The 60,948-nt window shown below is 39.7% G+C and overlaps 2 protein-coding genes and 1 non-coding gene across 4 annotated transcripts; 1 reads left to right on the top strand and 2 right to left on the bottom strand.

The window, feature by feature from the left end:
• Window positions 1-4,697: 4,697 nt before the first annotated feature.
• On the bottom strand, window positions 4,698-25,883 carry LOC110916179 (cold and drought-regulated protein CORA). Of its 2 annotated transcripts, XM_035985769.1 has the most exons (3): window positions 25,716-25,883; window positions 25,524-25,625; window positions 4,698-4,954 (listed from the first exon to the last, which is right to left on the bottom strand). In XM_035985769.1, exons 1-3 carry the CDS (start codon window positions 25,813-25,815, stop codon window positions 4,848-4,850), a joined length of 309 nt encoding a protein of 102 aa, XP_035841662.1. In that variant the 5' UTR covers window positions 25,816-25,883; the 3' UTR covers window positions 4,698-4,847. The 2 variants fall into 2 exon arrangements, with proteins under 2 accessions (XP_035841662.1, XP_022016624.1); XM_022160932.2 differs by lacking the exons at window positions 25,524-25,625; window positions 25,716-25,883 and adding an exon at window positions 5,215-5,360 and having other exon boundaries at window positions 4,698-5,128.
• Window positions 14,852-14,958, top strand: LOC118488671. The gene has a single exon (XR_004885215.1). It is a non-coding gene; the product is annotated as a small nucleolar RNA R71 (small nucleolar RNA).
• A 2,653-nt stretch (window positions 25,884-28,536) lies between the features above and the next one.
• Window positions 28,537-29,260, bottom strand: LOC110915891 (abscisic acid and environmental stress-inducible protein). The gene is made up of 2 exons (XM_022160636.2): window positions 29,103-29,260; window positions 28,537-28,945 (listed from the first exon to the last, which is right to left on the bottom strand). The coding sequence occupies exons 1-2, from the start codon at window positions 29,203-29,205 to the stop codon at window positions 28,695-28,697; spliced, it is 354 nt and encodes a 117-aa protein (XP_022016328.1). The 5' UTR covers window positions 29,206-29,260; the 3' UTR covers window positions 28,537-28,694.
• Window positions 29,261-60,948: the final 31,688 nt, after the last annotated feature.

Below are 60,948 nucleotides of genomic sequence, written 5' to 3'. Positions count from 1 at the left end.
TAAAAAATTCAAAAAAAAAGGTAAAAAATTAAATTAATGAGTCGGCGGACGCTTGGGAATTTGTCAGGCTTCGGAGGCGTCTTTCGTCAGACGGACACGTGGCAAGATATTTTTTCAAATTATTTGATTTTTATACTTTGTTATAATTTTCAGTATATAAATACCCTTGGAAATCAGGTGTTTTCTTTCCAAGCAGCGTTATACAATGCATATGTTAATTTCTTTTGATAGTCTTCAAATAGAAACAAAGGCGTTTACATGTTTTGAAAATGACGTTTTACTGAGCTTTATAAATACTGGTGTTGATGAAAACCGGTAGCAGAGCCGTTCCTACATTTTTGGAGGCCCTAAGCAAACTACAAAGTGGAGGCCCAATTTCGTTATTGACTAACATTAGAGGTGCAAAAATCGGGTTTCTCTAATACCCAATTTCGGGAACCAAACTGTGTTTCGGTATGATCGGGTATTAGAAAATCGGGTTTTTTAGATACCTAGACATTAATATTTTCTATAATTTACACAATATAAATCCATTTTATTTTTTAATTTGATTTGATTTGATAAAAATACTTGAAATAATTACAGTATCACAACTTTATTTAATTAATATATCTCAGTCTTTCGTTTAATGTCACTAGAAGGATGCGCCAAAAGGGAAAAAAATTATATTGCTTATGAGTCTTTCGTTTAATGTCACCAGAAGGATGCGCCAAAAGGAAAAAAATATTTTGCTTATGAGTTTCGAGCTAGGGTCTATACAAGACTAGGGCAGGACTAATACCACTACACTAGCAAAGTTAATAGATCTATAGAATCAAAACTTATATATTATATATCATTTTTATATTAAATGGAGGCCCTAAAAGTTTGGAGGCCCTAGGCCCAAGCCTAGGTTTTGATAAGCATTGGGCTGGCCCTGACCGGTAGCAGGGAAGAACTCATCTTCAAAGGACACATGAAAACCGGTGTTGATGAAAAAGGGTTAGTGAACTTCTCAGAAATGGGAAGAACTCATCTTTAAAGAACACATAGAATCACACCGTGTTATCAGTATGGTCTTCCACCTCTTGAAGAAGTCACTTACAGAGGGGGTTATTTGATGTGTAATAAAATTTAGTGGTATGATGTGTAATTTTTAGTGATATGATGTGTAATTTTACTTGTATAATAAAATTTAGTGGTATGATGTGTAATTTTTATTATATTTGGTGTTTTTTAATTTAGAGTTGTTATGTTTTATGAATTACCATTAAAAGCAACTTACATTCTCCAAACCTAAGAACCAATTGAAATTCATATAAATAAATAATAAAAATAATTTAGATAGTGCATGTTTTATTTTACCTAATGTATGTTTTTTCAGTGTGGGGTTGGACCCGATAGTGCATGTTTACTGAATGCATGTTTTAACTTACATGACTTTAATTTTTTTGGAATGGATAATTTTCTTAGCATTAAAGATAATAGAAAATTAAAAGAAAATTAAAGATTAACTTTAAAAGTGGAAAAAAAAAAAGTAAATAATTATCGAGTCAGGCCGACGATCGGAATGGTCCGGCCGACGCAATGGACGGACTTGTCGGCGGATGCTTGGGAAAGTGTCAGACGGACTCCTCGAGGTTGACGAGATGGCAGTACTTTTTTGCGTCGGGGAGACGTTTCAGAGGCGTCTTGCGTCAGACGGACGCTTGGCAACATATCTTTTTCAAATAATTTGATTTTTATAACTTTTATAATCTTCAGTATATAAATACCCCTTGAAATTCCAAGTAGCGTTATACAATGATTTCTTTTGGGGTTTTTTTTGCTTTTGATATTCTAAAAATTGAGACAAAGGTGTTTACATGTTGTGAAAATGACGTTAAAAGTTGAACTTCAAGCTAAAGCGTTAAAAGTTGAACATGTCAAAACCAAACCGTTTAACAATAAATTGAACTTCAAAAAATTTAAAAATGGCTACCTTAAAAGTTAAACACGTTCAGACTTTCTAAAGCGTCCGGCAAAAATTTTTAAAACGTCGGCCTAAGCTAAAGCGTCCGCCTGTCCGTTTTAAAGCGTCGGCCTAAGCTAAACGACGGCCTAAGCTAAAGCGTCCGCCTGTCCGTTTTAAAGCGTCAGCAGGATGCTGGGGAAAGCGTCAGCCGGACCATTGCTCATCTTCAGCCGGACCATTCCAGTGCGTCAGCCAAATAAAACCTCAGCTGCTTTAGAAACGATATGAAACCAGGGACGCAAGCCGTGGAATCATTGCGTCCACCGACGCAAGAACATTAATCAACAGACGCTTGAACATGCCAGACACGTGTCAGCTTGTATGAAATGGACGCTTCAACATGAAAGACGGATGCTTCCGAGGCTGTGAGGACCTTCCAAAGACGCAGGAACGTGACAATTTTGCAAATGCACTTGATCAACAGACATTTTGGTAATTTTCCCTTTAAAAAATGAAGGTTGTGTTCGTAGGCGGATCTAAAGGGGGGTGGGCCCTGTTGACCCCCCGGCCGGCCAAATTTCCAGTTAAACCGAGTACTTTTCGGAAACTTTATATATCATTGGACCCTCTCTTTTTGACTATGTAGAGGACAAAATGTCAATAGAAAAAGAAAGTAGAATGTTCGAAGTATTCTGGCTAGTGTGCGGCGGTCCGGCACTGTCTAGCGGCAGCGCTCAATATCTCCGGTGGAATTGCTTATTGGTGTAAGTTACAGGGTAAGAGAAGAAGGGATCAGATTTTGAAGCTAAAAGGCCGAAATAATCCATATGTAATTAATGTGGACATTTTGTCTAATACTTGAGGTGTGGGGTGTAGGTTATACATTAGCCAGTAGCGGCAAATAAACCTGTTCATCTTTGCAGTCTGTAAAAACACTACCCATACATCAACATATGTAAAAACACTACCCATACATCAACATCAGCTTTTGTTTTTTGTTTTTCAAATAGTAAATTGCCATTTTAGTCCCTAAGGTTTGACCAAAATTGCAACTTTAGTCCAAATAGTTTTTTCTTGCCATTTTAGTCCAAATAGTTTTGTTTTCTACCATTTTAGTCCCTGACTTTTGCCATTTTTTGTCATTTTCATCGGCCACCACCTCCCACCACCCTCCCCATCACAACCTTCTATTATCGTCACCACCTGCCTGCACCGTCACCACCCACCCACCTACCCCACCATTTCCACCACCACCGGTCACTTTTCCGCCACCCACGACATCAACCAACACCATCGCCATCATCGTAAAACCAACAACCACCGCTATCATCTTCACTATAAACCGGCACAATACCATCCCCATACCATACCATCGCACCTGCATAAATAGAAAGAAAAATGTGGTTTCACCAAAATTCACCTAAGTTAACTAAATTTTTTGAAGGAGTTGGTGGGTTGAATGAAAATGACAAAAAAATAACAAAAGTCAGAGACTAAAATGATAAAAAAACAAAACTATTTGAACTAAAAGACCAAGAAAAAAACTATTTAAACTAAATTAATCAAACCTCGAGCACTAAAATTACTCTTTTTCAAATGTGAACTACTTCACCTACAGGGTACAGCCATCTACTCAAAGATAAAGTAAGTTTAATTTTTTATTCTATTATTTTATTTGTTGGCATTTATTTTATCAAAATATACAATTTATTGTTTGATTTAGAATTTTATTAATGCTTCTGAGTTATTATGCTTTTACTATTGTATGTTTGTTTCTAGCAATTCATATGGCATCATTAAATGATGTAAGTCTTAGATAATAATCTACAACACCCTAGAACGCCATTGTTGATGATCATTTACTCCGACAACATCTAGGGTTCCTCTAACAATGTGATATATCTCACATCGGGTAAATCCTTAACCCCCCCCCCCCCTCTCTTACTGAGACTACAAAATGTTCTTGTGAATTATGGCCAATACCAGGTATATAATAGCAGTGATTTCAAATCCAGAGGTTAATAGTACTCTGCGAACTGTACATAATGTAGAGTTTGGTTTTTTGGGGGTGATAGTGGAAAACTTGACAGATAAGTCAACCTTACTACCACTCCACAGAACCGTACATGAGATTTTCATCTCATACGGCTCCTCGTGCAATTATTTCGGAGTTCTTGGGTCCTTTTCCGCGTTCGAGAATCCCCTCCTTTCTTCCAGTCCGTCCCAAAGAGTAGCTAGGACCAATTTAGTCACGTTTTCATGTTCCAATTGAACACTTTCCGCTTTTGATTATTCTCTTTACCAAACGTATACGGATCCAATTTTTATTTATAAATTAGGATTTAGGATTTATTGTTAGTTCTTTATCATAATTTTTTTTCTTTTATATAATGTGTAGAAACTTTCGTTTAAAAAAAAATACTTTGTTAAAAAACCAAAATCAAATATGGAGACTTCATCAAATCTGTTAACCAAAACCAAATATGAAGACTTCATCAAATCTGTTAAATAATTACGAAATTAATAAAAGAAGTCGCGAAGAAGTTGAATTATCTAAAGATGAAATTGTTGGTGTCCCAACTTTGCGTAAACCAAAAAATACGTTGTGTAAGTTGACAAATTATGAGTGAAAAACAATTCTATTATGACCCCCGAACAAACTTTTCTAGTTCCGCCATCGATTCGTAACGAGTGCTTCACAATACTATCTTTGTTCGTATTTATAAATATACAAAAGTGTAAACACGTGAGAATACACACATACTATACACAAGCAAAGTTTCTTTTATTGAGTGGAGACATAGTAATAGTCTAGTAGACTTATATATAGCATACAAACACAAATGTTTTATAATTATGTATGTTTTAAAAGTTTGTAACTAATATGATGCATGGCTCGATCAAGATGATTAGATCAGTTATGAGTTTGTGCCTGATGAGCTTGTTTGTATGCAGTTGCCTCTGCAAGAGTGTCACAACACCTGCATCCTCCACTGTAGTAACCTCCATTGCCACAACAACCATACTTGCAATATCCTCCATGTCGACCGCCATTGTAATACCCTCCATGTCCGTAATCATACCCTCCATGTCCATCATTGTCATGCCCTCCATATCCGTTGTCATACCCTCCATGTCCGTAATCATTGTCATACCCATGGTCATCATGATCATGCTTAGCATCTTTTACCTCACCTTCATCATTTTAGTTATGAAGTTAAATGTTATTGATTATAATGCATGTAAATAAAATAGATGAATATGTAGAAGCAACTACTCACTTTCATGTTTAGAAGTCAATTCCTTAGCAGCAGCAACTTCAGATGTAACGAGAACAATTGCAAAAGCAACAACAATAAAAAGGAATCTCTTTGAAACCATTTTTTACTTGATTAAATGAAAGGAGATTTGTTGATGAAGGATGGAGGTTTACATCTATCTATTTATACACGAGTTTGTGGAGGTGGGGCCAAGGTTTCATTACTTGCGAAATTATGATCAATAAAGTCCGCCGCTATATAAACACCATTAGCATACTATTCAAACAATGATATGTCATAAGGGCCATATGGTGGCGCAATAAAAGGTCAAATGGGCCATTTTTTAGAGTCACATGAGCTGGATTATATGGAGAAAATGGTTATATAGATCATAAGAGGGCCAAATTATATGGCTCGTATAATGTGTTTAACCAACAAAATAACGAATAATATGACCACTAACAAAGTCATACGTCACGTATGAGATTTTTTCCCTATATTACAGTATGTATAAATTGACTTGGTTGAGACCATACTACCCGTATGATCTCACATGTAGAGTATTTAAGTTGTTTATATAGCATAGCACGGCGGTAATAAATCTAGTCTTATCTTGTTGTTCTATGGACAATAGGCCTATTAGTTTATAATTTATTTAAGAGATCAACAATAAAGACAACTTAATTAATAGTAACCACGATAACAGGCGTATCTATAACTATGCATGGCACATTATTTTTGACAATGGCACGTCGATCAGATTTTCTTTCACCTACATATTTATAGATCATATATACTAATTGTTCAATTATGGACATCTTCAAAGATGATAAGCCCATCTCACATGTATACACATTATATATAACCTTAAAATCACCTGCTTTGGTTGTACCCTCCACTTTATGATTTATCACTTTTAGCACGGATGACTCGTTGGGCTTTCCACTCTAGGCACATGCCGAGGGCTACCAAAAATTAAGGGTCTTCAATTTTTAGGAAGTTTTATATATTGTATATGTGTTAGGCCCAAATAAAAGTAAAACTAAAACAATTCTTTTATTAAAGGACCCTAGATAAAAATAGTTTAGAAAAAAAGGCCTACATTCAAGACCAATTTTCCAGTTAAACTAAACACATAACTACAGGCCTGTAAGCTGCAGCAACCGTCGACCATTCACCATTCGACCCTATCCCAAATTCCCAATTCAACGAATCACTTAACCAGCGCCTAAAATCCCTAAAAATACAACCGCAATCATCATCGTCCCATCGCAAACTGCTTTGTCAATAATCACTCATGGTGCCGAGATTAGAGGAGAAATTATGGACGAAATTAGGGCTAATTACTTAATGTAGGTTAACTTTAATAGCTTTTTTCTATTAATCTCTATCTATTTTATATGATATTCATGAAAGTTATTATTCTGAAATCCGAAAAAGTATTGTATTACTTATTACAATCACTATTTTCCCTAAATCCTTAATCCTAATTGCTACTTGATGCCTTTGTTTTTTATACTGATTAACGTGCTTGGCCTTGCGATTGAGATTTGAGACTGTGCTTAGAACATGGAACGAAGAATCGATTCCTAGAAAAAGAGTGAAGAAGAGGCAAAATCGATTCAGAATCGCTTAGAACTTGGCTATTGCACAAGTAATTTCAGAATTCAGATTTCATTTGCTATTTGTTATTTGTTAGGGAATTTTATACAGATTAGTTATCAAAAAGAATTTACTTAGGGAATTTCAGATTTGCTGTTAGTTCTATTACACATTTGCTTAGGGAATTAGCTATTATTCATAATTTATCATTGTTTTCTCTAAAATTTATTGATATTTTACCAGTGTCAAATCGAATCCAAATTTATGAATCCGGTTATGCGAAAAAAAAAACCGTAAACAAAAAGCTTTAATTGAATCACAAAAAGGATCACTTCTAAAATTCCTCATTGAAAACTAATTCCACAAAAAATAAACCTACAACAAGTGAACCTACAAATGATGAATTTACAACCGATAATATACCTATAAACAATCATATACCTAAAAATGTTCAGAAAGATATAATTAGTTAAAAAAATAACTCGTATAAGTGTATCAATATATCACCTTACTAGAGTTTTGTTTTCTAATTAAATTTTTATTAATGTTCAGAAAAAAAAAAAGTAACCTCTAAAACTAAAAAAGAACCCTCATCCAGCCATACACCTCCATGGCTCCATCATCGTCCCTTCCCCATGCCCTGTAGAAATATTCACTAAATCAATATTAATAATCTATATGATAACTTCGGTAGGGACTTGCAGCGGAATATTCATATGGTTTTAACACCATGGTTACAGCGGATTAATGATGTTTGATTATCGAGAGTGAATGGACAATTAGACGGTTGTAATAAATTGTCTTGGTACCGAGATATGTTCCCGGTAATTGATATAAATACATAACATGAGTAAACAGTTATGAAAGCGGTTGATCTTGGCGGGAATAACCGCCACTTGAAACGTCATCAACCACCGTCACACACCTGTTTGCTCATTTCGTTTCATACTTACATAAATATCATAATGTATCTAAACTAAATAATAACAATATTACATAAATTATGCTTAAGATTATCTAATACTCTCCGCTAAACATAATTTCGTTTACGGGAGTATTTCAGCACACTTTCATTTGCATCATCCATTGCTGCTTTTGCTTTGTTGAAATCAAACCTGCGTCTGGTCTGCCTCCTTTTGCTTTCACTCCATTCATTGTTGGTGAACAATGCATAGTGTTCCGATGAATCTCTCACAACTCCTTGGTTGTCTTCAGCCCTTGCTCCTTGACCTGCACCATGTTCAGCAGCGTCACTCTCACTATTGCTGCTTCTCGGATCCGCATTCTTTCCTAGCATTGTTTCTTCTTCAGTCACACCCTTGTCTTGTACATTGGATTGAGTGGATTTAAATTTGTAATAGTATACGAGAACATCTAAATACATGGTATACACCAAACGCATTAATTCTCCATCACCATACTCAAATCCCATTTCTTTGGCTATCATTGGCCAGGTATTATACTCTGTAACGTGTCTGTGTCCTCCTTCCCTTTCAACTATCAGATACATATCTAGCATATATATCCTTCGGTTGTTGGATGCATAGGCTGGCATTGGTCTCGTTGTTATCCGTAACATTTCGGTTATAAACCACTCAACCATCTCATCAAACTTTGTTTGCAGAATAAACTTATATTTTTTAACATAATCATCATCGTCCAGCATGTTAAGTAACGCCTTACAATCTAGGAAATCTTTGAATTTCATAGTTTGAACTACCATGATATTCCAATCAAATTCATTGGATGATATTTCTAGTTTCTCGAAATAATCATTCAGGAAATTTGATTTGAAATTTATGAACTCAGATTCCCTTGTCATCAGTGCTTGTTTTTCTGCTTTACACATCTCCTCTTCCTTTGTTAGTCCTGATTTTGTATTTCTGATATTGACTAACGGAACACTAAAGGTTGGAAATATTTTACATTTGTCTCCAGTGAATTTTACCGTGTACCCTTGTGTTATCAATTGATCGAAACTTAAGACATTTCTATCCATGTCTTGAGTGTAAAACACACTTTGTATTCAGAACTTTTCTATTCCAGAAATAACATCTACTACTCCGATCCCTCTAATGAAATAAAACGGATTTTCACCAGTTTTGGTTTCAACATCAATCATACACTTGATACGCTTAAACATGTCTAGATTACCAGAAAAATGATGTTTAAGAGATTTGCTTACATACCAGATGTCCGACCAAAAGCCTCCATCGGTTCCTATCACTAGATATTCTGATTTCTGACCGTTATTCTGATCGAAATCATCATCATTTTGTTGTTGTGTTCCCTTATTTGTGGCAAGACGTAGTAACTGTGAATCTTCATCATCTTCTTTCTTCTTGCAGTTTGAGATTTGATGGCCAGGGGTGTTACAGTAGTAACATCGCTTTGCAAACTCTTTCCTTTCCCTCATTTCGTTTGTGCAGTGTTGACACGGTAGTATAGATGAATTCACCCATAGATCAGAGTTTCCTCTGGCTTTGATACCACTTTGATAACTTCGGTAGGGACTTGCAGCGGAATATTCATATGGTTTTAACACCATGGTTACAGCAGATTAATGATGTTTGATTATCGAGAGTGAATGGACAATTAGACGGTTGTAATAAATTGTCTTGGTACCGAGATATGTTCTCGGTAATTGATATAAATACATAACATGAGTAAACAGTTATGAAAGCGGTTGATCTTGGCGGGAATAACCGCCACTTGAAACGTCATCAACCACCGTCACACACCTGTTTGCTCATTTCGTTTCATACTTACATAAATATCATAATGTATCTAAACTAAATAATAACAATATTACATAAATTATGTTTAAGATTATCTAATACTATACACATCTGAATAATATTTGATCTAAATAATAACCAAAAATATAAGATTAACAACTGAGAAACTCCGGCGAACATTATGTATAAGATTACCTGAATGCGTGAAGACAACTGATGTGCGTGAAGTGTGTTATATTTTTGATGAGTATTTAAGCCCCTTTTTACACTTTTAGCCAAGTTTTAAATTTATAAAACACGATATTCACTAACACTAAACACACATATGGGCAAGTGCACCCATCGTGGACGTAGTATAGTGTTGGTAAGATACCGAGGTCGTCCAAGGACACAAGAGCTTTTAATACCGGTTTATCCTCAACGTCTAATCAAATCAAAAAGTGAGAAAAATGTTTTAAACTAAGAAAAATAAAAACTAACTAAATGCTGAAAATAAAAATAAAATAAAAACAGATAGACAAGATGAATCACTTGGGTCCGACACGTGTATTAGTATAACCTTTGATTATTTTCGCACTTTTGCACTTGTTTAAGAGATTATCTTAGTTATTGTAGTAGGCCCCTCTTTTGAAGGCGACGTTACCCTCAACCCAGTAGTTTGAGTCAGCAAGGATACAATCCTAAAGGGTCGGATTATTGAAAGATAATGAATTAAGTTATTAATGCAAATTGTGGTAGGCCCCGCTTTTGGCGGTGACGTTACCCTCGGCTAAGTAGTCTGAGTCAGCAGGGATACAGTCCTAAATAGCCGGGTTATAGTATTAATAGTAGTTAACTTATGAGGGGGTCAAAGAGTTTGGATCCCCGCCATCCAATACCTATGGGCATTGAAGGAGATCCTACTAAATTTGACCCAGGTCCCAAGCAGGACCTCTAAACGCTGAACAAGGGCAAGACCTTTACCAAACCGTTCCCTTAACCCCCGACCAGGTAGCCAACATACCTCCATATAGACCGTGGAGATATGAATGGTGAAAATCTTTTATTTTATATAGACAGTAAAATAATGCCAAGACACCACGGACAAACGATAAGGAAAGATCACCTTCAACATAAGTAACTAGTTACTAAAGTCATTAATACAAAACCAAATAAAAAGTGCAAAAGATTAAAAATAAAAAGTATTATACTAAACACTTGTCTTCACCAAGTGATGTAAGAGACTTAGGCAAAATGGCCTTGATTGTCAAGAACTCTTACGATCAATCTTGGATCCCGAGACGACTCACACACTCTACGATGGACAATGGATGATGGTGGTGGATGATGGTGTTATGGTGGTGGTGGGTGGTGGATGAAGTGTGAGAGAGGTGGTGTGCCAAGGGATGAGAGAGAATGAAGCCAAGCTCCTCTATTTATAGGCTGAACAGAAGGCTGGACACGGCCCCGTGTCCGCTGGACACGGCCCCGTGCCCGTCTGACATTCTCTCACTTCATTAATTGTAATTGCGAATTACAATTAATGCGCCTGCTGTACTTTCACCACGACCCCGTGCCCGCTGGACATGGCCCCGTGGTGGGCAATGGAAGCTTCTACTGGTTTGTCTTTTCTGCTGCTTCCTGGGCACGCCCCCGTGTTCGCTGGACACGGGGCGTGTTCAGACTCTGTTTCTTCTCCTTTGCCTTGGAAGGTGCCGTTGAGGGTCCGGGCAGTCCACTTTTGTTCCTTTTCTTGTATTTTATGGTAGAATTAGTTGTCTTTTTGCTTCTTTTGTGATTTTGAGCTCATTTCATCCTGAAAATACAAAAGGAAGACAAAAACACTCTTTTTCCAACATTAGTACTTAAAAAGGGTTAGTTTTATGCCTTAATTGATGTGATTTATATGTTGCATTTTACACACATCAAATACCCCCACACTTGAACTTTTGCTTGTCCTCAAGCAAAACTCTTTAAATGTGGCTTACACTCCCAAATGGAATAGGTAGAAGAGAAGTTTTTTAGCTTGTCCTAGAGTGTTGGGAATCCAAGGTTTTTATAGGTTTTATTTTTATTTATTTACAATCCTATTCGTTATGATTTATTTTGAACGTTTCATAAGATGAATTACTTATTTGGGCATAGCATGCCTTATTAAAATTCCATTTATATACAAGTTCACATACCTCACGGGAGATCACTCAACACTCGGCCGAAGGTGTATATTTTAGTGAATCACTCGAGAGCGGCACGGAACTTACGCCTTCCATAGGCTTGCCAAGCAATCAATCCTCCTCCTTTTTAACTTTTTACCTTTGTAAATATCAAGAGGACTTTTGGGGTGAAGGGTTAGGCTTGGGTTAAAGGTGGGTGGTTGGTTAGTGGTTAGTAAAAAGGGCGAAAATCGTAACAAGCGTCGGTTTTCGTGAAGTACCTTGTTTTTAGTGACTTTTTATTTTGAAGTATTTCTCCAAACAAGCTTTTATAGCTTTTGTTTGTTTTTGACTTCATCATCATTTTTTTTTTCGTCACATAAAAAGGTGAGTTTACGAAAAAGCGAGCTTGTTACTAAAATAAAGGGTGAAAAAAAATAAAAAGGTTTTTGGTGGGTAAAAAGGGTTTTGGGGTAATGAAATGAAAGGTTTAGGCTCAAAGGGGCTATCTAGGGGGATTTTGGGTAGGTAAAAAAAATGAAAAATAATGGTTTTGAAAGAAAAATGGTTAGTCCTAATGCCTCCATCATTTACTTACTTGGGTTTAAGTTGGTAAGGACCGAGAATGTATCGTCGTGGCAAGTTCTAGATTTGTAAGAACCGAGCGGCTATTCACACAAGAAACGAAAAATGAGCATTTAATCTAAATATGTGTATTTTTATGCTCAATAAAGGCTCAAAACTCACTTTTGTGGGAATGGGTTTTTAATGTGACCAAGTATATATAATCGAATTTTTAACTAGACTTGTTATACCGTTTCATAATTTTCTTATGTTGGTTCTTTTTTTATCACGACGCTATCGGTTGTAAACTTGTAAAAATATAACCTTTTTAGAACTTGTTATTCCCAACTTAAACTAAGACAAGTAAATAAAAAATGAAAAAGTTTTTGAAAAAAAATTTGGGGTGTTTAGCGGTTCCAATAGAGTTTTGTGTAAGGCTTGTGTTTAGGATTTTGCAAAATTTCAAGGTTTTAGCATCCCCCCCACACTTAAATTACACATTGTCCTCAATGTGTCCAAAAATAAAGTTTTTGGTTGATTAGAATGTGTAAAAGTGGGTTAAAAAGCAAAGATTTATGTTACTGGCATCCTGGACACGGCCCCGTGTTGACCGGGCACGGCCCCGTGGTTAAGTGCCAGTAACAAAAATTACAGAATTGAAACAGAAGCCTGGACACGGGGGCGTGTCCGCTGAACACGGCCCGTGTCCAGTTACCTGAACTGGGTGATTTTCTGCAGGGGCTCAGCACGGGGCCGTGTTGGTTGGGCACGGCCCGCGTTGAGCCTTCTGTGATGGAGATTTTTGTCGGGTTGCTCTGTTCTTCGTGCATGGTTCCATTTTTCTCGTTCCCTTTTTCATCCATTACCACCATGAGTGTGTTTTATTCTGCAAAAACTAAAAGATTAAACTAAACTAAGGATAGATCCGCGGAATGCCTCCGTGGTGCGCCACGTTTTTAAGGGTCCTTGGCTAGACCCGATTCCAGGTTATATATCTTCTGAGTGGAGTGCCTTGCTTCCTAAGTTACACCGTCGGAGAGCGGCATCCAAGCTTGAATCAATAACCTTCATGTAATTGACTGGGTCGTCGTCCTCTATTCTCTTCCCAACTCCGAACTTCACCTCATCATCCCCATACCTCAAAGTCAGTGTCCCGTCATTCATGTCTACCACTGCTTGTGCTGTGGCAAGGAAGGGTCTCCCTAATATAAGGGGGACCTCGGTGTCTTCCTCCATGTCGAGTATGACAAAGTCAACTGGATAAACGAATCTGCTTACCCTTACCAAGACATTCTCGATGACACCTTGTGGGAACTTGACTGATCGATCAGCGAGTTGTATGCTTATTTTTGTAGGGCTCGTGGTTCCCAAGCCAAGCCTTTTGAACATCGATGAGGGCATGAGGTTAATGCTAGCCCCTAAGTCGGCCAAGGCATTGCGAACGGGTGATTCCCCTATTGAGCATGGAATCGTGAAACTTCCGGGATCGATTTTCTTCTGGGGTAGTTTATTGAGTACGAGGGCAGAGCATTCTTCGCCTAAATTAACTAATTGCAAATTTTCAATTTTCTTTTTATGTGTAAGGAAGTCCCTCATAAATTTAGAGTATTTGGGCATTTGGGTTAGGACTTCGATAAAAGGAATATTGACATGCAATTGTTTTAATAGACTTTCGAATTTTGCGAACTGCTCATTGGTCTTTTGACGAATTAACCTACCGGGGTACGGAACTCGAGGAGCCTTGGTAGGCTCTGGTGATGGGGGAGAGTTCTTTTCCTGCAGATGTGTTGGCACTGTTTCTTCCGCAGGTGGAGGTACTTCTGCAGGCCCTACGGTGCGGTTTCGTAGTGTGATGAGGTGAACTTGCGCCTTTGGGTTTGTTTCGGTATTGCTAGGTAATGCGCCTTGCGGTCTCTCGGAAAAATTTTGTGCTAGTTGATTTATTTGTTTTTCTATGTTTTGAATGCTAGCTTGTTGATTCCTAAAATTAGATTCTAATTGTAGAAATCTTTCCGAGTTTTTCTTATCAGTGTCAGAGACGAGGCGAGATATAGTATCTTCGAGCCTTTCTCGTCCACCTTGTTGTTGAGTGAAATTTTGTGACTCATTTCTTGATTGCTGAATGTTTGTTCGTTGGGTTTGTTGGTTACTACTATTGCCGGTTTCCCTCCAACCAAGGTTTGGGTGGTTTCGCCATCCTTGGTCGTAAGTTCCCGTTGGAGGACCCGACGGCCTAGGTCTATTATCAATGTAGTTTACCATTTCTTGTTGATCGTCCGTTTCTTTCATGCAACTCCAATTTTCATGTGACCCACCACACCCTTCACAAGCCATAACCAAGACTGTTTTTGTCATTTCTAATTTTTTTTTATTTTTGAAGAAAGGGCCTCGATTTGGGCTTGTAAAGAAGTGCTTTCGTCGACCTTATGGGCGCCCGGGGCGATAGACTTATTTCCCCCGGGAGTGTGCCATTGAAAATTGGTTTGAGCAATTTCCTCAATCTGATTATATATTTCGTGTGGGCGTCGATTACCTAAAAGTCCCCCGGAGCTAGAATCAAGTGTCTGCCTAGTGTGTGGCAACAATCCATTGTAGAAAGTGGATACTTGTTGCCATATTGCGAGGCCGTGATGGGGACACTTGCGTAATAGCTCCTTGAACCTTTCCCAAGTTTCATATAAGGATTCCCCGTCCTCTTGTGAGTATGTATTAATTTCAGCCATTAATTTAGCAGTTTTAGCAGGAGGGAAATACTTATATAGAAATTTTTGGGCTAGTTCATCCCAGGTGTTTACCGATCCAGCTGGGAGGGTGTTGAGCCAAGCTTTCGCTCGGTCTTTTAGTGAGAATGGAAACATACGGAGGCGGATGGCGTCGTTTGATGCTCCATTGATCCGAAAGGTATCACATATTTCTAAGAAATTAGTTATATGTAGATGAGGATCCTCGTCCGCAAGCCCGTGGAAGGTTGCGGAGTTCTGGAGCATTTGTATCAAATGCGGTCGAAGTTCGAAGTTATTGGCTTCGACATTCGGAGCATTGATAGCGGCGCCTAGATTACCTACGGTGGGCCGTAGATAATCCATAAGGGTACGTTGGTCCGCCATTGGGGGTGGATCACCCGAAACCTTCTCTTGGTTTTTGGCTTTTAACCTTTTTCTGAGAAAGCGTTCGGGTTCTTCTAGCGGTTCCTTTATGTCTTTATTGGAACTGGAGCTCATACACTACGTGAGGATGGCGTCGGGCTCCAAGTCCTGCAATAAAAACAGAAAAGAATGTTGGTCAGAAGGTTCACCACGGCCCCGTGTTGAGCGAACACGGCCCCGTGGTCGGAATTACAGTGATTGTTTTTCAGATCCCAGTTACTGGAAGTTGGACACGACCCCGTGTTGCACCGGCACGGCCCCGTGGTCAGCCTTCTGTAACTTGAAAAACAAAAACTGCCAGTAACGATGCTGAGCACGGCCCGTGTCCGACCAGGCACGGCCCCGTGCTGAGCTCTGCAGAAGCTGAAAATCTAAGAAAAAATCCTAAAAAAATTAAAGAAAAATAAAAATATGATTAGGCCGTTGATTCCTAACTTTCTTAAAATCCTTGTGTCCCCGGCAACGGCGCCAAAAACTTGATGTGCGTGAAGTGTGTTATATTTTTTATGAGTATTTAAGCCCCTTTTTACACTTTTAGCCAAGTTTTAAATTTATAAAACACGATATTCACTAACACTAAACACACATATGGGCAAATGCACCCATCGTGGACGTAGTATAGTGTTGGTAAGATACCGAGGTCGTCCAAGGACACAAGAGCTTTTAATACCGGTTTATCCTCAACGTCTAATCAAATCAAAAAGTGAGAAAAATGTTTTAAACTAAGAAAAATAAAAACTAACTAAATGCTGAAAATAAAAATAAAATAAAAACAGATAGACAAGATGAATCACTTGGATCCGACACGTGTATTAGTATAACCTTTGATTATTTTCGCACTTTTGCACTTGTTTAAGAGATTATCTTAGTTATTGTAGTAGGCCCCTCTTTTGAAGGCGACGTTACCCTCAACCCAGTAGTTTGAGTCAGCAAGGATACAATCCTAAAGGGTCGGATTATTGAAAGATAATGAATTAAGTTATTAATGCAAATTGTGGTAGGCCCCGCTTTTGGCGGTGACGTTACCCTCGGCTAAGTAGTCTGAGTCAGCAGGGATACAGTTCTAAATAGCCGGGTTATAGTATTAATAGTAGTTAACTTATGAGGGGGTCAAAGAGTTTGGATCCCCGCCATCCAATACCTATGGGCATTGAAGGAGATCCTACTAAATTTGACCCAGGTCCCTTGCAGGACCTCTAAACGCTGAACAAGGGCAAGACCCTTACCAAACCGTTCCCTTAACCCCCGACCAGGTAGCCAACATACCTCCATATAGACCGTGGAGATATGAATGGTGAAAATCTTTTATTTTATATAGACAGTAAAATAATGCCAAGACACCACGGACAAACGATAAGGAAAGATCACCTTCAACATAAGTAACTAGTTATTAAAGTCATTAATACAAAACCAAATAAAAAGTGCAAAAGATTAAAAATAAAAAGTATTATACTAAACACTTGTCTTCACCAAGTGATGTAAGAGACTTAGGCAAACATGGCCTTGATTGTCAAGAACTCTTACGATCAATCTTGGATCCCGAGACGACTCACACACTCTACGATGGACAATGGATGATGGTGGTGGATGATGGTGTTATGGTGGTGGTGGGTGGTGGATGAAGTGTGAGAGAGGTGGTGTGCCAAGGGATGAGAGAGAATGAAGCCAAGCTCCTCTATTTATAGGCTGAACAGAAGGCTGGACACGGCCCCGTGTCCGCTGGACACGGCCCCGTGCCCGTCTGACATTCTCTCACTTCATTAATTGTAATTGCGAATTACAATTAATGCGCCTGCTGTACTTTCACCACGCCCCCGTGCCCGCTGGACACGGCCCCGTGGTGGGCAATGGAAGCTTCTACTGGTTTGTCTTTTCTGCTGCTTCCTGGGCACGCCCCCGTGTTCGCTGGACACGGGGCGTGTTCAGACTCTGTTTCTTCTCCTTTGCCTTGGAAGGTGCCGTTGAGGGTCCGGGCAGTCCACTTTTGTTCCTTTTCTTGTATTTTATGGTAGAATTAGTTGTCTTTTTGCTTCTTTTGTAATTTTGAGCTCATTTCATCCTGAAAATACAAAAGGAAGACAAAAACACTCTTTTTCCAACATTAGTACTTAAAAAGGGTTAGTTTTATGCCTTAATTGATGTGATTTATATGTTGCATTTTACACACATCAACAACGCTTTAGGCTGCAAAGACAACTTCTTTGGTCTTTGGATATTATAAATAAATGGGTGTTTAAAATGGCCATTTAATTTTGATGGGTGTGGCTGAAGTTGAACTTGAATCACAAGCATTGTTCAAGATTTTCAAGATTCAGGAATGTGTTTAGTTACAGAAAAAATATGTTCAAAATTCAAGCATAATCGGTTAGGATTCTGGGATGTGAACGAGTATACTACACGTTACAACAAGCGAGTCCTTTAAACATATTCAATTAAGATTGAGTTAATTACAAGGCATGGAGAAGGGACGATGGTGGAGGTGTATGGCTGGATGAGTGTTCTTTTTTAGTTTCAGAGGTTACACAAATGGCCCCTCAATTTGAAATGTAGTATATTACATAAATGGCCCTTTGTGTTTATAAGTGTATATTAGTCATTTCATCTTAATTTAACAAAAAAGTTAACTGGATTCGACGTTAATACCCAAACTCGTTACAAAATTGAAATCACAAGACCTGAACCTGTTAAAAAAAAAGTTAGTACCCAAAGACGAAACTTACTATAAACCACAGAGTCCATCTGTGTAATTAACTCTTTTGTTAATGTATGTTTCATACTTTCTGGTGATACTGATGTTTGTGTTATTTAGTTTGTATTGTCATCAACGACTTTCCATTGAATTAAGTATAACACAGACCTCCTCATGCGTCGAGGTATGCTTTAAGCATTGTTAACTTCACTAAGACCATGTGTAGTGGAAGACCCAAATAATGCCCCTACCCTTGGTTGTTTTGCGTCATGTGGCAGTCCAATGAGCAATAAGGCATTATGGGGCGTTTTTCATAAATGGGTGTAGTGGGATAATGCCTAATAATGCCCCATCAATGATTACCCAATTAATTTTTTTTTTTAAATTAAAACTAACAAAATTTCATTAAATAAAAAAATTACCTTGCTAAACATAAAAAATAAAAAACCAAAAAAAACAAATAAAAAAATGACATTGCTAAATAAAAAACTAATAAACTAAAGTCTGTATTTTTCAGGTATTGTTGTCGACGCATTTGCGCTAAGATCAACGTGTCGCCTACGAGATGGTCGATCGATTTAGACAAAAATTCTATGTCTTTCTCCATTTACCTCGATTCTTGTATTGCGACAAATTTTTGTTTTCGGCGTTTCTTTCTTGCAAAGTCTCTAAACACCTATGACCGAGATCTCAGATGTCTTGTAAGCGTCGGTCCATGTCTTCGAAATCTTCCTTCATTATGTCGGGATTAGCTGAAGAGGACTTCGCCTTTTTTGCCCTATTTTTCCCACTTCTTCTACCTGGCGGGTCTTTCCAACTCCAAATTAATGTTTAAGTCGACGTTACAAGCATCGGAAGTGGGTGTGTCCGAGTCAACCGACGATGATGTTTTGGACTGCTTTGCTTTACGTCTACCACTAGACGTGATCGTCGGTACGTTAGACCATTTTGGACTTCCTCGTAAAAGCTCCCAACATCTCAAGTATGTCAAACCGCATCTCATTTGAGGGTCCACCCATTTGTGGGTCCCTCAGGAATGGTAGGGTATGTTTGGGGCAATGGTGGTAGTGAGCCTGACCGTTGTCCCATACGCACAGACATGCGTGCTCCACATTTCCTCCTTGGTTGTGGTGGTGGTTGTGATTGCTCCACAGGCTCCATTTGCGTGTCCTATGGTGGAGGCGGCGGTGGCGGTGTCGGAAGTTGATAGGGAGGTGTATGAACAAAGTTAAACTAGCCGAAATTGGTCCCACACATTTGGACCCTGGTAGGATGATCCTGCATAAGATGCAGAACCACTGGAAATCTCAATTGAGTGCATATTCGATTTAGATGATGCCATTTCTGGATCATAATCTTCGTCCGGTTCGTTTGGCTGGTCCAACTGGTTTTGGGCAGCTGGTGGGGCGTTGATGTACTGGTTTGGATCAAATGATCCATAGAAGGAATGTGAATGAGAATGATGGGATTGGTGGGAGTGGTGAGAATGATACGAGTGGTGAGAATGGTGAGATGGTGATGAGTTGTGAGAAAAAGAATGTCTCGTAGATTGAGACGAGTAAGAATCATCCGAATATTGTCGATGATCCGAGTTGTGAGGTAGCGAGGGTGCATGTCCAGATGGACCTCCTCGCATTGGTCCTTTACCTTTGCCTCTAAATCTTGGGGGCATGTTTATCTCCTGCCAAAAAATCAAAAACAATATATATATATATATATATATATATATATATATATATATATATATAGAAACGGGATCAGGAGAAAACGCCCTAAAGTGTGAGAACGGTGAGAACGCATCCTGATTGAACACGTGACGCAGGATATAATCAAGGGGTGAGGGGCTTTTTTGTCTTTTCAATCTTTTTTTTCCCAATTTCGTGTGTCACATGCTGCTTCATTTTTTGTGTCTAAAATTATTTTGGCGTTAATTAGATTCATTAACTACTTTGGCGTTTTATTGTTTTTTTTTTATCTGTCTTTTTGAATTAATTGTTTTTGTGTAATATAGATAATTTTTTGGCGTTATGGCGTTTCCCATGTCAATTTTTTGGCGTTCGTGGCGTTGTTAATAATTCATTACCATTCATTAATATTTCATAAGGTTACAATAATATGAAATCAAAATAAACAAATAGTCTTCTGTTGATGGGATTACATTAGAGTTGTACCCATCGCTTTGTTCCTCACTTTCTTCAGATTCATCATCATCATATTTTAGATTGGCGTATAACGCCATCATCTCGTCTCTTCGTTGTCGTAGCCTATACTTGAATATCATTGCAACCCTGGATATTGCATCGTTCGAAGGTGCTAAATCACAGAGTTGTTCAAGGAGATATAGCCTCTCTGTCTTCAACATTTCTCCATCGGCAATGAATATTTTACCCTGTGTTGAAAAGTCATTTCAACGGTTCCTGCTTCTTCATGCACCACCCAACTGCTAACTGTTGGTAGAGGAGTATTGTCAATATCATCATTATCATTATCATCATCATCATCATCATCATCATCTTCTGCCTGAAATTTTCTCTCCAATCTTCTTATTACCATTCGAGTTCTTTCACAATCGTTGGCCCTTGGAACCCTAAGGGCCAGAATATCCCTCTGAACCCCTTTAGACATATCCAGTATGACGTTGATTGTCCTGACCTTCACCCTTCTCCTATCAGAGAACTTTAGGATGAAACGTCTCTCTGACCTTTCAAACCTCCATGCAATAACCTTAGCCATTTTTTTAAGTTTTTGGCGTTTTGGACAATTTGTGGCGTTTTAGATAATGTTTGGCGTGTTAAGTTGTGTTCTCATGTTCTACTTTTATAATGACTTTTTTTCCCCGCTCATGACAGGTAATTATGGCGTTTTGAAAAGATAAATAAATTCAATTCCCCATGTATTGGCTTTTAATATAATAAATGTTAGTAATCAGGTTTCCGTCGCTTCATTTTACTGTTTGCAGTTACTATGTTTTGTTTCAGTTTCATCTGTTTGTGGCTGTAACACGTCCCATCTTTACGGCTGTAATTAGGGGGGTTTGTATTTCCAATGGCGTTTAGATAAAGATGGCACTTTGTTGTATTCTCTTGCACATTTTTTTATACTTTTTTAGATCTATTATAATAGTACTTGTCCAAAGTAATTTTATTATAGTTTGGTAGTTTGGGCGTTTTATGGCATCATGGCATTTCACAAGCATTTGCCCGTTTGGCGTTTTATTATATTTTTTAGAGAATTAATGTATATTTTGTTCTTAGCTGAAAATTATATAACAAACAACAGAAAAAGAAAATTAAAAAAAACAAATGGAAGCAATTTATGATCCAAATCTTCACTATCATCAGTCTGTTTCTTCTTTTGAAACTACAAAAAATGCCATAAATAAATGGCATTTTGGGTTTGGTGTGGTTTTTTTCTTGTTCGTGTGTTGAAGTGTCTTTGTGGATGTTGGAGACATAGATCGACGCCGTGTGGGTGGATGTTGTCTGCTCATAATCTTCATTATGATAATGGAGTCCAAAATGGCATTTACCCTGGTATCAGTCTCTTCTCCTCATCCAAACATTTTTCAAGAACAAAGAAGACAAAATGACATATCAGTGTCATCAGTCTCTTTTTCTTGAAATTTGTCCATCTCATTCAGCAAAAGCTTACTCCCCTCACTTAACAAACCATTTAGTGAAACTTCATGCAGAACATTAATTACTGAGCATCCAAGAAATGATGTTTGCCATCGTTGGTTTTTCTAACTTTTTGGCGTTTTAGAGGGAGTGGTATTTAGGAACCATTTTTGTTGTTTGTGTGTTTTTGGTGTGATCAATGGAAGGTCCTAAGACGTTTCTCTTTATAGGTTGTTTTTGGCGCGTAGTTTAGGCAAGATATTATTATAACAATAAATGCAATTAACAATATCCGGTTTTGCTCAGCTTGTCCCATCTTTTAGGCTTGGCGTTTATATTTTATGGCGTTTTTTTTATTTTATGGTGTTTTGTAGGACAAAACCTTAACTAAAACACAGTAAAAACGAGTCAGTAATAAAATTGGCGTTTTGCATTTACATGGCGTTTTATATTTCAATGGCGTTTTACGTATGAAAGGATGTTTTTACCATTTTACCCTTAATGAAGCACGTTATAGTAATAAAACTGATATTTTTACCATAGATTGTTTTGATCTGACGATCCATAACTGTTCTCACTGTTCTCACACTTTTCACCGTTTTCCCTAAATCCTAACCCTATATATATATATATATATATATATATATATATATATATATATATATATATATATAACATGAGAATGATGAGAGTAAACCCTAGGTCATTGCCTAGACTTAGAAAGTCTAAGGATTGTGCTATTGTGATGTTTGGGAGATTAAACACAAAGGCTAGTGTTTAATTCTCTCAAACGTTGGCTCTCATACAACCTGTCACACCCTGATATTTCCTGGTGGGCCCGGATGGGGTACGTGATTAGATTGATATCAAATACACAAATAACACAGAGGAAGTCTTGGATTTAACATACTATTACAATATAAACGTCCGAATGTTAAAAATATAATATAAACGGATGCATTAAAAGATCCACATGGGGATCGAAAATAACAGACTACTAGGCTTCAAATGCAAGGAGTTGCAAATTCTTCTTAAGCATTACCGGGCACTTCCAGCATATTTCGTAACCTTGCAACCTATCACTTAGTCTTTTGAAGATACGTCAGTTTATACTGGTAAATACAAATAACCGACACATTTTGAAAATATTTCAAAGTTGTTTTAACTGCACAAAGGAACAAGTATTTTATAAATAACTTGGGACAATAATAGTTATCTTGTATACAGTTTTACATGCCTGTCAATACATATGGGGCCCGGTACAGAAACCGATAACATGATTAACCGACACGCCACTTTAACCCATAAAGGGTATCCCTAATTTGGGTAGAAAATATTTTATAATAGCATTAGCATCTGTCAGGTGTATGCCTGCACCCCGTGCTTAAGTCGTGGCCATTTGCAATTAAATGAGCCGATGTTATCCAGGACACGGTCGCGTTAGTCCCCAATGTTTAAGTTCTCAAGCAAAACATATTAAAATGGGTTATGCGGATTTTCTAGTCACAATCCGACATATGATCCCATACCCGACCAAGCGGTAATAATTTACTGTATCCCAAGCCCGTATAGGGAAAATAGGTTAAGAGTATTTAGCTTACTTAATAAATCTTACAATGCAAGATATAAAAGTAAGCACAGCCGTTATCACATTTAACTAGCACGGTTGCAATCTACTGGAATGCCTTAGTCTGGAATGAATGGTATAATAACCAATTAACGGGTCTTATTCAAGTCATAGACTTGGACCGATTACCTTAAAATAGTGAAAACAGTACGATACGCTAGATTAAGCGATGACCGGATAGAATGTAGTTTAAACCTCACAAGTACTAAGACTTGTATAATGTGGGTAAACATGTTTACATTCTGGAATTTGAAATAAATTTGAAAGAATTGACCCGTTTCGGTGAACTTACGTAAACTAGTTACATAAGCTAACCGTACGCGCATAGGCGGTATCGGGTGATCGGATGAGCTACATACAAGTTCAATATGCCAAATCAATTTAATTATGTTGTAACATCGGTAGGTTATCAACTTTGTATGATCATTATGGTTTAAACCCAAACTATGCACCATAAGGGCATTTTAGTCATAATATGGCATAGTTTGTGAACTTGTATAAAAACTCAAGTTATGAACAAGTTTATTATACCAAAACATGTTAATTATATTACCATATCAGTAGGTTATTCATTTCATAAGTTCATCATTGGTTAAAATCAAGTTATCCACAAAAAGGCATTTTAGTCATTATTAGGCATATTATAAGAACTTGCATAAAAACTCAAGAACTGATTATGATAAGATAGTATAACCATAAAGCGTTATTCTACACTATAATATGATCATAATGCAACTTAGAATCAAAAGCTAAAGTTGCTAAATCGGGTCAGAATCGAAAGTCAAAGCAGAAGTCAAACTGTTTGACTTTCGGTTGCGAACATACACATGAACTGGAATGACGGGCTAAACATGTTTATACATGTTCTAATATTAGTTACCAACTGATTTAGCGTCAAAAACATGAGTTAAAACAATTACAAGTTCATTTTATAAGTTTTTCAAAAATCTACGGTTTGACTTAAACATAACTTTGACCTGTCATTTAATCAACTTAACGTGATTTTCAGGAGTTGCCCTTTTGAGGGATTAACACCTACCTTATTACAATCACGTAGCCATGCTAGATTCGAACAATGGCTGGACCATAATGGTCTAAACCGAAAGTCAAAACAAAAGTCAATTTGCTTGACTTTTGGCTAAATTCTTAGCCTACAAAAGGAAAGAGCAGGAAAGAAACACTTACTTGTGATCCTTAAAATGTTTAGAACTCAGAGGATGCTCCCTTAGTGATCAGGAACTTCCAATGTAGTAGATAAGAAGAGAATGAAGAAAGGGGCAAGGATAAGTGTTGCACCAAGGGTCCTATTTATACTTGTGGATGATGTTTGGGATCAACCCAGGTGTAAGGACTTGTTCTAAGATCATAGAAGGCGTCTATGGATGTGGCATGAGCTGCACAAGAGCTCAACTTCGTGAGATAGGTGGCACAAGGGTAGAATGCCTTGGCTCCCAAACAAAATTGCCAACTACAATGCTTACAGACCGGAAGGGCCTTAGGCTTACGGTCCGTAAGCCCATAACGCGCCCTTGGTGTTCAAATCCTTACAGACCGTAAGGATGAAGCTTTGCGGTCCGTATACGATGCTCAAGAACAAAAATAATACATGCTTGCGGTCCGTAAGCACATAGGCTTTACGGTCCGCAAGGGGTCACTCAGAGGCCATAAAATGGCATGTTGGCACTTTTAGTCCCTCCACATTCAAACTTCCACATTTTTACAATAATAGTCCCTCTTGTCCAAAATATTAGACATAAAATGAGAGTTATCGGACACGTGTCTTTATATAATTTGACACTGATTTTACGAGGTGTTATACATAGTTTATTCATTACCAACATAGATGTTCACAAACGTTATTTCCTGTGAATTTAACAAATGAAGGAAGGTTATGTTGGTATCAAGTGCTTCACAATACTGTGTTTGTTCGTATTTATAAATATACCAAAGTATAAACACGTGAGAATACACACATACTATATAGAAGCAAAGTTTTATTAAATGGAGACATAGTAGTAGTCTAGTAGACTTATATATAGCATACAAACACAAATGTTTTATAATTATGTATGTTTTAATAGTTTGTAAGTAATATGATGCATGGCTCGATCAAGATGATTAGATCAGTTATGAGCTTGTTTGTATGCAGTTGCCTCAGCAAGAGTGTGACAACACCTGCATCCTCTACTGTAGTAACCTCCATTGCCACAACAACCATACTTGCAATATCCTCCACGATGACCATGGTGGTGATGATGGTGACCGCCATGTCGACCACCATTGTAATACCCTCCATGCTTAGCATCTTTTACCTCACCTTCATCATTTTAATTACTTATGAAGTTAAATGTTATTGATTATAATGCATGTAAATAAAATAGATCAATATGTAGAAGCAACTACTCACTTTCATGTTTGGTGGTCAATTCCTTAGCAGCAGCAATTTCAGATGTAATGAGAACAATTGCAAAAGCAACAACAATAAAAAGGAATCTCTTTGAAACCATTTTTTACTTGGTTAAATGAAAGGAGATTTGTGGACGAAGGATGAAGGTTTACACCTATCTATTTATACAAGAGTTTGTGGAGGTGGGGCCAAGGTTTCATTACTTGCAAAATTATGATCAATAAAATCTGCCGCTATATAAACACCATTAGCATACTATTCAAACACCATTCATATGTCATAATGGGCCATTTTTTAGAGTTACGTGAGTTGGATTATATGGCGAAAATGATTATACAGATCGTAAGAGGGCCAAATTATATGGCCCATATAATGTGTTTAACCAACAAAATAACAAATAATATGACCACTAACAAAGTCATACACCATGTATGAGTTTTTTTTTCCCTATACTACAGTATGTATAAATTGATAAATTGACTTGGTTGAGACCATACTGCCCGTATGATCTCACATGTAGAGTATTTAAGTTGTTTATATAGCAATTGCACGGCCGTAATAAATCTATTCTTATCTTGTTGTTCTATTGACAATAGGCCTATTAGTTTATAATTTATTTAAGAGATCAACAATAAAGACAACTTAATTAATAGTAACCACAATTGTAGGCGTATCCATAACTATGCATGGCACATCATTTTTGACAATGGCACGTCGATCAGATTTTCTTTCACCTACATATTTATAGATCATATATACTAATTGTTCAATTATGGACATCTTCAAAGATGATAAGCCCATCTCACATGTATATACATTTTATACCATCTTACAAAATCAAAGTTAGTGGGGGGTTTTACACCAGCTTTGGTTGTACCCTCCACTTTATGAATTATCATTTTTAGCGGGGCTAGCCCGTTGGGCTTTCCACCTTGATACGGGCCTAGGGCTACCAAAAATTAAGGGCTTCCAATTTTTAGCAAGTCTTATATATTGTATATGTATTAGCCCCAGATAAAAGCAAAACTAAAACAATTCTTTTATTAAATGAGCCTAGATAAAAATAGTATAGAAAAAAAAGCCCACATTCAAGACTAATTTCCGAGTTAAACTAAAGACATGACTACAGGTCTGCAAGCTGTAGCAACCATCGACCATTCACCACTCGACCCTATCCCAAATTCCCAATTTAACGAATCACTTAATCAATGCCTAAAATCCCCAAAAATACAGTCGCAATCATCGTCTTCCCATTGCAACCTGCTCTGTCAATAATCACTCATGGTGTCGAGATTAGAGGAGAATATTGGCAAAATTAGGGCTAATTACTTAAGGTAGGTTAACTTTAACAACTAATTTTTCTATTAATCTCTATATATTTATATCATATTCAAGAAATTTATTACTCTGAAATCCGAAAAAGTATGTATTACTTATTACAATCACTATTTTCCCTAAATCCTTAATCCTAATTGCTACTTGATGGCTTTGTTTTTGATACTGATTAATGTGTTTGGCCTTGCGATTGAGATTTGAGATTGTGCTTAGAACATGGAGGGCAGAATTGATTCATAGAAGAAGAGTGAAGAAGAGGCAAAATTGATTCAAAGTCGCTTAGAACTTGGCTATTGCACAAGTAATTTCAGAATTCAGATTTCATTTGCTATTTGTTATTTGTTAGGGAATTTTATACAGATTAGTTATAAAAAAGAATTGTAACACTCTAACCCGATTTCTACAATATTTTAATAAATGCGGATGATTGGTCCCAACTTTTTTTCTTTTTTTAAACATAGAACTTATGTTTGGGTTAACTGATAACCCAAACGATCCGACAAAACGGACTATTACACTTAATCACAGTTTAAAAGCATTAAAGTTTTAAACTCGAAAACTTTGTTGTGCATGATCATGCTTCAACCTTTTCATAATCCTCTCCAAAGAGTTAGCAGCTTAATAGTGTTTGGTTCTTCGCATGCTTGGTCGTCCGTCCGGTTCACACCTTTGCGATAGCCTATCATAAAAACTAAAAACAATTAGTGTTTAAGTTAAACAGTCAAACGCTTAGTAATCGAAACATTCGAACGAAAAATATATATGTTTTTTCAACCCCGTCACCAAGCCTGGTCAGGTTTCCATCCGGCCGTGTGAGTTGAACATGCTTTCTTTTTCACCAAGTTTACATCAAAATCTAATCCAAAGCCATTCAAAGTCGTTTTAACATATTTTAAACCATAATCCATAACCCGGATTTACAATTTTTATGTTTCACGCACCCGTTACCCGGTTCGCGCATATGTTTATTCGACCGGTTATGAGGTTTAAGCACTTAAGCTTAAATTGTACGTATAGTTTTCGTACCCTCTATTTTCACACTAAGACATTCATTTATCTATCACTACAATTTCATTTGTTATGGGTTATTATAGGAAAACTTTATTATTCCGGCTTTACCCTCAAGTTTGAGGTTTTACAAAAACGACCCGTTAAGAGACATTAACCAAAAACCGTCAAACATGTGTTTTCTGGTATAATAGATAACTAGAGAAGCTTTTAATTGTTTTTTTTTTTTTTTACCTTATTGTGGATGCTATGATGTAACTGGTATAATAGATGACAAGCTTTTAATTGACAAACCTTTTCTCATTTGCATGTATCTAAAAATTAGAGGAGGTGGCATTCAATATTTCTTTCACCTTAATCGTGCACCGTACCACAAATATAAAGGATTTACATGCAGAGGACCAATGATATTGTGCTTAGGTTCGTTTTGTTTGTATGAATATATATACGAAACTGTAAAGAAGCGAGAACACACAAATGGAATCAAAACTTTCTTTTATTAAACTTAGAACGATAAAGGACAGGATTATTTTTAATATAGCATTCAAACACTAATGTTTTAAATGCTGTATATGTTTAAAAAGTACGTAAGTAATTAACTTGATGCATCGCTCCATCAATTAAGATGCTTATAGATCAGTTGTGAGTTTGTGCCTCCTGAGCTTGTTTGTATGCATTTGCCTCTTCAAGAGTCCTGCAGCAACTGCATCCTCCATTGTAGTAACGGCCACAGCAACCATGCCTGCAATGTCGTCTTCCACGCCCCCCGCCGTTGTAGTACCCTCCACGACCACCACCATTGTTGTATCCTCCACGGCCGCCACCATTGTAGTACCCTCCAGGTCCACCGTTGTACCCACGATCATACTTGGCATCTTCTACCTCACCTGCATCATTTCATAAATGTAAATAAAAACAACTAACAGACAATCAAACAAACGTACCCAGTAAGTCTCACTTATATGTTATAAATGTTAAATATTACTGATAATAATGCATGCATGTTAATACTTTATTATTGTTTTAAAGAGATGATCAACTCACCCTTATTGTTGGAGGCCAGTTCCTTAGCAGCAGCAATTTCAGAAGTAATGAGGAGAACGGTTGCAAAAGCAAGGGCAATAAGAAGGAATCTCTTTGAAACCATTTTGACTTGTTTCTATAAAAGGAAATATGTGGAAGAAGGATGATTGGATGAAGCAGACCATACCTATGTATTTATACTAGAATTTGCAGGATGAAATTTTATTGCAATTTGGTTGGCTGGTGAGGGGGTGGGGACAAGCTTTCATTTCCTTTGAGTGTTTTACATTATAAATGATAAATCCATTCTTATCCTCTTGAAGGTGCATGTTCTTCTTTCTCATTATTTTTTAATTATTAAAAATATTTGTTGTTAAAAATAATATGTAAATTATAAAACAACCATACATTATCCCCACTATAATTTATCAAGTTTCTAATGTGTGTATTTTTACTATTCAATTTTGTGCACAATCTAATGCATATATTACAACTGATTTATGCAACTTTCATTATTATTAAATATTTTATTCAAATCATATAATTTATTCAAAATACTTTTTACCACATAATATTGTATTGTTTTTCTCTTTATTAAACTTTTATATAGGTTATTTACTTTAACCTCCTATACTTTATCTTTTATAAATTTATCACAACGCATTTTTCATTTTTAACTCCAATACTTTTTTCACTTTCAACTTTGATCTCATATTTTTTATATTTACAATTTTTTTGTTTTACATTTCCGTCTAAATTTTGCGAGTTAAAATGTTGCACCACGTGTGTTTGGTAGAAACTATTTTGTTCTCAAACTGTCCCGTCGCAACGCGCAAGTACTACGCCGACTTAGTTTTTTTTCTATGTTTTACGTTTCGGTCTAATTTTCGCATGTTAACACACCGCAACAGGCGTGCGTGGTTTAACGTTTTTCCGTCTACTTTTCGTTTGGTTAATGATCCCGTCGCAACGCACGGGTCCTAAACACTAGTTTTTTTAAAAGGTAAACTTTATTAAAAACCGGTCGGTCTGACAAAAAAGCACAGGACCGCACCCAAACCCAACTACAACATGTACAAAGGGGACTTACACCAATCACTCTAAACTAGATTACATTGTTTGGACCTACTTTTAAGCCAAAAGAAACTAAGAGTTTTCATCTCTCCAAAGATCTCGGCAACCTCACCTCTCCCGTTAGAGAATAACTTCGAGTTCCTAGCTTTCCAAAGGAACCAACATGTAACCAACACAATCCCACGGATGATTTCCTCAGCCCTCGAGTTACCGCCACAACTTTTATGGAATTACAGCACATCCTTAAAAGAGAAAGCAAACATCGGTTGAAGGTTGGCCCAACCACAAACGCTATTCCAAACCCGAATAGAAGTATGACAGGCAGTGAATAAGTGATCCATGGTTTCAGGCGCCTCCCCACAAAAAAGACACTCAACAGAACCAACCGAGATATTTCTTGTAGCCAAAGCATGCTTAGTCGGAATGCAGTCGATAGCTGCCCTCCAGATAAATATGTTGCATTTAGAAAGAAGCCATTTACAGCCCTTAACAGGAAAGACGTTATCGAAGCCCGGGGGATCCGCCGCCAACTCTTTAAAAAACTAGTGGAGTAGATACCTTTGACATCAGCTGGCCAGCACCATTTGTCTTTATCCTCCGATAAAACTGTACTCGAGAGCACCAATGAAGCTTCCTCCAACTCGATCACCTCAGCCGAAGATACCGGGGATCTAACCCAATACCACACCAAGCAGCCCTTTCCCTCCGCTGGAATACGATTGCTAACCCAACAGCTTTTAACTTTCTCTAACGCGAAAAGATGCGACCATTTGAACATGAGAGGGGAGTCGCCGATCCACCAATCAATCCAAAAGCGAATACTGCACCCATCCCCCAAGACCCCTTTAATATAGCTTTGAATCCATTTACCCTTAAGCAACAATTTAGACTCAATACTCACAATGTTTTTCCACACTCCTGTCATACCAGGTTTAGGTTTAGACGGGATGCACGACCACTTCCTACAATTACCATGACAAGCCGTGACAACTCTCCTCCATAAGCTGAGCTCTTCCACCCTATATCTCCATATCCATTTAGCCAAGAGCGCTTCGTTCACTGTTTTAATCTTACATAATCCAAGCCCACCGTTCTTTTTAAACAAAGTAACTTTATCCCATGCTACCCAATGCGTTTTCCTAATCCCTTCCGAAACCCCCCCCCCACACACACACACAAAAAGTTCCGCATAAGGGACTCAAGACTATCAATCACTGTCACACCCCGATTTCCACGTGTCTCACCGGTGGGCCCGGTGGGGGATTATCGTGACGTAGTTGGCAACATTATAGTCAAACCACACAATATATGAATGCACAGCGGAAGCATAAAGATAAACATAATTCAACCATTGATTGTAATATCGAATGTATCACAAATAGTTGAATGGTATCCACAGGGGGATCAAAGTAATAAAAGTATTGTTCAACAGACAAGGCATCAAAAGCTTGCGAGACTCTTTAGGATGCTAAGGAGCTATAGCCAGCCGATTACGTTTAGTACCTCTTTTTGGGGAAAATACGTCAGTTTACACTGGTAAATACATTCAACCGACACTTTTGTAAAATGTTTATTAAAATTGATTTGAATGCACAAGGCACAAACTCTTTTATAACTTGGGATAATTTATAATTAAATCTTGTAAAGAATTACATGTTGCTATGCGTTCGGTCGCCCGGGCCGTGCCGGGTTAAAGTTTAATAGACACACCACATAGCATATAACACCGTGGCGGGTAACCAACGGCTATACTATTATAATCATAGACATAATGCCGGGTGTACGCCTACACCCGGATGTCGAGGTCGTGGCCATTTCGTAAAATGATGCCAAGGATATCCGGGACATGGTCATTAAGCCCCCAAAGGCGTTAAGCCAACAAAACAAATTTTTAAACGGGTCACATTGATAATACCCAACTACAAATGAGTTGCGGTCAATTGCCCGACCAAGCGGTATTTTAGATACTGTAACCCAAGCCCGTAATACGGAAAATAAGTTAAAAGTATTTACCTTTGCAAGTACAGTCCTTAATTGATTAAATCACAGATATCTTTTACTGGGCTCCTATTCTGGAACGAAGGTTTTAAAAAAAACCTATTAGAATCCTAACGGGTCTTTATATTGGCCGTAGCCTAGACCGGTCAGTTTCAAAGGATAGATACGGTTTAATCGCGTGAAAGGCGAAAACCGGGAATGGGATGTGATTCCGACCCAACAAGTTTGAAGGCTTGTTTTATACGGGTTTAATATTCACACTCTGGATTTTAGGGTCAAAATAATATGGTTTGACCCGTATCGGCTAATTTATGTAAACTAGTTACATAAGCCGAACCGCGCGCGCAAAAGGCGCAACGGGTAACCGTAAGAGTCCTACACTGTTTTCCTAAGTCAATATACTTTAAAGAGGTTGTGGTATCAGTAGGATACCTTCCATAATGCCCGTAACGAGTTTAAGTTCATTATACGCCCCGTAGGGGTTTTTCGGTCATTTTAAAGATTTTTAAAGGAGGTTTTAGAGTTCTACAGAAAATCTGAGTTTCCCGATCAGTTTATAAAGTCTAAAATACTTTATTTATTATTTAAAATCAGTAGCAACTGGAATCGGGTCAAAAGACCTTATAGAACTCAAGTTTTGGCCGAAAAGGGCATATTCGGTATTTACCGAACCGTAGCCATAACCGCAGGTTATGAGCAGGTTCAAAATGATTAAAAATCTTTAAAAATCCCAAAATATTATTTTATAACAGTGAGTATAAGGTTTGGTGTCGAAATCCGGGTTTAGATAGGCGTTATGCTAATTGCGTTATTTAATTACTAAAGTTTCCTTTAATTGCGCTATTTAGCATAACTCCTATTCTAGACCTCGGATTGACGTGAAACTTTAGGGACATGCTTAGAATTTAGTAAGCAAGGTTATGGTCCCTTCACGAGTCCGAAATACTCGTTTTATTTTGAAAAGGGCGTTACGGTCAGCTTTTAAGCAATTAACGGAAATGCGTAAAAGACTCGGACAAACAACGAACCGGTCACAGAGGGTGATACCATCACGTGACCTGGTCCTAAGAGAGTCCTAAGGCATATCTACATTGCACTAAAACGGGTCAGAACTGAAGTCAAAGCAAAAGTCAAATTTTTGCGACATTCGGCTCCGAACCGGGTCAATATAGCAAATGGCCGAATCAAACGAGCTTAGACAAGTTAGTATACTTATTATCATATTTTATGAGTGTTCAAACAGGTTACATATCACCTACATTACAGATGATGCAAGAATCGCAAAAATGGCTTTCTGTTGACTTTTTAAGTATACGTTTGACTCCACATTTGAACTAGTTAGAATGGTGATCAGGGGGAACCCTTTTAGGGGTTTATTACCCACATAAATACCAATACATAACTACTTTTGATTTGACAATTCACTGGACCATTCGTGATTTATCGCAAAGTCAATCGTTAGTTACGACGAATTGACTTTTAGGCTAAACTAAGCAAAAACAAAGCCATAGAAGGTTTGGCATACTTACAGAGGCTTAGTGCACGACTTAGGATTATAGAAGAACACTTGGGAGCTTTAGGAATGATCAGAAGATGTGTTTTGAGGTGTGTTTCAATTGTGAACTATGTATGGCCTTTTATAGTGCAAGAATGGCCACTAGATCATTACAACTCAACCTACAAGTGAGCATGGATGTCCAGCAGGTGTCCTAAGGTGCTAGGGGTCAGGTAGAGGGCGCCCATGCTTCATTGATTGCCCACAAGTTCGTCTACAAGCCAAATCATTGAAGCTGCCCATGTTTTCTGTTACTGTGTGTCCCACGCGGCCCGCATTAGATTTAGGCCAACATGTACGCGGGCCGCCTGAATCCCTAAGTCATAAACTGGATTAACAAGTGGCTCGCGGCCCGCATCAACTAACTCTAAACGTTTACGCGGCCCGCATTAGGTCTATTTTTCAAGATTTTTGAATCTTTTATAATCATTGCCTAAATCTTTGTAATTAATAACGAAATCTTCGGTAATTAATAACCTGACCTTTCGGGTTTGAAGGGGTAACTTTGCGATTTGGCCCTCGATTATTTACAACTAAGGGCCTCGTGTTATTTACCCGCATTGTTAAGTCCCCGGTTAGTTTGTTAATTATTCGGAAAGCTTTAACTTTCATTGTTGACGCTTTTAACCCTTCTCATACGAATTTGATCATAACTTTCTCGTTTTAAAACGGAACTTCGCGAAATTTATATAGTACATTCTAGTGAGCGTATTTTACTGTTACAAAGCCTCGGGTACGTCAAAGGGTCACTCAGAGGTATAATTAAACATGTTGACACAGTTAACCCCGTGCAGCTTGTAATCTCTTACTTTCTTCCGCGTTTCGCTTCCGTACGATCCATGATTTATTCGTTTGAAGGTACGAGCATCGATTAGGGTTACTATACAGTATACTTACCCTTGTTTGACATTTATAACCCTCGAATTTACATACTTTCAAGGTTTGTCAACTTTAGTCCTTTATTTAATATTAAACGCCATGTGTAAACTCAAGACACGTGTCAATACATTATTGGACACAAAATTTCGAGGTGTTACATCCTCACCCCCTTAAAATAAATATCGACCCAAGATTTACTCAAACAAATAAGGGTATTTCTCTTTCATCGTGGATTCAACTTCCCACGTGAATTCGGGACCTCTCCGGGCATCCCATTTAACCTTGACTATAGGTACATGCTTTCTTCGAAGCTTTTTCACCTGTCGGTCTTCAATCGACAAAGGCTTCTCCACAAACTTCAAGCTCTCATCTATATGCACATCTGTGTGTGGGATCACTAATGATTCATCAGCGAAGCACTTCTTTAGATTGCAGATGTGGAACACATTGTGAATTCCATTGAGCTCTTCTGGTAAGTTCAACTTATAGGCAACTGACCCGACACGTTCGATAACCTCGAAAGGTCCTATGTATCTCGGGCTCAGTTTGCCCTTCTTACCGAAGCGCATCACCCCCTTCCAGGGTGATACCTTTAGTAACACTTTTTCACCTACCTCGAAGTGAAAATCCTTACGCTTTGGATCAGCGTAACTTTTCTGCCTATCACGGGCAGCCTTGAGACGCTCTCGAATCTGGACAATCTTGTCCGTCATTTCGAAGACTATCTCTGGTCCTGATAATTGGACCTCTCCAACTTCCGCCCAACAAACAGGCGATCTACACTTTCTACCGTATAGTGCCTCGAAAGGCGCAGCCTTTATGCTGGTATGGTAGCTATTGTTGTAGGAGAATTCGATTAGTGGTAGGTTCTTATCCCAACTTCCACCTAAATCGATAGCACATGCACGCAGCATGTCTTCTAACGTTTGAATAGTATGCTCACTCTGACCGTCTGTCTGAGGATGGTAAGCCGTACTAAAATTCAAGCGTGTGCCCAAAGATTGCTGGAAGCTTTTCCAGAAATGAGACGTGTATCTAGTATCTCTGTCTGAGATAATGGACACAGGTATGCCATGTAGGGCTACAATCTTATCAACGTATAACTGGGCTAATGTGTCGGAGCTATAAGTCTCCTTGATGGGTAAGAAATGAGCTGACTTAGTCAGTCTATCGACTATAACCCATATTGTGTCATTTCCCTTGCTCGTCTTGGGTAACTTGGTGATAAAATCCATAGTTACACATTCCCATTTCCATTCAGGGAGTTCAGGCTGTTGTAGCAAGCCAGACGGCTTTTGATGCTCTGCTTTGACTTGCGCACAAGTCAAGCATTTGGCTACATAAGCGGCTACAGACTTTTTCAAGCCTATCCACCAATAATTTGCCTTTAGATCCTGATACATTTTGTCTGCTCCAGGATGGACAGAATATTTGGAACTATGGGCTTCCTGGAGGATAACATCTCGTAGTCCTCCATAAATTGGAACCCATATTCGCCCATTCAATCGCAATATTCCATCCTTGCTAAGAGTTAACTGCTCCTCAGTTACTCCTAACTTTTCCTTAGGATAATTAGCTTCCAACACAGCCTCTCGCTGTGCAGCTAATATCCTTTCAATTAAGTTATTCTTGACTTCAATGCTCTTGGCATTGATGCGGATGGGTTTCATCCTTTCTTTCCGGCTCAGGGCATCAGCGACTACATTCGCCTTGCCGGGATGGTATCTGATCTCACAATCATAATCATTTAAGGTCTCCATCCAACGGCGTTGCCTCATGTTTAGCTCCTTCTGATTGAACAGATGTTGAAGGCTCTTGTGATCTGAATAGATCACAAACTTGATTCCGTATAGATAATGCCTCCACAGTTTTAGTGCGAACACAACGGCACCCAACTCCAAGTCATGGGTGGTGTAATTCTTTTCGTGCACCTTTAACTGTCTCGAAGCATAGGCAATCACCTTGCCTTTCTGCATGAGCACACACCCCATGCCAGTGTGTGACGCGTCGCAGTAAACTACGAACTCTTCGGTACCTTCCGGTAGTGTCAACACAGGGGCGTTGCTTAGCTTTTGTTTTAAAATATCAAAGGACTCTTGCTGCTTAGGGCCCCAAACAAACTTTTCCTTCTTCTTGGTCAAGGAGGTTAAGGGCGCAGCAATCCTTGAGAAGTTTTCAATGAATCTCCTGTAGTATCCTGCTAACCCCAGGAAACTACGAATTTCGGTAGGCGTCTTTGGCTCTTGCCAATTCATGACCGCCTCTACCTTAGCGGGATCCACCTGGATACCACGCTCGCTGACGACATGTCCAAGAAATTGGACTTCTCGTAGCCAGAATTCGCATTTAGAGAATTTGGCATAGAGTTTCTCGCGATGCAGCAATTTGAGAATACATCGTAGGTGTTTCTCATGGTCAGCTTTGTTCTTTGAATAGATAAGAATGTCGTCGATGAATACGATGACGAATTTGTCTAAGTACGGCTTGCAGACGCGATTCATGAGATCCATGAACGCAGCCGGTGCATTTGTGAGCCCAAAAGGCATCACTAGGAACTCGTAGTGACCGTAACGAGTCCTAAATGTTGTTTTATGTACGTCTTCATCTCTGACTTTCAGCTGATGGTAGCCCGACCTCAAGTCGATCTTCGAGAAATAGCTAGCCCCTTGCAACTGATCAAACAAATCATCGATCCTTGGCAATGGGTATCTATTCTTTATCGTGACCTTATTAAGTTCACAATAATCAATGCACAGACGCATCGATCCGTCCTTCTTCTTAACAAACAGGACAGGTGCTCCCCAAGGAGATGAACTAGGCTTGATGAAACCTTTTGCTAACAGTTCATCCAGCTAGGTCCTCAATTCCTTCATTTCGGTTGGCGCTAGCCTGTAAGGTGCCCTAGCAATAGGAGCTGCTCCAGGGATGATATCGATTCTGAATTCCACTTGCCTATCTGGTGGCAACCCAGGTAGGTCTTCGGGGAAAACTTCTGGATACTCCGAAATGATGGGAATATCTTCTATCTTTGGTTTGGGCTCTTCAATAATCACCTGTGCCATGTAGATGACACAGCCTCTTTTTAAACATCTAGAAGCCTTGAGCATAGTTACGTTCTCGGGCAATCCATACTGCGTATCTCCTCGAATGGTGAGCGATTCACCAGTCGGGGTCTTTAGTACTATTTGTTTTCTGTTGCAGATGATCTAGGCCTGGTTGTGGGATAACCAGTCCATACCCAGAACGATGTCAAAACCAGCCAGTTTGAAGGAAAGTAGAGATAGAGGAAAAGAGTGGTTCTTAATGGATATCACACATCCATCTAGTATAGTGGAGACAGTTTCTACTGTGCCGTCTGCTAGCTCTACCTCATATTTCACATTTAGGGTTTTGACAGGCATATTCAGCAATTTGCAAAATTTTTGGTCTACGAAGGACTTATCAGCGCCTGAATCAAAAAGTACTCTTGCAAAGATATTATTTACGAGAAAAGTACCTGTGATTACGTTATCGTCTTGCAAAGCTTCCTTCACATCCCTCTTGAAGACTCTTGCATTATTCTTTTTGGCTTCTTCCGGCTTCTTGGCGTATTTGGGGCAGTTGCTTCTAACGTGCCCCTTCTCATTGCAGTTGTAGCAGGTCGCATCTTTTATCTTCTTGCAGTCCACAGTCTTGTGGTCCTTGGACTTGCACAGTCCACAAGTATGCGACCTCGACTGGGACTGTGAGTTCAACCCAAGCCTACATTTCCCAAAGTGATACTTCTGGCAATTTTTGCATTTGGGCTTCTCTCCAGATTGTTGCCCATCTTTCTTCGACTCTGTCCCTCTCTTGCCATCACCGTTCCCACGGTGTTTCTTGCCCGACCTTCGTGAGGTATCGTCCTCACGCTTCCTCTTCTCGGCCTCTTTGTTCCTCAGCGATCTCAGTCGGACCGCGTCCATTGTGAGGGACAAAGAGAGGTCTGTTACAGACCTGAAGGTCGTTGGCCGAGAGGCCTTCACACTTGCCTTTATTGCGGGTTCTAACCCCCCGATAAAACGAGCGATTCTCCTTGGCTCCGGGGTTACTAGATATGGAACCAACCGAGACATCGTGTTGAAGCTCGTTAAGTAGGCTTGGCAGTCCAGGTTTGTCATCACTAATGATACAAAATCGGACTCTATCTTCTCCACCTCATGTTGAGGGCAGTAATTTTCTTTGATGAGAGAAATGAATTCCTCCCATGTCATGCTGTAAAGCACAGTCTTTCCCGAGGCCTGAACCAACGCCCTCCACCAAGCCAGGGCCTCGCCCTTAAACGATTGCGACACAAACTTTACCACATCCCTTTCCGCACAGCCACTGATGTCCACCACGGTGTCCATCTCATCCAGCCACGTCATACAATCGACGGCACCTTTCTCCCCCGTGAAGTCTCAGGGTTTACAAGACACAAAGTACTTATAGGTACAGCCCCTGGCACGGGATGCATCAGTATACTCCCTTTCACAACGAACACTGTTTTCATTGGACGAGTGATTACCGTCGTCCTTCTTGGGCTTTGACAGGGGTTTGCTGTGGGATTTTGAGTGTGTTTTCGGCTTGGAAGGTGGTTTGGATACGGTTCTGCTCCGAGATTCGGTGTATTGTCGATCTAGGGCAACCTGAACAGCGTTGTAAACGAGAGCTTTTAATTGAGCGCCCGTTAAATGTACTTGGGCATTATCATATTCATCTTCACTCGTATGACTGTTTTCTCCATTAGGATTAGCCATGGTAACTTGAATCTGTTACAGAAGATAATGAAAATTTTATTTAGGAGTTTATTATTGAATTGTCTTTTATGACAATTCATTAACCATGGTAACAGAGACCATATCTGGTTAATTTGTTACTCACTTTTATTTAGGATTTGAACATACTTATCCTAATTACAATTAACATTGCTAGTGGCATAAAAGCCTAGTCACGAGGACGTTAGATAATACTAGCCGAGATTACAGAGAATCAAGGTATGAAGGTTTGAACCGTAGTTCTTTTACCCTTCTTGACAGGGAGTCATAGACTACCACTTGTCTTTTGTCTTATATGACAATAATTATGGCCCATAGGCACTACATCTCTAATGGATGTTTAATAAGGTTGGCCCGTCGGCACTACATCTCTAATGGATGTTTAACAAGTGATCACCTTTATTGATGATTTAACCCATGATTTATTATATCATTAATTTGGGCTTTGAAATCCTTAGAAGGATTTTTTTTATATAAGAATGACGCGTGCGATTTTAACGAATCACATCTGCCATGAACGTTAACATGATTACAGAGGTTAACTGGAATTCTGAATCTTTTTCAATCAGGTCTTACCATCTTGGCCGGATCTTATAAAGACACCTGGCTAGGTTTCACTCTTAGGATTCTTTATTAGGCAGATTTAATTTAAAAGGAATGATTTTGATTTATTTCATATATAGTAATAACAAAAATGAAATTATAACATAACATTCCAAAATTTCAAATACGATTACACGCTGCCCTAAACGGGACTTTTAAACTAGTACATACCTACATAGAGGCTAAAATAAGAGACAAGTCCACGCAGGGATTAATACAAGATAGATGTCCGCGCAGGGACTAAAAGATAAGTCCACGTAGGGACTGAAATACGATAAATGTCCACGCAGGGACTTTATTTAAAATAGACATTTCATTAGAACATATATAAGGACTAATGGTCACGTTTCTTCTTCTTGCCTTTCAACAGGTTCGCTAGACCCTTAAGAAATCCCCTGTTGTTCTTTCGTTCTTCCTCGAAATCCCGTTCCACACGAGTTAAGCGGTGGAGGATTTCTTCTTGTTCAGGAGGAGAGAAACGTGGTTGTGGCGCCGGTTGCGGAACTGGAGGTCTAGGAGGTGCTGGATACCCATGAGCTGAGTAATCCGGTATCCCCATGTTTCCAAAAGCTCCGTCGTGATAGCGGGCATTATACCTAGCCGCTACCACATATGGGTCACGTTCATAGTTGTAATTGTGATGTGCGTGCGACGACGGTTCGAACGGGTTGTATGCCGTTGGACCCGTGTACGCAGGTATTCGGTGGTCACACCCAAATGGTTGCGAAGATGGTGCAACTGGTGCGGAGTTCGCCTTCTGTACTGGACTTGAAGGTCCTTCTTCTTGTAGTGGCGGGTAGTGGCTACTACTAGAGTGTCGAGGGGTGCTGAAGTGGAATTCCCCTCCTCGGGTGGACATACGAGCACCCGATCTTCTACGCCTTGGCTGATCAGGAACTACTGGTTGAACCGGTGGCGGTGGTGGTGGCGTAACTGCCACGAAACGTGGATCCTCGGAGGGATCTTGTTGTTGTTGCTGCTCGTGTTGCGATGTTTGATGGGATGGCGTGAAGTACCACTCATGTTGGTTGAACAACGCCTGGAAGCTATCTGGGCCCTGATAAGGTGTGCCATGGAAAGAAGATCCATCTGAGATCTCGATAGGATGCGTGGGCGTACCACGAGCAGGTTCGATTGGATCAGTGTCCTCATCCATATGGTCTTCTGAGAAGTGATCCTGTGGTCCTAATGGAACAAAGCCTGCAGGTTCCTGAATGTAATCTGCTGGGTTAAACTGGCCTCTGAAGTAAGGAGTGGGGTCGTCAAAAGCGCGGTGCGATACCGAACGCTGTAGAGGCATGTAGGAGGGTTGAGGGTTATTGGGATCATTTTTGGAATCTGGCCCGAACGAGTGACGGTACGATGGTGTTGAGCTGTGCGAGGTGGAATGTCTCGCAGGTTCGAAAAGGTTTCTCCATCTTTGTGGTTCTTCACTCCTTGTGGTCGAAGGAGCTCGCGTATTCGAAGGTCCAGCTTCGTGATCGTGGTGAGTAACGATCTCTCCTCTGCCTCTTCTTCCTCTTCCTCTTCCTCGGAAAATTACAGGTGCCATATTCCCTGCTTTTAAAACTTTAAATTACAATAATAATAAAAAGACAACTTGGAATAAAAATTCGAATTTGTCCTAAGTTCTTGTCTAGACTCAAGTATGTGCAATTGTGTCACTGAGATCAAACACATTAGGATAGTTTTTAATTCACTCAATGTTGGCTCTGATACCAACCTGTCACACCCCGATTTCCACGTGTCTCACCGGTGGACCCGGTGGGGGATTATCGTGACGTAGTTGGCAACATTATAGTCAAACCACACAATATATGAATGCACAGCGGAAGCATAAAGATAAACATAATTCAACCATTGATTGTAATATCGAATGTATCACAAATAGTTGAATGGTATCCACAGGGGGATCAAAGTAATAAAAGTATTGTTCAACAGACAAGGCATCAAAAGCTTGCGAGACTCTTTAGGATGCTAAGGAGCTATAGCCAGTCGATTACGTTTAGTACCTGCACTTAATCTTTTTGGGGAAAATACGTCAGTTTACACTGGTAAATACATTCAACTGACACTTTTGTAAAATGTTTATTAAAATTGATTTGAATGCACAAGGCACAAACTCTTTTATAACTTGGGATAATTTATAATTAAATCTTGTAAAGAATTACATGTTGCTATGCGTTCGGTCGCCCGGGTCGTGCCGGGTTAAAGTTTAATAGACACACCACATAGCATATAACACCGTGGCGGGTAACCAACGGCTATACTATTATAATCATAGACATAATGCCGGGTGTACGCCTATACCCGGATGTCGAGGTCGTGGCCATTTCGTAAAATGATGCGAAGGATATCCGCGACATGGTCATTAAGCCCCCAAAGGCGTTAAGCCAACAAAACAAATTTTTAAACGGGTCACATTGATAATACCCAACTACAAATGAGTTGGGGTCAATTGCCCGACCAAGCGGTATTTTAGATACCGTAACCCAAGCCCGTAATACGGAAAATAAGTTAAAAGTATTTACCTTTGCAAGTACAGTCCTTAATTGATTAAATCACAGATATCTTTTACTGGGCTCCTATTCTGGAACGAAGGTTTTAAAATAACCTATTAGAATCCTAACGGGTCTTTATATTGGCCGTAGCCTAGACCGGTCAGTTTCAAAGGATAGATACGGTTTAATCGCGTGAAAGGCGAAAACCGGGAATGGGATGTGATTCCGACCCAACAAGTTTGAAGGCTTGTTTTATATGGGTTTAATATTCACACTCTGGATTTTAGGGTCAAAATAATATGGTTTGACCCGTATCGGCTAATTTATGTAAACTAGTTACATAAGCCGAACTGCGCGCGCAAAAGGCGCAACGGGTAACCATAAGAGTCCTACACTGTTTTCCTAAGTCAATATACTTTAAAGAGGTTGTGGTATCAGTAGGATACCTTCCATAATGCACGTAACGAGTTTAAGTTCATTATACGCCCCGTAGGGGTTTTTCGGTCATTTTAAAGATTTTTAAAGGAGGTTTTAGAGTTCTACAGGAAATCTGAATTTCCTGGTCAGTTTATAAAGTCTAAAATACTTTATTTATTATTTAAAATCAGTAGCAACTGGAATCGGGTCAAAAGTCCTTATAGAACGCAAGTTTTGGCCGAAAAGGGCATATTCGGTATTTACCGAACCGTAGCCATAACCGCAGGTTATGAGCAGGTTAAAAATGATTAAAAATCTTTAAAAATCCCAAAATATTATTTTATAACAGTGAGTATAAGGTTTGGTGTCGAAATCCGGGTTTAGATATGGGTTATGCTAATTGCGCTATTTAATTACTAAAGTTTCCTTTAATTGCGCTATTTAGCATAACTCCTATTCTAGACCTCGGATTGACGTGAAACTTTAGGGACATGCTTAGAATTTAGTAAGCAAGGTTATGGTCCCTTCACGTGTCCGAAATACTCGTTTTATTTTGAAAAGGGCGTTACGGTCAACTTTTAAGCAATTAACGGAAATGCGTAAAAGACTCGGACAAACAATGAACCGGTCACAGAGGGTGATACCATCACGTGACCTGGTCCTAAGAGAGTCCTAAGGCATATCTACATTGCACTAAAACGGGTCAGAACTGAAGTCAAAGCAAAAGTCAAATTTTTGCGACATTCGGCTCCGAACCAGGTCAATATAGCAAATGGCCGAATCAAACGAGCTTAGACAAGTTAGTATACTTATTATCATATTTTATGAGTGTTCAAACAGGTTACATATCACCTACATTACAGATTATGCAAGAATCGCAAAAATGGCTTTCTGTTGACTTTTTAAGTATACGTTTGACTCGACATTTGAACTAGTTAGAGTGGTGATCAGGGGGAACCCTTTTAGGGGTTTATTACCCACATAAATACCAACACATAACTACTTTTGATTCGACAATTCACTGGACCATTCATGATTTATCGCAAAGTCAATCGTTAGTTACGACGGATTGACTTTTAGGCTAAATTAAGCAAAAACAAAGCCATAGAAGGTTTGGCATACTTACAGAGGCTTAGTGCACGACTTAGGATTATAGAAGAACACTTGGGAGCTTCAGGAATGATCAGAAGATGTGTTTTGAGGTGTGTTTCAATTGTGAACTATGTATGGCCTTTTGTAGTGCAAGAATGGCCTCTAGATCATTACAACTCAACCTACAAGTGAGCATGGATGTCCAGCAGGTGTCCTAAGGTGCTAGGGGTCAGGTAGAGGGCGCCCATGCTTCATTGATTGCTCACAAGTTCGTCTACAAGCCAAATCATTGAAGTTGCCCATGTTTTCTGTTACTGTGTGTCCCACGCGGCCCGCATTAGATTTAGGCCAACATGTACGCGGGTCGCCTGAATCCCTAAGTCATAAACGGGATTAACAGGTGGCTCGCGGCCCGCATCAACTAACTCTAAACGTTTATGCGGCCCGCATTAGGTCTATTTTTCAAGATTTTTGAATCTTTTATAATCATTGCCTAAATCTTTGTAATTAATAACGAAATCTTCGGTAATTAATAACCTGACCTTTCTGGTTTGAAGGGGTAACTTTGCGATTTGGCCCTCGATTATTTACAACTAAGGGCCTCGTGTTATTTACCCGCATTGTTAAGTCCCTGGTTAGTTTGTTAATTATTCGGAAAGCTTTAACTTTCATTGTTGACGCTTTTAACCCTTCTCATACGAATTTGATCATAACTTTCTCGTTTTAAAACGGAACTTCGCGAAATTTATATAGTACATTCTAGTGAGCGTATTTTACTGTTACAAAGCCTCGGGTACGTCAAAGGGTCACTCAGAGGTATAATTAAACATGTTGACACAGTTAACCCCCTGCAGCTTGTAATCTCTCACTTTCTTCCGCGTTTCGCTTCCGTACGATCCATGATTTATTCGTTTGAAGGTACGAGCATTGATTAGGGTTACTATACAGTATACTTACCCTTGTTTGAAATTTATAACCCTCGAATTTACATACTTTCAAGGTTTGTCAACTTTAGTCCTTTATTTAATATTAAACGCCACGCGTAAACTCAAGACACGTGTCAATACATTATTGGACACAAAATTTCGAGGTGTTACAATCACCTTCCTTGGAGCTTTGAAAATCGAGAGATAATAAATAGGGAGGCTCTCAAGGATCGATTTCACAAGAACTAACCGACCTCCGATCGACAGAGGGCTAGCTTTCCAGGAGGCAAGCCGGTTCTTAAAGATCGCCACAATTGGATCCCAATTATTCACCCGATTCATATTAGCACCAAGAGGAATGCCCAAATATTTAAACGGAATAGCTCCTTTAGAACAACCCAATATAGATGCCATACGGGAAATCTCACCTTCTTAAATTCCCACCCCCGTCAAGTTACATTTATGGATATTAATTTTCAAACCCAAGCATGCATAGAACACCCTCAGAATTCTAGCCACCGATAAGATATTCTCCTCCTCCCACTCCCCAATAATCAAGGCATCGTCGGCATAAAGGAGGTGTGAAATCACAGGTCCCCCATTAGGGAGTTTGATCCCTTTCAGCCTCCTCGTATCACAAGCTTTAGAAACTATACAAGAGAGAGCTTCCATGACGATCAGAAACAAGGAAGGGAGAAAGAGGGTCCCCTTGCCTCAAACCTTTTAGACATTGGAACTCAAACGTGGGGGAGCTGTTGACCAAAACCGATGATCAGGTGGCATAAAGCACCCCTTTAACCCACTTGCACCAATCCGAAGAGAAGCCCATTTGAGACATCATATCCACCATAAAACCCTAGTTAACATTGTCGTAGGCCTTTTCGAAATCGATTTTCAGGATGAAAGCTTTTTTTTCCCGTTTTCTTGAGCCAAGACCAAACCTCACTCAGGTTTAGAGGACTGTCGAGGATATACCTATCTCTCACAAAAGCCGATTGAAACGCAGACACCACTTTCCCAATAACCATTTTTAATCGATTCGCTAGAACTTTCGAGATGGCCTTACAAATGATCTCAATAAGGTTTATCGGACGATAATCTCTCATGCCTGACGGGTCTTTAACTTTAGGAACCAATGTGATGAATGACGTACTACACACCCTATCAATAGTACCCGTCTAAAGAAATAACCCAATATGGCTCTGAAGTCCTCCTCAAAGAATCTCCAAAACTGCTTTAAGAATTTGAAATTAAAACCGTTGGGGTTAGGGGCTTTATCGGCACCACACTCAAAAACAGCCTCTTTAATCTCCTTAGACATAAATTGACCTGATATACTTACCGCCTCCTCCTCCGACAACCTTTTCACCCCAAGGCAGCACAGACCAGGTCTACTCCTTACTTTTTCCATAAAATGATCCCTAAAGAAGCCAAATATCTCTTTCTTTATCAACCTTGGATTTGTCACCCATAGACCATCAATAAACAGACCCGGGATACCATTTTTACATTCCCTATTATTAATGATCCCATACTAACAACATTACAATCACATATGTTATCACAGATTTCTTGTCCTCTCGAACAATACAAATCCGACAACCTAGATTTTATGTGGGTTTCTAGACATCCTAGCTTGATTTGATGTAGACTTCGACTTATATACCTGCAACATACGTTGAAAATAACGTCAGTACGAGGGGTAATGGCGAGTATACAAGTTTTGATAGTAGCATAATAGATAAAAATAAGTGCTGCGAATTCCTATATACATAACGAGATACACAACATACGCACTAGAACGACTAATGCTCCAGCTTTGTCTCTATGGCTTAGATTCTCGATTGCGCGAACACCTAAACTAGACCCCGTCGGGTGCTACAGATCCATACTAGTTAAGGCGGGACTCCGCCAGTAAAAGTCCTAGCTCATACATACTAGCATCACGTGTAACTATGCATAAGTCATTCGCAAGTGATAGATTGATTGATTGATTGAACACATTCGATTTGCATGATTCATTAGACACATTCGATTTGCTTGGTCATTGTAAACGTATGTTACACCCAAAATATGATTAAAAAGGGATTCGATATACTCACAGTCGGTGTTTAACTAGTAAACACAACTTGGTTGGATTGAGGGGTGCACGTCCGAAATAACCCTGATTACAGTTCGATAGCGTAAGCGTTGGATAGCGTGTTAAGAAGTTGGGCAGCAATCTGGTCGGAAAGGCTGCTGTTCGATCGGATGGATTGTCCGATCGACTAGCATGTCCGATCGGCTAGCCTATCCGATCGGCTAGCATGTCCGATCGGCTAGCATGTTCGATCGGCTAGCCTGTTCGATCGGCTAGCCTGTCCGATCGGCTAGCCTGTCCGATCGAATGGGCTGTCCGACCGGCTTGCATGACCGATCAACTAGCCTGTTCGATCAGCAGGTTTTTGACTACGTTTTGAAGGTTTTTCGATGGTTTTGATTGAGACGGTGTGCTTTCGTGCTAAACAACTGAAATTCCAACATTTCCGACTTGTTCTAATGGCCGGGAATCACCCCGTTCCATCACGTTTGGCCGGTTTTTGACGGTTTTCCCTTGTAAATCCGAAAATCACCCGTTCTTGATTAGAAATCAGATCTTGAACCAACTCAACACTAAGAATGAGTAGAAAAGTCGGTACAACTCTGATTCCTTCGGTTTTTAAGTGCATTGAGTGTAAAAGAGTTGAAGGAAGGTTGGAAATCCATCTTTCAGTCCTTTCACACATGATTGAATGCAGATTTGTACAAAAACATTGTTAAATCTTGTGGAAATCCTCAAGATCTGAGTTGTTCTTGGTGAAATGAGGCCAAAACATGAAGTTCATAAGAACACCATGATGACATCATCTTAGAACACCTCAAATCCGCTGATTTCACGGTTAGAAATTAGAATTTGAAAGATATAAAGATGTAGGATTGCGTTTTGATCAAGAAAGTAAAAGATTTGGGTTGAAAACTTACAAGAATCGCGAGGAATCGAGAAAAAATGGGGCAAAAACGTCCTGGTCGGTCGAGAGCTGTCACTTCACTGTTCAAGTGAAGTGAATGGCTATTTATAGGCAAGGAGGAAGAAAGGAGGGAAAGGAAGGTCGTTCGATCGGCTGGCCCAGCTGTTCGGCTGGCCTGTCCGATCGGCTGGCCCAGCCGTTCGGCTGGCCCACCCGATCGGCTGGCCTGGCCGTTCGGCCAGTCCAGCCTATCGACTGGTCCTTCGTCGTTTCGTTTCGGCGTTGTGATAGTTTTGTCCGTACATAAACTTGTATTTATTTATTATCATTATTATTATACATCAGTACACGTTAACACTTTTCGATTTCGATTTGAATTGATTTGATCCGATTCGATTAACTTCACCAACACCACAGCTATTATCATTAGTTATTATTATTATAGATATATATATATAGGTCCATACGTAATTACCCATATTTCAATTCACCTTGCGATAATCGGGTTGCGCATGACCTCGAGTGCGCTTTCGAATATTGCGACGCATCATGGCCATCAAGGAGGGTAGTATCGGTCCTCTCTTGATGTCATCGCGAGCGTTGGTATGTTTGATGTGATTTGATATTGAAAATACTGAGATATAGCATTGTAATAGATATTGATACATTATGATCTGAATCTCCGGTGCTTGGCGTAACGAGTATAGCGAGTAGTAACAACGCACAAAAGTGTGGGTTGTTACAGTCTCCCCTACTTTAGGAAATTTCGTCCCGAAATTAATCCACCAGTATGGTCGACGGTGATTGAATGCGAATGGAAGTCTCGGTAATAGCGACATACGAGAGCATTTCAAAAACTGGCGTGAATTGACAGCACATAACCAAAGCGATAGTACACACACACAAGTAGAAATAGTTCCATGACACACACATAGGAGTCGTTGGATCGGTCAGCTGGTTGGTCGGTCAGGAGTCCGATCAGCCGGCTGTCCGTGGATGTTACAATCCGCTTGGTCGGCTTGGTCGTCCGAGTGGATGGTTTCCTTCTTAAGGACGCATGATGGCTTGACTTTTGAAGTTTTCGTTGCAGCATTTGAAAACATTGAAGTATCCTTACCCTTCAGGTCGGTCGATCGGTCAATCGTTCGATCGGCTAACAACCCGACTGATTGGTACTTCAGCAAGACAAGTTCCTAGCAGGATGTCACGCGTTCGGACTACAGTTCGATCGGATGACCTTCCTAACGTGTCGAACATGTTGAAAATAGATTAAGCTTTGAAGTTCAAGTATACCCTGATAAGAAGAGTAATCCGTTCGGCTGGTAGTCCAATCGGTTAGCACTTCTTTCAATACTTAAGCTTGAGGTGGGTTGGCTAGGCGGGACCCAAGTGTTAGCCGTTCGGCTGACCGGTCGTTCGGCTGGCTGCCCGTTAGGCTGACTGTCCTATCGGTTGACTGGTCGTTCGGTCAGCAGTCCGATTGGTCGGCACCTTGACCAGGTCGGCCTGTTCGTCTTACACTTGGTCGTTTTGATTGTTTGTAGCTTTTTCGAGGTATTTTGACGACGAGTCAAACCACGGAAACTCTGTCCATACCTGGTCCTCCTGACCGAACAAGAATCACCCAAACCCGGTCAGTGAATGGTTCGGACGGTGTTTCTAGTTTATCCTGAAATCGGTGAACCTCGTAGGTAGAATCTAGATCTTAAGCTAACACAACTATAGATCAGGTAGTAAATCGGCACACACACACGCATACGGGTAAGCAAACGTTGCAAATCCTGAAAAGCTAACTAATCGGTATTGTTTGTTTATGAAAATCTTCTCATGGCGCGGTGTCGACTGTATCGATGTCCACATCAGCGCTATGAGAAGGGTTACTTTTAAAAGATTTTGAGGTGAAAAACTCGTTTTATGAAATTTTCTTGCCACATGGTGTCAACTTGAGTCGATTGTCACACCAGCGTCACCAGAAATCTCGTTTGGTTACAAAAATTTTTAGAAAATAAGTTTTATAAGAAAAGTCCTTGTTTTCACAAGGTTTTTAATAGTTCTCAAAAACTTTAAATTTCTGAGGTCGGCCCTGCATGGCACCTTTCTACGAAAGTTCGACAATATGGGTAAAACACTTGTATATAGGAGACACCAGCGGTGCATCCATCATGTTCTATCCATATGGTTTCCGTTTCGCGGGTCAGTGTCATGCGTGTCGACATAGCATAATTGCGATGACTCGACCCAAACAAGGATGGGTCGACTCAAGTCTCGGTAGATGTATTGGGTAGACTGAATGATGAACTCGTCTTTCGAACTCAGTTAGCAATACAAGCAAGGGCAATAAGCGACAGTCGATGCATTGAGAACGATGGAGACATGCGATTTGATTAGATTGAATACCACAAACGTTAACCCCACGTGGCCCTTTTCCACGAAATTCTGCTAGTAGGGTTGAAACATCACCATGTTCCAGCCTTATTAGCTTTGTTTCGTGAAGCGAGGTCACACGAGTTAACCTAACACTGATAACATGAATAATGATGAGCGATAGGAGTATCGTTTCGATGAGCTTTGCGCGAAAAACGTTTAAGCAGAGAGCGACGAGCGGTTTGCGACACTTGTCTAGCGATCCTCGATAAACGATTCGCAGCAAGCGATAAGCGATAGGCTAATAGCGATTAGACAAAGGTTGATTCGATTTCTTAATACCATAGAATTTCGACTAACATCGAACCCCACACGGCCTTTTTTCCACGAAGGTCCACTGATATGTCTAAAACGTTACCGCTTTAAACATATAAGTTTCGCCTCGTGAAGCGAGGTCGTGTGTGCTACTTAACTCGATAACACCAAAAGACTAGGAGTGATAGCAATGATTGATAAACGATATAATGATTCACACAGTAGAGATCACGATTCACATAGTATAATTGATATCGATTTGCGAGATAGATTCAGCGATAAGCAACAAGAGTTGTGAGTGCGATGCTTGATAGATTCCAGCAAAACTGCGATTGGGTTTCGATATGACCTTACGACCAGTCTTGCGTTGCTCCCATTGCTCTTCGGGGTGAACTTTCCCAAGTTCATCGATGTGGCAATTGCGTTGCGTTCGCAGACTCACGTAAAAGTCTCGCAGTGATGCGATTTAGTTTTGTTACGCCTTGCGAATTCGTGTAGTGTGTCGAAAATAACCACAATAATAATACAATAATAATAGTATAATAATAACAATAATAGTATAATAGGGCTACGTTCCAACTCCACATGGCACTTTTTTCACAAGACTTCGGTTAGTATGGCGAAACACCGTCATGTTTCCACCATACGCCTCCGTCCCGTGAATAGGTGTCACACTTTGTCAGACATGGTCAAGACGCTTATATATAGGAAGTACCAGCGGCGTATCCACCACGCTAAACCATGCCCTGAACGTAAAGGCATCATTGAAATTTACTACGATCTCCGTGCACTAACCAAGATAATCCCGTGTGCACCCGTGATTAGTTGATTCTTGCTCGTATATCGTATCTTATCTCAAGAATGCATAGTAGGGGTAAAATACATTATATTGTACATAGTGCTAGCATATCGATTTGAGTGCGAATACGAGAGAGAGAAAAATAGAATCCACATTGCGTCGATTGATGCTTAAGTTTCGACGATAAAGCATACGATTACAACAACATTAGAAACAAAGTAACGTTGCTGTGGAGGACTTCTGCAGAGACTGCGGTTGCTACTAAAGTTCTTCAATATTGCGGCCCTGAGTGACAGTTCCAGGTAAGATGACCATACCTGTTGCAATTTGCACAATAACGACAGCCTGCTCCAGGTGGATGATGATACGTACACCTGAGGCACTGGGGATGGCTTCCGGTGTAAGCGCGCTTCGCAAGAACTAGAGCAAATCGTAGCGGCTCAGGTTTCGGAATCTCTTCCACGCTTGGTTCCTTTCGCTTGCGGCTGGGTTGGGCTTCCTTAGATGATGCAGCGTCGTCGGAGGCTTCGTCTGAGGATTCACTCGAGGCATCGTCGGAAGAATCCTTCGGAGAGTTCTCGGGGGAATCGTCGGAGGAATCCTTTGCGGAGTCCTTAGAGGTATCGCTAGATGAATCGTCGGATGAATTGCCAGAGGAATCAATGACAATTACGTGATGGGCCTGTTTGACTGGATTCCTGGAGAAGAATCCACTCAAGACTCGTTTGTCATTAATCTTTGCAGCCAGTTGATATGCTTCTTCAATGGTAGCAGGTCTTGCAGCTTCGATGAAATCACCCACACACTCCGGCAAGCCACGAATATACTTCGCGATGGCTTTCCTTGGTGTGTCGACTTGACTTGGGCAGATTACGCTAAGTTGTTTGAACCTTGCGGTGTAGCCAGCATTGTCACCTTTGTCTTGCTTGATTTTCCAAAATTCGTCTTCGAGCTTCTGAAGTTCGTGAGGAGGGCAGTACTCTTCCTTCATGAGTTTCTTCAACTCATCCCAGGAGAGAGCATAAGTTGCGACGATCCCACGTTTGCTACGTTCGGCGGTCCACCAGTCGAGTGCTCGTGATTGAAATACTTCGGTAGCGCAAGTAGTTTGGAAATCCTCGGGGCACCCACTCTGACGAAGGGTAACCTCGATGGCATCAAACCACTGGAGTAGTTGAGAAACACCTCCTTCACCCATGAATGCAGGTTCCGTCTTAACGTCTTCCGGGGTTCGAGAGTTGCTGAGAGAGTGCACTCGTGCGACAATTTGAGGGATAACATTAGCCACTTCCTTGGCTATAAGGGAAGCAATCCTCTTATTGTCACTTCGTTTGGCGCGTCTCCTGGCTGTCCTTCTCGGGGTAGAGTTGTTGGAAGGCATCTAGACAGAAGGATTTGGAGTGAGATTCGATCATAATGATTTTTGAGTTCTTGATGCGATTCGATTCGATCAAAACTTGATATAGTATTATATAAACACATAGGAGCCACATAGGAGGCACAAGATTCCTAAGTTCTCACACAATTGATTTGTTTTGTATATATATATATATATATATATATATATATATATATATATATATATATATATAACTGTAGATTATACCTTTACACATAGATATCGATGCAGAATTCGCGAGGACGCGATGGAGAGAGAAATAGCGAGAGCGAATTCGAGTAATTAGACATCAGTTTTGTTGTGATTATTCGGTCATTGTTTTAGATTGCGATGGCTGTGCGAGTTGTGCGTTTTGTAAAATAGGAAGCGTAAATTGATAAATCGAAAAATCGGTAAATCGTAAATTTTAAATTCGTAAACACATAAGCGTAATTGATACCATAGGCGTAAAAATAGGTAGAATGCCTTGGGTGTTTAGGCGTCGACTACCCAAGTAACCCAACTATACCCAACAAGTTCGCGCACACGCGTTGACCTAGAAGACTTATGCTTCCACTGGGATGCAGCTCATGGCATTCGTCCTCCTAGTCGTCACGTAGCTCGAGTCGTCGTTATGGTCGAGTCCTTGGTGAGAGCTTTTATAAACCATTTTATAGAGTGGAACAGTTGATTAAGGTATGGGTTTCACCCCTGACTTAACAACTTTGTTCCTAATTGTGGTTGTGCTCTTCGAATAAATCCAAGAGTTCCACTAGAATTTCAAAATGGAGACATTTCGTCGAGATGCGGATGTCACTCCTGGCTCAACGAAGAGTTCTCGTGCTAGAAAGATACGCTGAGTGAGTGATCTTATCGAGAGTTCTTGGTTTTCACACCTGGTCTCGACTGGATCACTCGGTTTTGTCAGGCGGGTATTTTTGAAAACATGTGTATTGTGTATGCCTTAGGAAAGGCTAAGTAACATTCCAGCCTTAGGAAAGGCTCTTCGTGTGATACTATAGTATGCGGTGTTCACACAAAGTTGTAACTTTTAACAAATTCGATCGAGAGTATCAAGTTGGCCCAAACAAACCCTAACGAGTTCGTATGAGTCGGCCTGTTGGTACTTAGACTATAGACTAGGTCAATCCCAAGACATCGACCCAGAATAGGTCGAGTCACAAAACTTCACCTAATTCCCTATAGTTATGGCTCTGATACCAATCTGTCACACCCCAACTGATGGCGGAATCATCGGGGCGCGGCACTAGGCGAATCAGATTGCTCGAGAGAATCCATAACAACTATATTGCAATAATAATTATTACATTTGTTATCCCATACTAACAACATTACAAACACATAAGTTATCACAGATTTCTTGTCCTCTCGAACAATACAAATCCGACAACCTAGATTTTATGTGGGTTTCTAGACTTCCTAGCTTGATTTGATGTAGACTTCGACTTATATACCTGCAACATACGTTGAAAATAACATCAGTACGAGGGGTACTGGCGAGTATACAAGTTTTGATAGTAGCATAATAGATAAAAATAAGTGCTGCGAATTCCTATATACATAACGAGATACACAACATACGCACTACAAGACTAATGCTCCAGCTTTGTCTCTACGGCTTAGATTCTCGATTGCTCGAACACCTAAACTAGACTAGCATCACGTGTAACTATGCATAAGTCATTCGCAAGTGATAGATTGATTGATTGATTGAACACATTCGATTTGCATTATTCATTAGACACATTCGATTTGCTTGATTCATTGTAAACGTATGTTAGACCCAAAATATGATTAAAAAGGCATTCGAGTATACTCACAGTCGTTGTTTAACTAGTAAACACAACTTGGTTGGATTGAGGGGTGGACGTCCGAAATAACCCTGATTACAGTTCGATAGCGTAAGTGTTGGGTAGCGTGTTAAGAAGTTGGGCAGCAATCTGGTCGGAAAGGCTGCTGTTCGATCAGATGGGCTGTCCGATCGACTAGCATGTCCGATCGGCTAGCCTATCCGATCGGCTAGCATGTCCGATCGGCTAGCATGTCCGATCGGCTAGCATGTTCGATCGGCTAGCCTGTTCGATCGGCTTACCTGTCCGATCGGCTAGCCTGTCCGATCGAATGGGCTGTCCGATCGGCTTGCATGACCGATCGACTAGCCTGTTCGATCAGCAGGTTTTTGACTAAGTTTCAAAGGTTTTTCGGTGGTTTTGACTGAGACGGTGTGCTTTCGTGCTAAACAACTGAAATTCCAACATTTCCGACTTGTTCTGATGGCCGGGAATCACCCCGTTCCATCAGGTTTGGCCTGTTTTTTGACGGTTTTCCCTTGTAAATCCGAAAATCACCCGTTCTTGATTAGAAATCAGATCTTGAACCAACTCAACACTAAGAATGAGTAGAAAAGTCGGTACAACTCTGATTCCTTCGGTTTTTAAGTGCATTGAGTGTAAAAGAGTTGAAGGAAGGTTGGAAATCCATCTTTCAGTCCTTTCACACATGATTGAATGCAGATTTGTACAAAAACATTGTTAAATCTTGTGGAATCCTCCAGATCTGAGTTGTTCTTGGCGAAATGAGGCCAAAACATGAAGTTCATAAGAACACCATGATAACATCATCTTAGAACACCTCAAATCCGCTGATTTCACGGTTAGAAATTAGAATTTGAAAGATAGAAAGATGTAGGATTTTGTTTTGATCAAGAAAGTAAAAGATTTGGGTTGAAAACTTACAAGAATCGCGAGGAATCGAGAGAAAAAGAGGCAAAAACGTCCTGGCCGGTCGAGAGCTGTCACTTCACTGTTCAAGTGAAGTGAATGGCTATTTATAGGCAAGGAGGAAGAAAGGGAGGGAAAGGAAGGCCGTTCGATCGACTGGCCCAGCTGTTCGGCTGGCCTGTCCGATCGGCTGGCCCAGCCGTTCGGCTGGCCCAACCGATCGGCTGGCCTGGCCGTTCGGCCGGCCCAGCCTATCGACTGGTCCTTCGTCGTTTCGTTTCGGCGTTCCGATAGTTTTGTCCGTACATAAACTTGTATTTATTTATTATCATTATTATTATACATCAGTACACGTTAACACTTTTCGATTTCGATTTGAATTGATTTGATCCGATTCGGTTAACTTCACCAACACCACAGCTATTATCATTAGTTATTATTATTATTATAGATATATATATATATAGGTCCATACGTAATTACCCATATTTCGATTCACCTTGCGATAATCGGGTTGCGCGTGACCTCGAGTGCGCTTTCGAATATTATGACGCATCACGGCCATCAAGGAGGGTAGTATCGGTCCTCTCTTGATGTCATCGCGAGCGTTGGTATGTTTGATGTGATTTGATATTGAAAATACTGAGATATAGCATTATAATAGATATTGATACATTATGATCTGAATCTCCGGTGCTTGGCGTAACGAGTATAGCGAGTAGTAACAACGCACAAAAGTGCGGGTTGTTACAACTCAAGTTCACTCCTACCTCCAGACACCTACTTCAATCGTACTGATCGTTTCTTTGTTCACCATCTCCTCCGGAGCCAGCGGCTCCGAATGGCTTCCAGAAACAGAGACCGGGTCCACGGACTAAGAAGCTCCCACCACTTTCCCCATAGTAGAGTCCTTCTGGGTTGCGGTATCATCAAGAGCCCGGACGTCCAGATCCAGGTGAAAGACCTTATCCCTAAGGTCCTCTGTCTCCTTACCAGATACATTGTCGGTAGACTTAAAGGTATGTTGTGAGTCCACCTCTCTCCTTCTCTTTTTAGTAATGGGCTCCCCACTTTTACTCGAATTTTTGGCTTGGGCCTTTTGATAAAAAGGTGGCTTCTTCTTTTAGGCCTCGATAGGTCTATGCAGCCGAGGAGTAAAAGGATTGGAACCAAGAGTTAACTTCCGCAGTAAATTCGCGTTCTTCCAAAACCTCGGGCCCACCCCCCTTAACACTTGGAAACTGAACCGTTATACTACCTGCGGCTCCCTCCCCCATGCAATCATCAAGAATCTCAACAGACTCTTCAGCTACCGGACCACCGTTCACCGGAATACCCGCCTGACATTCCTCCGAGTTACCACCGTTGGATCCCCCCGGAGCCTCCACCGAAATAACCACCACCTCCGGCGAACTCCGATCAGCCGTAACGTCCTTCTCAACCTCACCCTTCGACACGGATTTCTCCTCCCAATCTTCATCCGAAGCTATGCAGTCCGGCATACACTCCCCAAGTTCTTCGGATACCCACACTTTGTATCTCTTGTCTTTCCATTTCAAGGTAACCTCGTCACTAATATTAGCACCATCTCCTACCAGGACTCCAACCAGGTCAAACGTAAGATCCTGAGATTCCTTCGATAAAGCTGAAGCATGAACCACTTTACCATACATTCTCCCAACAGATTCAAATACCTCGTTATCCAATAAGTGTAACGGAACACCCGAAATTTTGAGCCATGCAATACGTTCATACGGGAGCGTCTGCCCGATCCAGACTTTCGTCCAGGAGAACCAGCCTTTAACATTAGGATTACCATCTCTAAAGGAAAGCAAATCCCCCGAATTCTCAAGGATTCTAACTATCAAGCTTCTATTAATCCAGTCCTCAAACGGTTTCACATAGTTAGAGACTTCAACCACCTTCCCCTCCGCCTTATTGCTTTTCGGTCTACCCATCAAAGAATCCCTGTAGGAGGTTCCCAGGGGGTTGGTGTTGAACGTCTGAGCTGAGGGGATCTGACCTCTGACGTAAGAGTTCCCGACCGTACTCTAGGAAACCCTTGACCATCCCCGGTGGCCGGTTTTCCAGATTATTCTCCATTGCGAATCTAGCAACATTAACTTAATAAATTATATATATATATATATATATGTGTGTGTGTGTGTGTGTATACATACATAAGATATATAGCTAATTTCTAATTTAATAAATTATGAAAGATAAACATATGATATCTTAATCAGAATGTGATGTATTTTCTGAAGAAGTATTTATGGTCATTCAAAACCAACGTACAAACAAACACGTTTTAGTTTTAATTAAGTGGTGATGATGAAACTCTCCATGCATCTACATATTATAAGTTATAAGTTGATTAAAAATAGCACCTTAAGAAAAAAAATGAAAATATATAATTACAAATTGATACATAACAAGTTACAAATGTATAAGCACTTGTAAATTGAACATAAGGCAAACTTCAAAACAAAGTTGAGCATGATGCATAAAAATTCAAGTCTAATAGAATAATCGAAAGAACAAAAACACAATTTAAGAGAACTCACTTATTATTAAACTAAAGAAAATAGGCTCAAAACCTTAATACAATAAACGCTCTTAATACATTAACCCTAAACTTGGATAATCTATTTATACTAATCACCCAACTAGGTGAACAAGTATTTTACCCTAATACTCATTTAGGACCGCTGCCCCCTTAGAGAACTCGGGATGGGCCCGGTCCATTAGGCCAAAAATCAACTGCCCCCAACAGCTATCATATGTTTGTTTGTCTTTTTCCTTTGCGATACGAAGTTCTCGGTCCATTTTCATCTTAATTCCAGATCGACTTCAACTTTAGATGTAAATGTAAATTAAGTTGATGAAAAATAGGGTTTTATGGGCAATTTTGACATTTAACATTTTTAATATACCAATTTCTTTCTCAAATTTACCAACCAAACATCTTGTATATTCTCAGTGAAATTAATTACAATTCATTCAAATTCCAATTCCATAATAACATTCTTTTTTTTTTTGTCTTTTTAAGTAATTACTTTTTGAGTCTTTGTGTTTTAATAGTTTTAACAACTTAAGTCTAAAATAAAAAAGTTTAACGCGCTAAGTACCTAAATACTCATTTTATAACCCTTTTAGTCCGAATCACTCACTCTGCAAACTTTTTTGAAATGATCACAATACCCTTCTACATGAAAAAGAAGCTAATTTGCTCTTATTAGTATAATCACACACACATACATATATATATACCACCATCTCACATCCACCACTGAAAACCGACACTCACCACCTAATAGCCACCATCACTGTCACACCATCTCAGCTCCACCATCATCTAACACCCACCAACTCCGGCTATCAACACCATCACCAACTCCGCCCGTCAACACCACCACCATCACCACTGCACCTCTACAACCACACCACCACCACCATCTCTCTGCTCTGAAACCCTAATGCCGCCACTACTTCAAAACTCTAACTTTTTTAAGTAATGGCGTTATTCTGGCGAGGCATTTTATCGTTCCGTTAGATCTGAGCTCAGTAATGGCTTTATTATTTAGATGTTGTGGATGATGGTGGTGGTTTGTGCGTGTGTGTGTGTATATATATAGAGAGAGAGAGAGATGTGGTATTGGTGGGGTGGTGGTGGTGGTTTTTGGTGGTGGTGTATGGTGGTTGTTTTCTTCAAAGAGAGGGGGAGAGTGAGTGTGTGTTTGATTAGTGAGAGAGAATAGATGTATTTTTATATATTATTTATTTTATTTATATGTTTTTTTAAAAGTTAGGGGCATTATAGTCTTTAAAAAAAACTGTGAGAATATTCTGACGGAGTTTAAAATTTGTGTTAAAGAACAACCAGAAATTGACTCAGAGAAAACTTGAACCAACGATTAACGATTCTTATTGAACTGTGAAAGTACATAAAGAAATTACAAAAAATTGAATGCAATGAACTGCCTATCATCTAAGACAAACCACCTATTTATACAAATCTGCAATAGCCTGTTATAACAAACCGTTGTAAGAACTTTACACAAACACTCCCTGAACTTACAAGAAAGTAAGTATCAGTCCTTGAACCCTAAACACTGCTCTTCAATCAACTGCTTCGTTATCCACTGATTACACACTACAGCAGTAATTGTACTCCATCAGTTGTTCATCATCAGTTGTTAGCCATCAGAGCTTTCCAATCATAAGCAGTGCTTTACAACACTTCATCAGTTGTTTACCTTAGTACCAAAAACAATGGTTTGCTTTTATTTATTTATTTATTCTGAACTCATCAGTGGTTATAACTGAAATGTTAATTTTCTCAACAATCTCCACCTAAGTAACAATTCAATTTAACCTAAACTTAATTAATGAGTTAAAACAAAATGTAAACTTTGCACCTGGCAAAGCCGTGGTCATCACATCAGTTGGGTTAACATCTGTTCCAACCCACTTGACCACCACTTCCTTAGAAGTCACCACATCTCTGATCCAAAACATCTTTACATTAATGTGTTTGGTTATTTCATGAAAAACACTGTTCTTTGACAACTGAACAGCACCTTCATTATCACAGTTCACCTCCACACTATCCAACCTGATTCCTAGATCAGCAATCATACCCTTTAACCACAAAGACTCTTTTATCCCTTCTGTTAAAGCTATGAATTCTGCCTCAGTTGTGGATTGTGCAACTACATGCTGCAACTGAGACTTCCAACTTACCACATTCCCCATTACTGAGAACACATAACCAGTTATTGATCTGCCATTGTCTTTATCTTTTGCATAATCAGAATCAACATAACCACTGATTATGTTCCCCTTCTTCTCAGCTTGGTCTTCAAACTTTAAACCAAGTTTCTTTGTGCCTGCCAAATACCTGAGAATCCATTTCACTGCTACCCAATGATTTTTACTAGGATTTGCCATGTATCGGCTCTCCACACTTACAGCATACGCAATATCAGGGCTTGTGCAGACCATGAAATACATCAGACTTCCAACAGTGTTTGCATATGGAACTTTGCTCATATACATTTTATCCTCATCTGTTTGAGGACAGTCTTTCTTTGACAAATTAAAATGAGCTGCAAGAGGAGTTGTAACAGGTTTACATTCTCCCATTCCATAATTCTTTAACACTTTCTCAATATAAGAGGATTGAGACAGTGTTAACACTTTTTCTGCCCTGTTCCTGTGGATTTCCATACCAAGAATCTTCCTGGCTTCTCCCAAATCCTTCATTTCAAACTCTTTCATCAGCAGCTTCTTGGTTTCTTCTATTTGACTCTTACTTTCACAAGCTCTCAGCATATCATCAACATACAACAGTAAATAGACAAATTTACCTCTGTCATACTCCCTATGATACACACAACTGTCATAAGGACTTCTATTGAAACCACTGCCCACAATATACTCATCAAACCTTTTGTACCA

Source organism: Helianthus annuus, chromosome 16 (genome assembly GCF_002127325.2).
Source record: "Helianthus annuus cultivar XRQ/B chromosome 16, HanXRQr2.0-SUNRISE, whole genome shotgun sequence".
In the NCBI taxonomy this organism is placed as follows: domain Eukaryota; kingdom Viridiplantae; phylum Streptophyta; class Magnoliopsida; order Asterales; family Asteraceae; genus Helianthus; species Helianthus annuus.
This window is presented reverse-complemented; position numbering and strand designations above follow the sequence as displayed.

Excerpts from the sequence above, each read along its gene's own strand:
- LOC110915891 (XM_022160636.2), bottom strand. The coding sequence starts at position 29,205 with ATGGTTTCAAAGAGATTCCTTCTTATTGCCCTTGCTTTTGCAACCGTT. Across the intron at positions 28,946-29,102 it reads ACTGGCCTCCAACAATAAGG|GTGAGGTAGAAGATGCCAAG; the intron begins GTGAGTTGATCA and ends GAAATGATGCAG.
- LOC110916179 (XM_022160932.2), bottom strand. The coding sequence starts at position 5,314 with ATGGTTTCAAAGAGATTCCTTTTTATTGTTGTTGCTTTTGCAATTGTT. Across the intron at positions 5,129-5,214 it reads ATTGACTTCTAAACATGAAA|GTGAGGTAAAAGATGCTAAG; the intron begins GTGAGTAGTTGC and ends AAAATGATGAAG.